A 72,089-nucleotide genomic window follows, 5' to 3' on the forward strand; every position below is an offset into this window, starting at 1 on the left:
AGAACCATAATATCCTCCAAGAGGGGTCAAATAACTCTGTGGCGGAGCCGATATCTGATATGGCTATGGGGTGTACGTCGTTGCAGACGGTGATTGCTGTAAAGGTTCTGGTGCTGTAGCTGACGAAGAACCGCAAGCACCTGCTCTCCGTCCACGAGTTGAGGGATGATGGGGTTGTGATGGTGCACGTCTCTGTTGACGTCGATGAATACTCCGTCCTCGTACATCCTCAGAAAGCATGAACTTTTTTCTGTTACTATTGAACCAATCGTAATAACCATCTAAAACCGTCAAATGGTCAACATAAATGGGTTCTCTATGGGGAATGCGTCGACGTCGATCCTCCCATTTCATGACCCACTCATAATGCTTCAGCAGTCAATCTATATCTGTCTTATAACGTCAATCAGTGTTATACAATTGGTCAAGATTTTTAGGTGCTTTCGGAATTGGTTGTACAAAACCAAATTGCAGGAGCACGCGATCAGTGGGGTGTCACTTGACAATCACATAACAAATCAGAGGGACCACCACTATCCAAAACATCTAATGGGCCCCTTAACTCATGTGGGATGCAAATCCTCATATCATCATTATAATAAGGAGCTCATTCAAACTAAAACAAATATATATATATATATATATATATATATATATATATATATACATATATATAATTCTTATCAAAATAATAAACTAATTATATAACTATAATATAAAATAGATTTTCAAACATTTAGATACATATATCTGTGCCAACCTTCTGATCAATTAGTAGCCTGATTATTTCTAATTTATCAGGTAGATCCCGATGATTTTTCCTGTCAATAGACCACCTATTCAAGGAAATAATTTTTATTATACACTAGATAAAATGATTAATATACGAAATCAGTTTTGTAATTACCTCAATAGTAGCGGGAATACGAACGGGTTCTTCACAACATGACATAAAAATGGTAAGCGATATCATCCCCAAGACTGCAGTAGAAGGAGACATCCGCTGATAGCATTTTTCTTATAGTCAGTAGCTCGACACATCTCCCTATACAGGAATGCCAAAACTATTGAGCCCCAACTCAGTGATCCAGCCAGATAAAAATCGCCAAGTTGCCGCAACCACATACAGTAAACTTGGTTGCGCGATTTGTCCGGAATCAGCAACCCTCCTATCAGCTGTAGTATGCATGCCCTTGCATACTTTTTAACTTGATCCTCTGAGATGTCCTCACTCAAATTCTGGAAATTTGCATTCAACAAATTTAACGGAATCCGTCCACCGTTAAAATTTTGCGGGACATTTCATAGATATTCCTGGCACAAAGAATTCCAGTTACCGTGCACCACCCCTGAAAGCACATCTCCATCCACCGGAAGCCCCAAGTTCATGGAAACATCCTCCAGCGTAATCGTGCACTCTCCGCACGGAAGATGGCATATGTGTGTCTCCGATCTCCACCACTCGACTAATGCGGAAATCAAGTTTGGTTCTATCCTACAGTGACCTTCATATCTAACTATGTAATCGAATCCAACCTCGACTAAATACGGCCAGAGAAAAGTTGGTATTGCTAACTTAAGGTTGCGGATAAAAGGATCTAATATACGATCACTCTCCTAAAAATATTAATAATTACAAAAATTAATTTATAAACTAATAATAAAAAATTAAATAAATAAATTATTACTAATAATTTAAATTAATTTAAAATTTAAAAATGTTACCGTATCAGTAAAATGTCTCGATATATGATTTCCATCCAAACGAAGCAGACCGCCTTCCATTTTATAACTGCTGAGGAAAAAATCTATAAAATGTGATGCACCATAACTGTATGAAATCTTGAAGATGTCATACAAGAGAAGAAGAATCACCAAACTTGAATATCCGGGTGCATGAGAATGTATTAAAATTCATATAGCGAATTTCAATGTCATTATCATAAAAGCCAAACAAGTTCGTCTTCTTGGGGGTGAAAATCAAGGGACATCACAGTTGAAGTATGACCATTGTATGCTCTCACACAATAGCTTAGCTAACGTCTACAATGCTAGAAAACCGACAACAAACAGATAAGGAAAAGAATAACAAAAAAATGTAATTTCAAATATCTACAAAACTCAAACAAAGATCGAAGTTGTAAGAAGAATATGATGAATGCGTTGGCTGCATCCTATAGTCGCACAGTTTTTATCAAACGAAGTTGTTGTCAATTGAGTTGAATTTGGTCTAAAGCGGACGTGTGAGTTCAAAATTTCATTAGAATTTGTATGGAATAACTCTACGGTTTGTTCAAGTATGGTTTTCGTTTTGTAAGGAAGGCGATTCAAATATAGTGGAGGTAGTGAGGTTATTGAAAAAAATGGTAATTAAAAACTTTTGGGTAAATTAAATGTAAAACCATTGTTCGATTACCAATTTGATGTTTTAACGTTAGTTTAGGGGTAAAACTAAATATTGACCTTTTTAACGTTGTTGAATCGTCAATTTGATTGGGATTACGGTAGAGTGACTATTTTGTTACAAGTTGATAACATTAGTGACAACAATGTCGGTGGACGTGATTGGCAAGGGATATGGTAATATTAGGGTTATGGATTTTAGGGATTATTTTAGAGATTTGAGTCTTTTTGTAATTTTAGAGAAATTAGACACTAAATTTTAGAAAAATATAAATGATCGTTATAGGTGAGATACTTAAAATAATAATAAATTTTTGTAACGTCATACACTTATATCGATCGAAAAAGTTAATGAACCTTTATGGAAAAAATATAATTTACGCAATTTTTTATATTAAACCTTAAATATTTTATAAAATATTTTTAAAAAAGTGGGGTCAAATTCTTTTAAAAAATTATCAATTTTATTTTAAAAGTAGTGTCGTTCTTTTATATTACTATATTATATGCATATAATTTATTTAGGGGAAGTTGTTTTTAAATATTTTGGGTGTTAGTCATATTATGTTGATTCTGCGGGGTGTTGATATTTATACTTATTTTTATCATTATCTAAAAATTTAATTTAAAGTAGTCCCAGTGATTAAATGTAGTATTGTTCTATCTTGATATCTTGAGTTCAAATAATACCGTTTGTGTATTATAACTATTAAGAAAAATTTTGAGCATATATTATATTGTAATTACTAAACCATCTTAATTAGCATCATTAAACTAGAATATTTGATAATATAATGAAATGATGGCCAAAAGCACAGCATGAAATTAAGTGGATAAATTGCCAAGTATTTTAATTCATAATTCTATATCCAAACTAGTGTTAGTTAAAACCTAGACCAACTCCCTTCACCAAACTAGTTTTAGAATTTTATTTTTTCTTCAAAAAGTTTATAAATTCTTATTATGTTTTACATTTTTTAATAATTTTAATTAAGTCTTCTTTTAAAATTTTAAAAACATTTTATTAAGTCTCAATTTTTTTTAAATTTTAGTTAATCCTCTAAATTTTTGAAAATTTCAAATTAAAACCTTTGAAAATTTTATTCGAAGGCTTAATTTTTTAAAAGATACTTTAAAGAGATGTTGTCATTTTTTTTTTCAAAATCCTCCAATGCATGATATATCTATGTTTTATTTATTTTTTAATGTGTTTTTCTATTTATTTTAGGATTCATAAATTTATCCTAAATTGGCTTGTGGTTCTTTTGTTTTGCTAACTATAAATAGAAAAATTAACGAACAAATAAAATAAAATATATGTTACATCATCATTTTAAATATATTATATATATTATGCCATCACTCATGTACATATGATATATACTTTTATTCATTTTTGAAATATGTTATATTATCACTTTAGAAATATATCATGTCATCACTCATATAAACATAAGATATGCCATATATCATGTCACATCATTACTAATATATATATATATCATATTATATTTTGGATATATAGTATATGTCACAATCACTCATATATATATATATACACACACGTGACATGTACAATGTTAAAATTTTGGACACATATGTTTTGTTACATCAATAAAGAGTATTAATTGTCAACTAATAATTTTTATATAATTAAAGATTATTTTATTCTAAAATAAAACGTATAAATTAAAATACTCTTAAAAAGAAGGCTTAATACACTTTTAAGTGGTTAAATTATATCTCAAATTCACTTTTGGTGCCTAAAGGATTTTTTTTTGTTAAAAATAGGTGCCTAATATTTTCAACTGTAACTATCATTAAATTTGGTTGTTACCTGACACGTATCACGCATATAAATTTCAAATTCTTTTATTAAAAATACTAAATATTATATTTAAAAAAACCCAAAAATATTTTAAAATCTTAAAAAAACCTAAAACTTTTAAATCCCATCTTTTTTCCCATCGCACAAATTCCATCTCATTTCCAACCACTATCGGTCGTCACTGGTTAAGCCTCCGTTGTCGAACGGTAATTCATATGTCGTCGTCCACCCACTGACCGACAATCGTCCTTATCGTACCTCAAATCCCTAAATCTCTAACCCTAAATTTAAATGTCAGAATAATAATGACTTTTTCAGCAATTTGACACAATATCATGGGGGATTAAAAGCGATTTGACACCGAGAGTTAACGGAAATTCAACGGGGAGGAAGACTTTGAATTCATGGGAGATTCACACAAGAGAGTCTGCGTGATTTCGACGGGGCAGTCGAGTGAATAATGTAGAAAAGTTTTTTCCCCCTAATAAAAAAGATTTAAAAAAATAAATTGGGATTTATTTAAAAATAATAATAAATTTTTTTTTTTAAAAATAAAAATTTCAAGAAAAAATACAAGTGTGACAGGTATTATTTAACAAATTTTTTTAATAATGGACATCTAAAAATATAGCGAAAAAAATATTAAACACTTATTTTTAACTAATAAAAAATTAGACACAAAAAATCAAGTATAATTTAGACACTTAAAAGTATATTTAGCCTAAAAATAAAGTATAAAATAATTATTTAATTAAAATTAATAATATTATTTTATGATGATATCTTTTAACATTTTTGTGAATTCTTTAGAGAGGAAAGAATGGGAAGGGAGAGACGGAAAAGTGCCCCCTCCCAAAGATGAAATAGAGAGACCCCACAATCCAAGTGAGAAGAATAGAAGCATGTGCGTTCATATAGTAGTTGGCCCTTCCATCCCCATACACAATCTTCACTTTTTCTAATCGATACTTGACACGTGTAATTCAATTATAAATTAATTATAACACCGAATATTTTTGGGTAAACTACATCAATGGCCCTTCGATATTACGAACATTTCAAAGATTGAAAGATCTGTCATCAAGCTATTTACTAGAGTGATAAAAATATGCAAACAGACCTAAAATGTCAATGTTTTCTTATCAGTTTCTACATCAAAGATGGACACAATTTTATCTGATGCTGCTGTCAGCAAATATCCAACTCTTGGTTGGAATCTTACTTGGGCCATACCACCATGCATCAGGAATTAACGATAACTGCTGAGGAAAAAAATCTATAAAATGTGATGCACCATAACTGTATGAAATCTTGAAGATGTCATACAAGAGAAGAAGAATCACCAAACTTGAATATCCGGGTGCATGAGAATGTATTAAAATTCATATAGCGAATTTCAATGTCATTATCATAAAAGCCAAACAAGTTCGTCTTCTTGGGGTGAAAATCAAGGGACATCACAGTTGAAGTATGACCATTGTATGCTTTCACACAATAGCTTAGCTAATGTCTACAATGCTAGAAAACCGACAACAAACATATAAGGAAAAGAATAACAAAAAAGATGTAATTTCAAATATCTACAAAACTCAAACAAAGATCGAAGTTGTAAGAAGAATATGATGAATGTGTTGGCTGCATCCTATAATCGCACAGTTTTTATCAAACGAAGTTGTTGTCAATTGAGTTGAATTTGGTCTAAAGCGGACGTGTGAGTTCAAAATTTCATTAGAATTTGTATGGAATAACTCTACGGTTTGTTTAAGTACGGTTTTCGTTTTGTAAGGAAGATGATTCGAATATAGTAGAGGTGGTGAGGTCTTTGAAAAAAATGGTAATTAAAAACTTTTGGGTAAATTAAATATAACACTATTGTTCAAAGACCTATTTGATGTTTTAATGTTAGTTTAGGGGTAAAACTAAATATTGACCTTTTTAAGGTTGTTGCATCATTAATTTGACGGGGATTACGGTAGGGTGACAATTTTGTTAATAACATTAGTGACTATTTGATGAAGGTGTTCTTGTCTCATCAATCTAATATTTTTTATTACAACAAAAAGAGATTCAATTTAACAATCATGTTTATATTCAAATACAATGAGAATTCAACATATGAATAAAATTTCATAGATTATATCACCTGAAATTGTCAACCAAATGCTCCCCTCCATAGGGTAAAGCCAACCATGATGATCATCACAGATACATTTACCCAATCTTCCATTTTCTCCTCATCAGCCATCCCCGTACACACAGACATGAGCCAATTGGAGTTGGCATATCAACTGACTCTGCGGTAAATATAACAGATGGAAAAAAAGACAAGCAAATCACACGGGATGGATGTGTAAACCCACCTAAAGCAAACTTCCCGACCAAAATTTACAACAAGGGAGACCGCGGCCCCCAAAATAAGCTTGATAGTAAACTGATTGAGCCATTGCACAGCTTATTTTGCACAACTTACTGCATCTGGTTCCTCCCTAAACTCTCTCGATCAAGTTCATTTCGAAGATTTGCAGATTGTCTCTATAAATTGTATAAAGAAACACAATTAGTTTATATTTCGCAAAGTATTAATGAATCAAAAGTAAAGTTATAAAAATTGAACCTTGGCTATTGCTTCAGCTAATAACTTGCCATCTCGAATGGAATCGACGAACTCAGAATCACCAACCACCATACAATCCTTCGGCGTCTCAAACATCGATAAGGGATACTGCTTATAAACAAGACCGACATCGAAATGAATAACACCTGAGCTCGGAACATCGACCCAAATCCCTTTAACCTGAAACCAAAGAAATAACTCCTGGGCCGAAACCCCAGACAACTCCTCGATCTTTTTGCAACTCAGAGTCCCAGACACGTTCATGTCGTAATGCAACACGCTTTCAAACTGGGCATTACAGGCTTGGTCCAGATGAACCTCGAACCGGCCAGTACCATCGAAGTCAAACCGGGTTATCCCCTTCGGAAGCAGCCCCATGGGAAGCCCATGGTCCTTTAGTATCTCGTAAATAGTACTGTTCTCGCCGTTGACAACCACGACGATGGCAATAATGTGAAGAAGTAAGGAAGGGATTAAAGGACTCATAATTTCTTCGTTTTGATCTGTCCTTTGTTGGAGGATTTTAATGTTAGAACATGAGGATCGAAATTCCTTTTCAAGGGTATGCACAATAGAAAGAGAAAGGGAGATTAGGGGTTAGGGTTTAAGGAATAATTGGGAGAAGAGTGGAGAAGATAAGCGAAGGGTGAAGGGGAAGGGGACAAAGTTGCCAGCTTGAGTACATACAGGAGTAGGATAAACATCAATTATTGGTGGCGAAGTGGGTCCTTCATATGTATATAGTACGCGTTTTATTATTATTATTTTTAAAAAACCTTATATATATAAATATAATTTAACATCTATTTAAAAATAATTTTTAATTATTTAATATTTAATTTTTAAGTATTTTTATGTTGAAACTTTAGATCTTAAAAAATAATAATAGCTTTTTATTATTGAAATCACTCCATTTATATTTATACATAATAGAGTAAACTATATAAATGGTAACAATTTAGGAGGAAGTGATAATTGATAAATATTATATTGTTGAGAAGCTAGTAGTAGCACAAATATTCTTTAGGCTCACACAAGTCCCTACTGATCAACCTGAGGCAATGTCATCAGCACATACCAACTCTTAGGGGGAAGTGTATTATAAATCTATAATATTAATGATCAATCCATTAATTTTAAAACATTAGTATAAAAAGGAAAGCTTATTCAAATATAAATAACCATTAATATAGTTTACCCGAAAAAAAAAAAGTTGCCTAGCTTTAACACGCTCCATTCCAATATGGGCTATGTTACCGGTTACCCGACCCGACAGAAAATCCATTAACAATACCGAAAGTAAAACCGCTCCAAAACCCCTGCGAATCAAAGCGAATACGGAAAAAGAAAGGTGGTTTTTAGTACGGAAGACGCCCATTTTGCACAAAAATATCTCAAAACAGCCATCGCCAATGGAGCATAAAGCAGGTTACAAAATCCTACTTTAACGACTCACTCCAGGAGTTCAAGTCCCATCTCTCCTCTTCCGACTTCGTCGCCGTTTCCCTCCAGAACACCGGCTCTTTCTCCGCCTCTTGGAATCGAGTCTTCTCCTTTGACACGCCGGAAACCGCTTACCTCAAGACTCGACGCGCCGCCGAACGCTTCCAGCTCCTCCAGTTCACCATCTGCCCCTTTACCATGTCTGGCTCCAAAGTCACTGCCCTCCACCTTTTTATTTATATGATGATTCATTTTGTCTTTGAAAAGAAATGCATTTTAAGTTTCCGGTAAATTGAAGGTAATTTGTATAATTAGAAGTTGAAGTTAGCTATGAGAAATTTCAGAATCACCTTGCGGTGTGAAATTTTAGGTTCGAAGAATTAGCTTTTACTTAACCTTTATTAAGTTTTTGCTTTTGTTCTTCCATTTTAGGTCTTATTTTTTTAATTGTTATTGCAGATATAATTTCCATTTGTTCCCAAGAGATGAAATAAAATTGGGATGCCTTCCTACAGTTTTCATGTCAAACTTCTTATTTGACAGCTATGGCTCGGCAAGGCTTCGATTTTAATGCCTGCATGATGGTAAAATATTATTTTCTTTGCTTTTTGAACACTTCCATTACTGATATGGTATTTGGAACATGGTGAGAATTGACATAACACAGTGAAGAACTTGTGTATTATGTGCAATTGCGCATTACCACATAATTTCAGAGGAATTATATTTAGGATATAAATTCTCTGCGGAATTTTGAGGTAAGACAAGAGTTTCTTCGTTTTTTGTAGGTGTATCATACTTATCCAGAGCGCAAGAGTCGGTAGCAAAAGTTCGAATTGGCAATCCAATTGCTGTAAATCACGAACCTTCTTCTTCCCCGCCAACTGTTGCTGATACAGTATTTGTAGAAAGGGTTAGATCCTGTAACAAGCATTGAAAAAAAGCCTGGAAAGACTCCTCAAACATAAAGATAGATGGTAAATGATGCTGTATTAGATGTTGGGTTATTTAATATCTTTTTCACCATTTACTATTTGCTCAGTTTGTTTACTTTTTTTTTTTTTTTTTTTTTTTATAGAAGATACTCTTATAAAATCACTGAAAAAACTTGTCTCAGGGGGTGAACTATATGGCTCTAGGCCAAGCATGACAATAGATGTTTGCAGTGAACGTCAAGTTCAACTTGTATCAGAGGTAGATTTGCCTGATATCTCATGTCATGCAGTTATGGGAAATGGCAAATTTTGGGCTTTTCTTTTGTGATTAATATCCTGGAATTTCTTAATACTTTATAGATGTTAAGAGAGCTCTCTGATGACCTTGTTGCTTTAAAATTCCCAACAAAGGGTGGAGGTACCCAGGCAATTCGTGTTGTTTTAACAAGTTCAAAAGAAGACAAGAGTCTTTTTGAGGTAGCAAATAACTTTCAATCCTTGATCACAATGAGTGGCTTAATTCTTTCTAAACTCTGTAAATGGGGATCTTGATTAACAGAAAGAGCTTCAGAACGTTGAAGAGGAACAAAACAAGAAAATGAGAGGATTTCGAGAGGTGGTCGAATTGATATCCGCTTTGCAGAAACCTGTTGTCTCTCACTATACCATTAATGGTAAAAGTTCCATTACTTTTAAATCATTTCATGCTTGTTTGTGCTTTAGATTAATGTTGGCCTAAATAATAACTTGGTCCTGCAGATTTTTCGGTTATTCATTCAAAATTCACATCTCCACTTCCTCTCAACATGGATGAGTTTCTTCATTCTTTACGATCAGTTTTCCCCATATATTTGATGTTAACCATATGATGAAGGAAATTGGTCCCCTAGAAAACGTGACCAGCGTACCTGCAGCCATATGTTACCTCAAGAATCGTTTCTTTGCGCCCATTGAAATGGAACTTTCCCATGGAGGTTAGTGTCTCTCTTGTTATTTTATGAAGCTGATTTTCATGAATTTCTACTTTCATTCTTGTCTACTTGGTTATGTATCACTATGATATTGTCCATGCTTCACATTTATGTCTTTTGTACATCATGCTGTGCCGTATTGGTTTTCATGCAACCTAATTTATCTCAAGCTTTCCTGGATGTAATGAGCAGCGAAGGAATCAGTGGATCATTAAGGGAATTGGTCTCAGAAGGCTTAAGCGCAGCAGATTATGAGACATACAAGAGGGCCTGTAGTTTGGGTTTATGGGAGACAGATTTAGCAAGTTCCTTAGACAAAGCCTCCACAATGCCTGAGTGGTCTAGAAACAAAGCCATCAGAGATTTTCTGGTGCAAGGACTTAATTATTAATTTGGACTATTTATGAGGTACGTAATTTTTCAGTGATCAGGGATGATATTTGTATTTGCGGCAGCTGAGTAGTTGGGTTAGATTTGATATTAACCTTGCTACTAATCTGATGCAAGCCTTCAAGGCGTGATTAATGATTGTTATTTGAAGAAGACAAAAAATCTTCTTGTAGACCACTAGCCTGGATTGCAGCAGTATATCCGGAGCCAGATTGTCCAATATTTGGTATTGTTTTCCTTGTATACTATGCTAACCTTTGAGTACATATCATATTTGGAATCAAATGCATGTTTTGCTTTTGAGGCTTAGATAATGAAAGTTACAAATTTGGAGGGAGGAAATCCAGTTTTTCTTCGGCTTTGAAACTGAACACCTATGTTCCCAAGTTCGACGCTGGACGAAAGGAAAGTTCCACATGTATGTGTTCGCGTGCACCCGCTTATACAATGACAGTGTTTCATTCATCAATAATTAGTGGGATACGTTTTGTTCATAGTTTCAAATATATATTTGGTTATGCATTGATTTTAATTTATAAACCATTTCATTTGGATTTTAAAGTGATTATTTTTCCATAAATGATTACATTAAAACAAAAACTCTGGGACCATTGATGAAATTTATCCTGAAACAACCAAGAGAGATGGATCTGCACCAGAAACAAGGGTAATATATAGTTCAGGGTGGGGAATACTGTTATGATCTGCACTATACTTTTATGATCTTTATGTCGTGATAAAGTGAAGGTTCTCTATTATAATTGAAAAGGATTAATACCTCTTTTAGCTTCATACTTTAGTGAATGTAATGTCTAGAAGAGAAGGGGGATTTCACAAGGAAAGAAATCACAAGTTATATTTCTTGAAAATTTGCAAGATAGATTGTTTTTACAATAATAGTTGTTTAGATATCAAATAACAGTACTAATTAGTTATCCTTGACAGTTGTAGCATGATGATCGTAGCTGCTTACTTCAACATTTACAGCTTTTAGTGTTGATCTACTAGCCCAGGTCACCCTGTTATACAACCCGGCGCGGCACTTTTTAATGGAACCCAGTTCTGATAATTAAGTTGTATGTGCGTTCCCGATGATCTCCAATCTCTAGTTTTTCCAATTTCCCTTTCTTTCCCGTCAACCCACGTATTTTAATGAAACCCTGTCCTGATAATTAAGTTGTATGTACATTCCCAACGATCTCCAACCACTACTTTTTCCAATTCCCTTTCTTTCCCGTCAACCGTATTTTAATGGAACCCTATCCTGATAATTAAGTTGTATGTGCGTTCCCAACGATCTCCAATCCCTAGTTTTTCCAATTTCCCTTTCTTCCCCGTCAACCGTATTTTAATGGAACCCTGTCCTGATAATTAAGTTGTATGTGCGTTCCCAATGATCTCCAATCCCTATTTTTTTTCCCAATTTCCCTTTCTTCCCCGTCAACCGTATTTTAATGGAACCTTGTCCTGATAATTAAGTTGTATGTGCGCTCCCAACGATCTCCAATCCCTATTTTTTCCAATTTCCCTTTCTTCCCCGTCAACCGTAATTTCGCTTCCAATCTCATGACAATGAAATTCTTAATTTGATCATTTTATTATTTCTTGATCTATTTGAATTAGGGGTGAGTATTCAATCAAGTCAAGTATTTTTTTTTTTAAATTGATGAGTTATATTTTACAACTAAAAATTTATTTAAAATTTTCTTGAGTTGAATTTATGAAATTCAAATTAAGTTATTTGAGTTTTTGTTTAAATTTAATTGTAAATATTTATAATATTACGATATTATTCGATTCCAATTTAAATAATTTTTTATATTCATATTTATATATGTTTCTTCATATTTTTTTCATATATGATATACTTATATCATGTAAAATTGAGAGGTTCTATTCAAACTAAAAATATAATAATAAAAATTACTCACGAGTCATTAAATAAAAAAAACGTAACCAAAATATAGGTATGTTGATAACATAATTTCTCAATAAACATTAAAAGATGCATAGTTTCATATACTTGATAATTTAAATAGTTCTAATTATACTATTTTAGTCTAATAATTTATTAGAAAATTATAAATACTCGGATCTTTTATCCTATTCGAATATCAATAACAACAACGATAAATACTCTTGTTTTATTGAGATATAATGTCTAAGTAATCAACATCTCTCCTTACTCAATAAACAAGAATTCATACCAATGGTATTATAGCAGAATAGTCGGTTACTAGACACGTAATTTACCCTAATATCTTTTTGGCAAGAAGAAAATGCAAATCGCAGGGTTATGAGGAGGGAGCCCACTCAGGAAAGGGGGCTCCGATTAAGGGAACAAAATTGCTGAAAACAGAACACTGAACCTCTTCTCGAAATCTAGCTACTTCTTCCCCCAGAAATGGCGATTTCGACTCTCCAAAAACTCACCTCCCAAATCCACTGTCTCCCCTCACTCTCCTCCCAAATCCTCACCCGATCCTCTGCCACCTTAACCTGCCCCTCCCCTTCCTGCTCCAAAAGGTTGCCGACCGGATCGTCAAGCTCTTCGCCATCGACCCCGAAGGCCAGAAGCGTGAGGTTGTGGGCCTAGCGGGCCAGACCTTACTTCGTGCCTTGACTAACTGCGGGCTGATCGACCCCGCCTCGAGGAGATCGACGCTTGCTCCGCCGAATGCGAAGTCAACATCGCCCAGGAGTGGCTCGAGAGGCTTCCGCCGCGTACCTATGATGAGGAATATGTGTTGGTGAGGAATTCGAGGGGTCGCATCTTGAACAAGCATTCCAGGCTTGGATGTCAGGTCGTGCTTACGCCTCAGCTCCAAGGTATGGTCGTCGCCGTCCCCGAGCAGAAGCCCTGGGATATCCCATAATAATTTATAGGGAAAAACAAGATGAATGAGGGAATTTTTAGTGCATTTCTTTTGTTTTTGTGGAAGTAATAATAATTTTGTTTCTGATTTGTGCATTGCTACCCAATGTTATTAGTGTGCGTTGGAATCTAAATGCAAGATATTTTATGGTTTTTTTATGCTATTTTGCGATTTCTTCATTGCCGTGCTTTGTTAAATTGCTAGAAAATTTGGAACTGTATAAGCCCTTTCTGAGGTAATTACTGAAAACTGGGATTCAAATGAATGCGAGTTGTTCTTTTTCAAGTATTGAATATTAGGTCTCTGATAGATTTCTAGAGCTGTAGCAAATAAAGAACAGCAGATTGTTTCTTTTGAAGGTGATTGATTTGTTCATTTGAGGTGTCAATGTTGTGTGATGGAGGTACATTTGATCTTTCTTTTTCGTTCTCTACTCTTGTATGTTTAAGTAGTGAATAGTGATATTTAATTCCTTTGCAAACTTTTTCCTATGCATAATTGACATAGTCCGGTGATCTATGGGTGAAGGGAGTGTTTGCGTGTACTACTTAACAAATCAAATGGATTTTATGAATTTCTTTTGCTAGCACGATGAACACATCAAAGTAATTGCATTTTCATTCGGTTGGTCGTGTATCAGATTTCTGAGGAACATAAGAATGATCTACTCCATCAAGCAGTTCACCTTATCTTTGATCTATGCCGTTTGCAATTAATTTAGGCCATATAAGTACAGGGAAGAGATGAATTATATCTAATGGGTTCAGAATACGATAGCTTAGAAACAAAGTTACTACATAAGTTGTAACATCCTCAACACCGGATTTGAGACTAGATTGAAAATTTTCAGAAATTGGTGATTAAAATAGGATAATTGAATAGTTCAATGACTTATTGGAAATATTTTATTAAGGCTATTTAGTAAGTATTGAATGAATTAAAGGGTAAAATGGTCATTTGACAAGTAATATTTTTATTTTCCATTATAAGATAAGATAACCAGGTGGAAGAGGAGATATTTCTCCAGAGTTCTCTTCTTCTCCTTTCTTCTTCTTCTTCACGTGAAGCCATAAGCAAAGGTAAGATTTCTTGTTGGTTGATATTTAGCCGAATTTAAGATTGAGTTTTGATCATTAGATGATAATTAAGCTTAAGGAAAGCTTAATTTGTCTTAAAACCATAAGATAAAGGAGTCAAGAGATATTAAGGATATAAGTTTTTAAAAGAAATCTTGAATGAGAGTTGAGAAGTTAAATTGGAAGTTAAATTTGACTTGTCATCAAGTTAATTAGGAAGTATGAGGTGTTAGAATTAAATTTAGAACATGTTGGAAATTGAGTGTGAATCTTGAATGCCATGTAAAGGATAGAATTTTGAGTTTAAAGATGTGATTATGGAGTAGAAATGTTTTTAAGCATGTGTATATGAGTTATGGATATGTAAAAGGTTGAAACATGAGGTATTTGTGAGAAATGGAGTGAATTTTCGAGCTCAAAACATGGATTCTGGGCTAGGGGAATCAATACTCATTCAATAGGTACCGATACCCTCTCAAACGAGAAAAATTTCAGAATGTCATAGGGGTACCGATGCCCCCTTGAACGAAAAATTACAGAATGTCATGAGGGTACCGATACCCCTAATAGGGTATCGATACCCCCTAAAGGAAAAATGTGAATACTGGTTTATTAAGTTCGTTTAAGCTGTTAATATCGAATTACAAGGTGTAGGTATCTAATAATTGCCTTAAAATGTATAATTGTATAGATACAGAGCCTAAACGAGTTCTGGAACCATTGACAAGTAAGATCGATCGGGGGGAATAGATAAGAGATCAGTATTGACTAGTGAGGCCAGGTGAGTGCATACTTTTGGTATCTTGTGTTAATGGAAATATGACTCGCGATGAGTCTATTTGCTATAGTAGAATGCATGAAGTCATGAACATGAGCATGGTTTGATATGATTATATGTGCTATATGTTGATATGCTTTGTGTGTGACACATGATTTATGAAAATATTATTATATATTAATGGGAAAGCATTAATGATATGCTTATAAAAGAAAAGCCATGTAAGTATATGATATTTATAGAATAATTAAGCCAAAGTTTATTGTGATATATAAAAATGAAATGTAAGCTACACATAAGTGATAAGTCATGAAGATATGTGATTATGAGAAGATTCAAGAGAACCAAATATAAATCAAAAGATAATAAATTATGTGACTCTAGGAGATAATAATAATAATAATAATATATATAAATTAGGGGATATGAACATAATGATGATACAAACCTATAGGATAAGCACTATAGGAAGTGTGATATACTTAAAGGAAATTATGATATAGGAATTATCGAATGAAGAACTATAAAATCCCTATGAGAAATATTATAGGTGTTATATGAAACTGAATTAAATAAATAGAGTAAACTAATATTTAAATATTGTGAGATAAGTGATATAAGTCATATGTTATTGAAAAGGTTAGTGTAATAAATCATGTAAACTGATAAAAGGGAAATGAGATAAGATAAGTAGCAATTACCTATAAGATTCAAATAAGATTCTATGAATATGTAACGTAAACTATATAAGGGAGACTTAGATATTATACGATTTAAGCATGAAATGAACATAATATATAGTCAGGTGAAATTATTATGTGATATGAGTATATGAATATGTTAGATAAGTAATATGGGAAGGTCGATTTGTTAAATGAAACTATGATCTAAAACTGTTAGATTTTTATATGATATAAAGTATAGTACTAAAGTACTTGAAATCATAAGAGGATGTTAGAGGAATTAGAAATATAAATTATATGGAATTAATGTATCAATTATAGTAAAAGGAGTACATGATGTTGTAATAAATTATAGATAGTTGTGTAATGAAATTATATGAATAAGTGAAAGAGTAAAATAAGTTAATCAACATTGACCTAAATTATGTTATGAATTAGTGATATAAGAATATAATATAAAATATGCAATAAGAATCTGTGTGATATGACCTATGAGATCATATGAAATATTATATGACTATGTGATTATATAAAAAAAAGAATACAATTATATGTGATAAGCTCTGTGATATGTGAATCATATGAAAATGTTCTACGTGTAAGTGAACCATGTGTCTATATGTATATATGATTTGTGATTTATATGACAGTGAGTTATGTGAAAGAACTATGAGACTACGTGTATATGTGAATGTGTGATAACATAACTATTAATGCCCATGTTATGTGACATGAGAGCTAGATGTATAGTTGGCATGCCAAGAGTCGAGAGTCTACGCGTCCTTCGGGACATATATGTATTCTCTGGAACATGTGTGAGGTTTTTTGAGACACATACTTGATCCTTGGCATATGATTCTTAAGGAATTTTCTACGTGGTCCTTAGGGACAATATTATATGGCACTTCGGTGCTTTTTTACACGGCACTACGGTGCAATTCTACGTGGCACTTCGGTGCATTTATACGAGTTGTGGTGACAACATTAGTGTACAACCTCAATAGACCCACATATCTATAGTTCTCACAGTGTACATGGGCTAATTAAGAGATAATAATAAATACACTATATGTGATATGTATGTTTGGTAATGTTAAGTGTGTTACAGAAATCTCACGATGATACGTTTGTTAATTGGTATAGTTAAATATGTGCTATATGATGTGTATGCATGGTGAGTAAGAGGTTCATATGAACAAAGAAATCAATGATAATGATAAGAATTATAATAAAAATAAATAATTGATATGCATATGTCTGTAGTTATGTTTGATACATAATGCATTTCATAGTTTATGAAGGTTACATGAAGTATGCATAATAGCAATTAGAAATGGTATAGTATAGTAAATTTAATTATGCCTCACTAAGTCATAGACTTAGCGTGTGGTTGTTTCACACGTAGGTTACAGAAGCGAGAAGAGAATCTAAGAGGAGCAAGACAGGTCACCATCTTCCTTACAATGTTTCAGATCAGAAAAGAAATGTTTGATATGTATTTGATTCTTTTAGATACAGTTGACATGTAATATAAACGATTTGAATAGTATATGCTATGATAAGTTTGTAAACTTTTATGATGAAATAATATGAAGTTTTCTTTAACGGGAAATTTTCATTATTTTGAACAAGTAAAGGTTTTAAAAGTTGATGTGACACCTCGGACTTCGATCCGGGTCGGATACGGGTTGGGGGTGTTATATTTAATGGTATTAGATCTAAGGTTTAGCCGATTCTAGGCTTAAACCGAAGTCAAATGAGTATTAAAAATGTGTACATGCCAACATAGAATGAAAATTTATGATCTGATAGTGTAAGGAGTGTGTTGCCTTGCTAATAGAATTAAATTGTTAAGTTATAATAAAAGTATGATTACGATAATTTCGAAATAAAGTGAAAGGTGATATTCTTGATTGTTATAGCTATTCACCTGCCCTGACCAGGCAGGATGAGGAGCGGACACCTCAGGAAGTGCCTCATAAAATCAAAGGTTGATTTCAGAAGTTGAAATCATATTAGAATAATGATAGAAAGTTTTCACAGTTTTGAATCAGAAAAGTGATGTGAAGTATTCTAATTATTCATTGGATAAGATAGAATATGGTGAACAAGTGTCACCATAAGAAAGTTAAAAGATCTAATGATGTGGTTAGAGTTTGTAGAAGAGTTCAAGAATAAGTGTATCAGTGACAAGAGTATAAGATATATATAAAGTCAAAGCTTATGAGTTTGAAATGAAGAGATAATATTTTGTATAAGCAAAAGTGTGGATATGATAATGATTTGCAGTTAAGATGGAAAGAGTTAGCGTTGGCTAACCAGAGCATGTGATAAAAATGTACCAGAATTATAAGATTATAAGATATTGTCAGGTTAAGATAAATAAATATGAAGTGGATCTGGATACAAACTGAGGATTGATACGAAGAGTTTAAGAATGGGTATATTGATGATCAATTTATAAGACAAATGAAGTTAGAATGTTGAGTTTGAACAATAGAAATTACAGGATGTATGAGAACAGAGGTGAATTTGATAAGTTAAGTAAATTAATTTAGAAATAATTTCGATTGGAAAGGATGTATATGATTGGTTGACTAGGGCTTGTGCCCTAGATTGAACAGATGTTATTGACTAGCCGTCAGAGTAAAGGTGATAGAGCTATAAGATTGGAATAAAAGATAAAGTTGAGTTAATAAATTATGCTGATCAGATAGGTATGTTGTAGATAAGGAGATAAGTATTTTATGGAGCTTTAAGGAAGGAAAATACAATTATAAGAGATTGTAAAGAATGAAGTTTTGTATAAGTAAACGGGGTTATCAAAGTTACGAGGATGCAATGAAGATTGGTACACAGAGATGAGTATAGGTGATAGGACAAGAGTATGTGAACATGAAAGGAAAAATATGATTTGTGTATAAGGAGATTTCAATTTTGAATGAATAAAGAAATAATAGATTAAAGGAATGAAAAGAATTGAGTTTAAAGGATTAGATATGATAAAGGTTATATGGAAGTGTAGATCATAAGTTTGATATAGAAGTAAGAAAAGTGTGTAAGGTGATGTGAAAAGATTGTGTGAGTTCGTAAAGTATATGTTTAATTATATTTGAAGAATGTTTCAAGTTGTGTTCTTGGTCAATTGAAGATGGAATAAAAGTTGGGCATTGTTATGAGGAAATTAGATATTAAGAAGAAAATAGATTGATTAATGATGTAGAATAATGAGAATGGATGTTATTGTCTATATAATGAGTGACATTATATGAATTTTAGAAATGTCAAAGGAAATACAGAATAAAAGGAGAGAAAAAACAAGAATGGATTGAGGTTACTGGTTACTGTGTATATGATAAGTGATAGTAGATGAATATATAAAGGAAAAAGGAGGTTGAAGAACTAAATGAAGGAAATGTTAAGTAAAGGAGGCAACATGAGAACATTAGAAAAATATGTTCTTATTGATATGTGCAATGAAAATTCGAGGGCGAATTTTCTTTAAAGGATGGGAGATTTGTAACATTCTCAACATCGGGTTAGAGACTAGATTGAAAAATTTCAGAAATTGGTGATTAAAGTAGGATAATTGAATAGTTAAATGACTTATTGGAAATATTTTATTAAGGTTGTTTAGTAATTATTGAATGACTTAAAGGGTAAAATGGTCATTTGACAAGTAAGATTTTTATTTTCCATTATAAGATAAGATAACCAGGTGGAAGAGGAGAGATTTCTCCAGAGTTCTCTTCTTCTCCTTTCTTCTTTTTCTTCACGTGAAGCCATTAGCAAAGGTAAGATCTCTTGTTGGTTGATATTTAGCCGAATTTAAGATTGGGTTTTGATCATTAGATGATAATTAAGCTTAAGGAAAGCTTAATTTATCTTAAAACCATAAGATAAAGGAGTCAAGAGAGATTAAAGATTAGAAGTTTTTAAAGGAAATCTTGAATGAGAGTTGATAAGTTAAATTTGACTTGTCGTCAAGTTAATTAGGAAGTATGAGGTGTTAGAATTAAATTTAGAACATGTTGGAAATTGAGTGTGAATCTTGAATGCCATGTAAATGATAGAGTTTTGAGTTTAAAGAAGTGATTATGGAGTAGAAATGGGTTTAAGCATGTGTATATGAGTTATGGATATGTAAAAGGTTGAACATGAGGTATTTGTGAGAAATGGAATGAATTTTCGAGCTCAAAACATGAATTCTGAGCTAGGGGTATTGGTACCCAATCAATAGGTACTGATACCCTCTCAAACGAGAAAAATTTCAGAATGTCATAGGGGTACCGATTCCCCCCCCAGAAGGGTACCGATGCCCCCTTGAACGAAAAATTACAGAATGTCTTGAGGGTATCGATACCCCCTACAGGAAAAATGTGAATATTGGTTTATTAAGTTCGTTTAAGCTGTTAGTATCGAATTACAAGGTGTAGGTATCTAATAACTGCCTTAAAATGTATAATTGTGTAGATACAGAGCCTAAACGAGTTCTGGAACCATTGACAAGTAAGATCGATCAGGGGAATAGATAAGAGATCGGTATTGCCTAGTGAGGCCAGGTGAGTGCATACTTTTGGTATCTTGTGTTAATGGAAATATGACTCGCGATGAGTCTATTTGCTATAGTAGAATGCATGAAGTCATGAACATGAGCATGGTTTGATATGATTATATGTGTTATATGTTGATATGCTTTGTGTGTGATACATGATTTATGAAAATATTATTATATATTAATGGGAAAGCAAAAAATAAGTTATGTAATGATATGCTTATAAAAGAAAAGCCATATATGTATATGCTATTTATAGAATAATTAAGCCAAAGTTTATTATGATATATAAGAATGAAATGTAAGCTACACATAAGTGATAAGTCATGAAGATATGTGATTATGAGAAGATTCAAGAGAACCAAATATAAATCGGAAGATAATAAATTAGGTGACTCTAGGAGATAATAATAATAATAATATATATAAATTAGGGGACATGAACATAATGATGATACGAACCTATAAGATAAACACTATAGGAAGTGTGATATACTTAAAGGAAATTATGATATAGGAATTATCGAATGAAGAACTATAAAATCCCTATGAGAAAGATTATAGGTGTTATATGAAACTGAATTAAATAAATAGAGTAAACTAGTATTTAAATATTGTGCGATAAGTGATATAAGTCATATGTTATTGAAAAGGTTAGTGTAATAAATCATGTAAATTGATAAAAGGGAAATGAGATAAGATAAGTAGCATTTACCTATAAGATTCAAATAAAATTCTATGAATATGTAGCGTAAACTATATAAGAAAGACATAGATATTATATGATTTAAGCATGAAATGAACATAAGATATAGTCAGGTGAAATTATTATGTGATATGAGTATATGAATATGTTAGATAAGTAATATGAGAAGGTCGATTTGTTAAATGAAACTATGATCTGAAACTGTTAGATTTTTATATGATATGAAGTATAGTACTAAAGTACTTGAAATCATAAGAGGATGTTAGAGGAATTAGAAATATAAATTATATGGCATTAATGTATCAATTATAGTAAAAGGAGTACATGATGTTGTAATAAATTATAGATAGTGGTGTAATGAAATTATATGAATAAGTGAAAGAGTAAAATAAGTTAATCAACATTGACCTAAATTATATTATGAATTAGTGGTATAAGAATATAATATAAAATATGCAATAAGAATATATGTGATATGACCTATGAGATCATATGAAATATTATATGACTATGTGATTATATAAAAAAAAGAATACAATTATATGTGATAAGCTCTGTGATATGCGAATCATATGAAAATGTTCTGCGTGTAAGTGAACCATGTGTCTATATGTATATGTGATATGTGATTTATATGATAGTGAGTTATGTGAAAGAACTATGACACTATGTGTATATGTGAATGTGTGATAACATAACTATTAATGCCCATGTTATGTGATATGAGAGCTAAAGGTATGGTTGGCATGCCAAGAGTCAAGGGTCACCGCGGTCTTCAGGACATATATATATTCTCTGGAACATGTGTGAGGTCTTTTGAGACACATACTTGATCCTTGGCATATGTATATGATTCTTAAGGAATTTTCTACGTGGTCCTTAGGGACAATATTATATGGCACTTCGGTGCATTTCTACGCGGCACTACGGTGTAATTCTACGTGGCACTTCGGTGCATTTATACGAGCTGTGGTGATAGCATTAGTGAACAACCTAAATATACTCACATATCTATAGTTCTCACAATGTACATGGGCTAATCAAGAGATAATAACAAATACACTATATGTGATATGTATGTTTGGTAATGTTAAGTGTGTTACAGAAATCTCATGATGATACGTTTGTTAATTGGTATAGTTATATATGTGCTATATGATGTGTATGCATGGTGAGTAAAAGGGTCATATGATCAAAGAAATCAATGATAATGATAAGAATTATAATAAAAATAAAGAATTGATATGCATATGTCTGTAGTTATGTTTGATACATAATGCATTCCATAGTTTATGAAGGTTACATGAAGTATGCATAATAGCAATTAGAAATGGTATATTATAGTAAATTAAATTATGCCTCGCTAAGTCATAGACTTAGCGTGTGATTGTTTCACACGTAGGTTACAGAAGCGAGAAGAGAATCTAAGAGGAGCAAGACAGGTCAACATCTTCCTTACAACGTTTCAGATCAGAAAAGAAATGTTTGATATGTATTTGATTCTTTTAGATATAGTTGACATGTAATATAAATTATTTGAATAGTATATGTTCTGATAAGTTTGTAAACTTTTATGATGTAATAATATGAAGTTTTCTTTAACGGGAATTTTTCATTATTTTGAACAAGTAAAGGTTTTAAAAGTTGATGTGACACCTTGAACTCGGATTCGAGTCGGATACGGGTTGGGGGTGTTACATAAGTTGAATTGCTTGATCGTTCAAAGCTTAGTTTTAAAAGGCACGCCCAAGGTGCGGGGTGCTCCGGGGCCCATGGTAAAGGCGAGGCGAGTAATGGCGGTCGCGCGCCTTTTGCATATTTCTGGGCGGGCGCTTTTGCGCCTAGCGTAGGTGGAGCGGTTAAAGTAAAAATAAATAAATGTTATATTATTTTTTATAATAAACTTACTCAATCCTTTTAGCCCTAAACCGTTCTCAATTTTTACCCAGTCCTCACCAACTGTCTTTTCTTCTACGCCAGGTATGTCTCTCACCCTCTCTAAATCTCTGATCTTTTTTTTTCTTCAAAATCTTTGAATCTTCTCTTCAGCGGCTATCTTCTACTCTTCTCTTCTTCCCAAGTTTATTCATGGGACTGTCTTATACTCTTCTCTTCTTCCCAAGTTTCTTCCAACAACTATTATTTTTCTTTTCCACCTAAACAACGACCTGTTTCTTAGATTTTTTTTTGTTGATCGCAAATTTAATCAAGTTGTTGAATATTTATTTGTTGAATATTGAATTTTTATTTATATTTGTTGAATATTGGGCTTTTTTAAATGAAACTTTTAGTGTAGAAAATATTTGTTGATCATATATTACAGATTATTTATATTGTTTTTATTAAATTTGTTTTTATTAAATTTAAAAAATCGAGATTCGTGACCAAGATGACAACCTTCGATTTGGTCTAATGTCTCATTCGGCAATTAAGTTGACACAAAGCTGATCTATTTGCAGTAAAGTCTCCAAATAGAACTTATAGATCTTGGAACTTATGATATTTTTAAATTTTTATTATATTTGTAATCTTGGAACACAAAACTACAATAAAAAACTATAAGAAAATATGTTTTTATTAAATTTCAGTTTGTTTATATTGTTTATATTTGTTGATCGTAAATTACATAACAATTATTAAATTTTTTATTTATATTTGTTGAACATTGTTTATATTTTTAAGATTTCAGTTTGTTGAAAAATAGACTTGGAGACATCTTCTACTGGTGGATCAACCGGTAATTTAGATCCGACAAGAAAATATGGAAAATCAGATCCTACAAATTAAAACAATTTTACTAGGGGCACAACAAATGAAACAACATTTGGTTGGAGGACTCAGAAATGTAACTGAATGCCTTAAATGTCCTAAACATGTGAAGGAAGAAGTGAAAGATTTTATGATGAAGAAGGTTGAGGCGAATGCCTAAAATTTGATGATGTTCCAAGAATCTCTTTATGATGTTGATGATTATGATAGAGAAGAATAAATTGAGATATTGAACACATGTGGCGGTAGTTCAAGTTAAAAGAGTGGGAAACAATTACCCAAAAAACCAAGGTTTAAGGGTTCAATGGATTTGTTTGTTTCATCTCTTAAAGCTAATCTGAATAAAGAGGGAGGCGTACATGCAGCTTGTGCTAAGCAATTAAGGGAGAAAACTTGTACGTTGATTGCTAGGTTTTTTATGATGTCAGAATTGCATTCAATGCAGTAAATTATCCTAGCTTCAAGGAGATGTGTGAAAGTATTGGACAATTGATCTCGAATTGAAACCACCAAGTATGCACGAGCTTAGAGTTTCCCTCCTTAAAAAAATGGATAACACCTAAAAGATTATAGAGGATCATAAAAAAGAATAGGTGTTAAAAGGGTGTTCAATTACGGATGACGTGATTCGGTGGCCCGAAAAGATATTGTGAACTTTCTTATTAACTCTCCAAAGGGTTCGATGTTTATAGATTGTGAAGGATGTCGACATGGTTTTTAAAATGCTTGATGGAATGGTGGAGGAAGTAGGCGAGAAAAATGTGGTCCAAGTGGTAACGTATAATGCATCTAACTATGTCAAAGCCGGTAAAAATATTAAATTATTTACTTTTTTCCCTTTATTTTTTTGTTTTATTCAAGTTACTTGATTATTGTTTTATTAATTTATAGGAAAATTGTTAATGGTCGCAAGACCAAATCTCTAATGGATCCCATGCATGGCTCATTGCATCGATTTAATGTTGGAGGATATTTGAGATATTCCAAAGGTGAAGAATGTACTGAAGAAGTGTATGTTCATTAATGACTACATATAAAATCTCATTTCTCTTGTGAACATGATGAGGAGATTCACAAATCAGAGAAATTTGCATAGGTCACGGTTACTAGATTTGCGATATCTTTCATCACGCTTGCCCAATTCCATAAGCAAAAAAACAACTTGAGAAAGATGATTAATTCTCAAGAATGGAATGAATCTAAGTGGCCAAAGGAAATGAGAGGAAAAAAGATGGCATCCTACATTCTACAAGACACATTTTGGTGGAATGTACTCTACGCGCTTAAGTTAACATGACCTCTTATGAAGGTTTTGAGAATGGTTGATGGAGAGAAGAAACCACCTACGGGGTATATTTACAAAGCCATTGATAGAGCTAAGGAATCTATTAGTAAAAGCTTTATAATGAAGGAGGAGAATTATAACAAAGCTTTTGAATGTACCGATAAAAGATGGAATTGTCAACTTCACCAACCTTTGCATGCAACCGATCACTGTTTAAACATGAATCTCTTTTATGATAATTCTGATACTTCATCTTGTGAAGAAGTTATGAGGGTTTATATGATTGTATTACAAGGTTGAATCCAGAGATTGAAATTCAAGACAAAATCAATACAGAAATATAGATATATTGAAATGCCCAAGGCCTTTTTGGTTTACAGATGACTATTAGACAAAGGAAGATTAAATCTCCAGGTATTAACTTATAATATTTTATCATTTTTATTTTCTTTAAAATTATTAACTAATAAGTTTATAATATTTTTCTTTTTTTTTTACAGCAAAGTGGTGGTCTATATACGGAGCTTCAACTCCAAACCTCCAAAAATTTGCTATTAGAGTCATTAGTATCACTTGCAGTGCTACTAGTTGTGAGATGAATTGAGGTGTTTTTCAGATTGTAAAAAACTATCTTTTCATATTTCTTTCCTATCATAACATTTTATAAACCTTTTACTTAATAATTTATTTAAATTTTTACTTCTCGCAGCTTCATACAAAGAAGAGAAACAGATTGACATAAGGCCGATTAAATGATTTAGTCTTTGTGAAATATAATCATGCTTTGAGACGCCGATATCAAAAGAAAGACATTGATCTTATTCTCTTGGAAGATATTGAGGAAAGCAATGAGTGGTTTCTTGAGAGAATGGAGAACAACTCTTCTGATGATGAAGATGAATTTGTGTTTGATGAGAATGATGGTCTGACATAGGTCAAGTTAGTAAAGTTGTCGGAGCCCATGATCCTAGTTATTTGACTAGAGCATCAAGGTTCAATGCCAAAACTTCTATACCATCTTCTAGATTTGATAAAAGAAAAGGAAAAGGCGCAACTACTAGTTCTTCTCATAAAGTTTTGGTGTATTGATGATGAAGATGAGATGAAAGAGGATATTGGTGAAGATGAAGATTATGGAGGAGATGGTGGAGATTACGGTTCTGATCAGTATGATTTGGATTAGTGGAGTATTAGAGTGTTTAAGTATTTAATGTTTAAGTTCTATTGTGTTGTGTGTCAAACAAAAAATTAGAAACTTTAAGTCTTCAAGACTTCAACAATCATGTTTGCTTTTTGTTCTTTTATCTTTCTTATACTTGAACTATGCTTTCATATTAATTTATGTTGTTAGTGTATGGTATTGAATATTTTAATATTTAAGTGCCCACAATATGATTATAATGTTGTTTTTTTTACACAATATGTTATATAATTGACTTACATTTTTTTAGTATAAAAGTGTGTTTCGCCTACGAAAGGTGCGCTTCTTCATCCTGCGCCTTGTGCTTAGGCTCCAGGGACCCTTTACGCCTCCGTGTGTCTTGTGCCTTTTAAAACCAAGGTTCCAAGTTAAAAGTGAAATTTTTTAGTTACATTGGGTTAAATTTTTGTAGTTCATATTACAGAGAGTCATTCTTTTTCCCTTTTAAATGTTATACTTTGTCCCTAAATAAACCTTTTATGCTACATTGGGTAGGAGTGTATTCATCATGTTTTAGTACATAAGTTAGCAACAAATTTTCATTTGGTAATTTTTAGCCAAACCACACGACTTAGTTTGAACAAAGAGAAGGAATAAATATTGTTTTTATAAGTAGGTATTATTTTTTACTTGAGTTTTTACTCATCTTTCTAATTTCAAGCTTAGATTTATATTAGTTCTTTATGTCATGGGAAACTATTTTAAAGCTAATAGTAATAATTAAGTTTTCCCCATGTTAGTACCTATTAACCAAACGTAGCATTAAACGTTATACTAGCTTTGTCTCCAAATTAGACTTAGGTTTTCGTATGTACCTTTCTTCTCAAGTGGACCTTAGCATGCATTTCATTACATAATGTTAGTCATAATCTTCAGTATTGTTACAATCTAGTGTGCTAGCTTGGACTACAACATATGGTTCAATCTTATACTAGATAAGAATAATGGAGGAAAAATAAAATGTTTTTTCTTGGACAAAAATGGTTTGGAATTAGAATGTCTCTCACTCATTCAATAACTTGCTTGCTGAATTTTATGAGAAGTAAAAAGTGTGAAATTTGTGCGCATACTTCTGTAGCTCGGCATAATTCAGCCCTAGAAAGCTTTGTTTACAATAACGAAATCACTGACGCGCACTCATTGTACATGATAACCTCGTGTTGTCTCTTATATTCAGTAATTATATTGGTCATTTAGATTGTCGGCTGGGTGATGCCTTCACCACGTGAGTTAACCCAATTGCTGATTTCTGCTGTTCTCATGACATATTTGTTGTCAATTAATTCTGCAGGATATGATTTTACATTAACAGAAGATATACACTTATAACATTGAGTTGTTTTCTCCTTCAAAAATATGGGACAGTGTTACCTTGACCTTGGTTCACCCAACTCTTACACTGTGGTTGGTTGATGTGTACATCACTAGTTGATGCTCTGAATCTTGATATTCTTACTAGTACTTGTGTGCCTGCTGAGCCTTTAGTTATAAGAAGTTTATTCGAGTCACTTTTAGTGTTTGGTAGCTTGAGATAAAACTTAACTATCCTTAATTATTCTTGAATCTTGATTAAGTTTGTGTAGCACCCCATATTTTCCTCAAATTCGAATCCCTACAAATCGGGGATTTTCATTTGAATCCCTAAAATTACGTTTAAGGCGAAATTGAATTTTGACAGAATTTCGGTAAGCATTTTGCAAAGTACGCAATAAGTTGGGCCACTTTAGAAATATTTTGAAACTATAGGGACTAACCATAATATTACCCCATTTTCCTTTATATCACAACTCTCACCCTTGTTTCTTCACGCGACCGCGCTCCTTTTTTCCTTTTTCCTTTTTCCTTTTTCCTTTTTCCTTTCTTCTTTCTTCTCTTCACTGGCGCTCCTCTTTCACTCTTCAAGCAATGATTGTTTTTCATCGGGCATTTCGTCGATAATGTTGTTCAGTCGTTCTTCTCCCTATCTCCTTGCTTAGTCAAGGGTTCGCCGCCGTTTAATATTTTGGTAAGTATCGAGGGCTTCCACTGATGTTGCTCCGGTTGTCCACAGTGGTAGTGGCTGTTTGGTCGATCGTACTCTCTTCGAGGAAGGCCAAAATGGCTGGGTCTTGGTTGATAATCACCTTTGTTGGCCCGTGAACGTTGATGCCCCCCTGTAGCAGCCGTGTTGGCTGTCATTACCCTTGTCTGCAACTGTTGCCACGGTGACCATTGTTGGTAGTTGTTGGTTGTGGCCGAACCAATTGTCCCAACTCGAACCGGCAGCCCTTATTTTTGTTATCGATAATCCCATATTCGAACCGAAACATCGATGTTGATTCTTGATTCGAACCAGAAATTCTCGTAAATGTCGTATAATTGTTTTGTTAATAAGAAATCGTTGAACTAGGATTTGATACGGACGTTCGTAATTTTTGCTGGAGATACCGAACTGGAATCTGATTTATCGCTTCCTCCACTATTACCCACAAATTTTGAACTGACCCTTTTAGTTCATGTTGAGTGTGGTGATAGTAGTTAATTTAGTCGTTTGAATTTGTCAGATTATTTAGATTATTTATTTATTAAATTATTTCGTAGGTTTTGATTCGGGTCGATCCACTACTTGAGTTGATCGTGGTAGAGGTTATTACCGTCGTGCTTGTGGGCCGGTATTAAACCGGTTCATAGCTTATAAAGGCGACCTAAATTTGAGACGGAGCACAGAGAGTGGAGAAGAGATATTGAAATGGCGGGTAGGGTTTTATTTTCAGCTTCAGGAAGATCACGTAGGCTCAATATTCTTCTCGCTAATTCACTCATTTCCGTCCCAGATAAGTCCCTTCTCAAAACCAGGTACCTTTTTCTCTATTTGTTCTTCTATATGTTTTGTTTTGTGATGGAGATGAATCTGTGCCTTAAGAGTTCCTGCCGGCACCGTTTTCCCAATGCGATAGGGTTCTTTTCCATGTTCCAATTTCATTCTGTTTGAATAGCTAATGTGTTAATTCAGTGAAGCAAACGCAGTTTTTATCATAGAAAAGAGCTCGGCTTTTGGCAATTTGGTATGATTTCAACATGAAATGAATAATCTTTGTGACTGGCATTTTAGGAATTCGATGCCCTTGTAATATTTGGGTAAACTACGTATTTGGTCACCTAATGTTATGTTTTGGTTTAATTTATTTAAGGGCGGATGACCAAAATAAAATTAAGATGTAGCGGTGGTGATGATTTAAAAAAACATTGTTAGGTGATCAAAACTGAACCAGACTAAATATGTAGTTTAATTTAATGTTGTATGTTATTGTATCTTTGTTGGAAAAATTTAAGAAATTTAATTGGGATTCACCTTTTGCTTTTGGTCCAACCAAGAACCCTTTGGCTTTGGTTTCATTGGAAAACCATATTAATTATTGCTCCTTTGCTTTCATGGAATGGAAAAAAGGCTTCATGATTATTTTTCAAATGATCTTGTTGGCGTTGATGTATGAAATAAGAATCATGTTATAATTTTGTTGTATTATTTTTCCTCCCTTGTTTTCAAGATCCCATTGTCTGTTTTGTGGGTAACATCCTGGTAAAATCTGTAACCTTTAGGCTTTACCCCATTGAAGAAAGTGTTAAATATAAAATGTGTGTGCATATCTGAAATTTTCACTTGAAAAACAACATATCCTTAAACAATTTGCATGTACTAACTATGAAGTAGCTTGGGTAATGTTATATGCAAGGCTTTTGCTCCACAACAGGCGTTTGCTCCAACCTATGACATAAAGAGGTTTCTGCTCGAGGGGCATGGCTGGATTCATTCAGCTCCATTTCCAAATGCTTCTGAAAAAGCTGGTGGGATGTTCGACCATTCTGAGAGAGGTGCTAGCACCAATGATGCTTGTAGTGGTAACCTTAAGGTGAAGAGGAAGAAACTGAAGGGTAAACGTGCTGTAGTAAGGTGGTTGAAATTCTTCAGGTGGAAGAAGAAGAAAGATTATGAAAGAATGACAGCTGAAGAAAAAATTCTTTACAAACTTGGAAAGGTTATTCCCAGTTTTTTTTTCTACAAAAATTCTTGCTTATTGATTAGGGTCTACTTCAAGCCACTGCTCTCTCTCCCTCGTGAGTGAGTGATTTTGATGTTGTGGCTGTTTAGATGGTCATATATATGTTAGTACCTGTAATTTCTTCTGTTTCCAACTTTTGTTTCATGTGCATTTCCTCCATTTGTTCTTCAGGCTCGAAAGAAAGAAGAAAGACTTGTGACAGCTTTAAATAAGATTGAGCCAGCTGAATCATCGGAAACAACCCATGATCCAGAAATATTGACTCCGGAAGAGCACTTTTTCTTTTTGAAGATGGGAATCAAGTGCAAAAATTATGTGCCAGTTGGAAGACGAGGAATTTACCAGGGTGTAATTTTGAACATGCACCTTCATTGGAAGAAGCATCAGACTTTGAAGGTGGTTGTTAAGACATTCTCACCGGAGGAAGTCAAGGAGATTGCTGCTGAGCTTGCAAGATTAACCGGTGGAATTGTGCTTGACATTCATGAAGATAATACAATAATTATGTACAGAGGGAAGAATTATTCTCAGCCGCCGACAGAGATTATGTCACCTCGGGTCACTCTTTCTAGAAAGAAGGTCTCTCTTGTCTCCTTTTCTTGATTCTATTTTTCACCCAAATATTGAAAATGAATTTCAGTTTGCTCAGCCAGCTTTGAGAATGTTCTCTTATATGTCAAGCATGTTATTATTTAAGCTCCCATTTGGAACGATGTCAGAAAGGGAGCTTGCAATGTCTTCTGTATTCGTACTTAATCGTCTAAATTTGCCTTACATCATTTTCTTTCCATTTCTGATGTACAGGCTCTGGATAAATCCAAATACAGAGATGGTCTTAGAGCCGTCAGGAAGTATATCCCAAAGCTCGAGCAGGACCTTGAGTTGCTACGTGCTCAAGCTGCGAATAACCCCGACCCTATGCAACATGTGCCAAACACTGATAATCACAATGCGAATTCTGGGAAGGTTTCAAGCATTCAACATGAAGGGTCAAATAAATTGAAAGAAATTTTGGATGAGAGCAAGGAACTTTCTGAAAATGAATCCAAAACAGATTTGCTTATGGCTTCAGATTCTGAGGACTTGTCAGATATTTTCGAGACCGAGTCCGACACTGAGACAGAGGAGAGAGAACAGCCGCTTTTCTTGGATGAATTTGACAAATTTCCAAAAGAGAGTGACGGGGAACCTGAAGATTTTGAGGAGCACCTGCGCCAAATACCTATGGGCTCAAAAGTTCCCACAACATCTGAGGAAGATGTTAACTCACCCAATTTTGATGAGGTAGATCGGATATTTCTTCGTGCTGCTTCACTCCTAAAGAAAAAGAGGAGATAGGTGGATTCATGATTAATGTAATCCTCAAAATAGCTTGGTAGATGTTTATTTACTCTTACTTCCTTAGAGAGTCCTTATGCATGGAGTAAGTTGCAGTACTTCCCGAGAATCATTGTAGTGATGCTCAAGTTTCCGGTAACTTCCCTATCAAGTATCCATAAAACTTCCTTGTGCACACATTTTTCTAGAAGACAGAAGGTGTAAAATTATGTCAAATTGCTCAACCTCGAGTTTCTCGTCGGAATTGTATACCTATTGTCCATGCATTAATCTTATCTGGGTTCAGTCAAAGCTACTTATCCAACAATATTGTACCAATGCTACTCTGATATGCTTTTGTTCAAGTGTTTTATGAATTTTCGAGCTTTAGGTACATTTGCGTGCAAATTCTGCCATTCTTGCTTGACTGCAACTATAAGCCGGCTTTTATAGATCTCTTTAACTTGCTGCTTTTCCATCTGCCGACTGCAACTGTATGCTGGCTTTCATAGGCCGAAGCAATTGTATGCCGGCTTTCATAAGCCCTTTGGCTTGCTTATAATTCTTTGGACTGCAATTGTATGCCGGAGATTATAGGCCCCTCATCTTGCTTATGATTCTTTGACTGCAATGGTTTTCAATACTTATGAAAGATGGCAAGTATGACAAAATTAGTCTCAATGTTCTTTCTTTAGCATATTTAGCCTTTAAGCCCTTGACACTCAATAAAAAGAGACCTTAATGGGGCTCTTAGCTTGCCTATAATTCTTCTATCTACCTCAGAAATGGTTCAACGGAAGACTAGTTCCAATGTCCACTCTTTTTTACATTTAACACTACAATTCCCAGAAAGGCCTTGCAATTTCTAACCCAAATATGCAAGAAATGATATAAATTAACTACTTTTTGCATTAGTAAAATAACCATTGTATATATCCAAACAAGGGTTGTAAAGGAATCGTACAGTGTACCATACAAATTTTTGGCCTATCGAGAAGATAGAATAAACAGAACCTCGATCTCCCAGTTACGCTTCAAGTTCTTTTATGTTGTAGACTATATCTTGAACTCTTCTTGACAATTGATCGGTATGCTCCTCAACAAACTTCAATAAGGTGCGTAATTGTTCCTAGTAAGCAGCACATTATCGTTTACATTTTTGTTTCTCATTGTTCAGTTCTTGGGTTAGTTCCTGTATTCTCCGATCCTTCTCATCCTAGAAGAAAAACCATTATTAGGTGAAAAAAGGAAGATGATACAAGATGCATTATATACTTGAGCATTCTTACAGTTCTATTTCTACATGGTTAGAGTGAAACCTGAAAGAATGAGGGCTCACTAATCTTGATCCATACTTCTCATCACCTTATTTATATCGAATATGATATCATGAACTAGTAAGCTAACTCGTATGCACGATGCACCTTGATTTATAATTGAAAAAAAGAACATGGCATACCTTGCTGATCAATGTTTCCGCAGAACCTTGCCCCTGTACTTTTCTGGGTGACATCATGATTACGCTCCTTGACAAATTTGGTAATAACCCATTTTACTCCATCCCTTATAGCCAGCCTCAGCATTGCAGGGCAGCCCTCTCGAGTGCTTGGTGGGGGAGGTAGAACCCTGTCTTTTCTATACATATATTTCTTTTCACGGGAACCTTCTTTTGAGCAAACAAATTCTTGACCGATAACCGTGTTGTTTATCCGTGAACGTCGATTATGCTGGATTCAAACTGTAAAACCAGCTAGTCTGCCGTAAGCAACATAGAATTCCCTTGCAGCATCTCTTGACTGAAACTCCATGGCCAATATACGATCTGCAGCATTGCCTAACAAAGGTAAACTCTCAGTAGACTCATCCATAATCGTATCAACTTCTCTCAAGTGTAAATCAATGTTGCATGAAAGCTCATGATCGATCACCAGTATCGACTTCTCTCAAGTGTCAATCAATGTTGCATGAAAGCTCATGATCGATCACCAGTTCCAGCTTATCAAAGTTTTCAAGTTCCAAACACTTTATGATTTCACCTGAATCTACCCCTCGAGTAAATTTACTCTTTCTTTGACCAAATAGTCCATTTATGCAAAGGCTGCCGGCAAGCAAAACTGAATCAGCTCCATTTTCCGATTTCTTATACAAAAATTTTGCATCTAGCTGAAGCTGAAAAGAGAAGTATGAAGATAATGAGATGTAAGAAGCAAGATATGAACTATCCACAAACAGGAATCATGATTCTTATATCAAATAAAGTAAATTTATTACCCAAAGAATCGTCAATTATTTTCGACGCCATCCTGAAAACACTACAAAAGCAAATATTACACCATGCTACAATTATTATCCAAATGAACGGCGGAGAGAAGTGAAGCTGCTGGTTAATGTGGGGCTGCTAAGCTTCCAGTCTTTTTTAATTTTGGTTTCCCGGTAACCAAACGGGAAACAGAAAATTATTATTATTTTTAAAAAAAATCAAAAAAAATAGAATACGTTCTAAGATGATTAGCTACTTACCGGGTATGAAAAAGAAAAAGGAAAAGAAACCCTAGGATTGTAAAGATTGATATTTGTTACGGTTTTGATGAAGCGTACGATGGAACATGTACATGATGGAGGGAAGCCATCTTATCATCTAAAGAAAATCCTAGGATCGAACCAATATCCTCTACGGTTCTCGTTAAACCTTCGATGAAAAATATGGACGCGAGTCGTATCTCACGTCTCTAACGTTAAACAGCGCCGTTCTCTTTTCTGGTAAAAGAAAATAGTTATAAAACATTTATACAAGTTGAGAACCATGATACAATTTAATATATAAATTAAATTAGTTAAATATTAACTGAGTTTACATATCGTTGTTCTATTATTATTTTCTCGTATTTTTATAGGTCATGAATTTTAAATCCACTAAGAACCTTTCCTTACTTTTCCTAAAGTCATCTTTCAGTCAACATGACATATGAACGAAAACATTCTAGCATTAAATTTAACAAAGATCAAAGGTACGCTGCTACTCTACTATACTACTTGCAATTCATAATGTTGATATGATCAAATTCAACATCTATCTTTGACTATATAAAATCAATCATTTTAATTATAAGATGCTCAAATTTCACATTGTTTAATTATTTATTTTTCAAATGTTTAAATATAAAATTTTAAATATACAATAATTAATGATTGAATACAAGATTTATATATATACATTGTTGTTTAGCCCGATTTGTATTTATGTTCATGTTGGTGGTAAACCTATGTTTCTAACATGCATTATGTGCGTTTTTCTTGATAATTTTTTTAATATTTTTTTATTGTATTCATTATAAATTCTTGCAGCTACATTGTTATGTAGATAAATGTATGATCTATAGGATAAATTTTTAAAAATACATTTGATGTGACATTTTTTAGATAGCATAAAAAGTTAATTAAAAAATTAATATGTATAGACCCCAGTTTTTATCCGGTCCAGCATCCATCACCCAAAAAAACAAATCATAACTCACTACATCACTTCTATTGACATTTTCTCACAAACACTACCCAACAACCTCCAGTACTCCCACCATCGTCATGCCACCATAAATCAAGGGGGGAAATATCGTGGAACTGAGTTAGCGATATTTCTGGGGAGTTGGTGGTGACAGATAGGGGCAGACTGGAATTTAAAAGCAACCCGTTTCTCATTTCTCTGGAACCTCTTCATCTAAGCTCTTGCCACTGGCGGCGGCGCTTAAAATTTGTGTTTGTTCGTCTGGAATGGCAGATTCCTGCACTGTTTAATTTTGTCTCTTTTTACTACTACACATGTTTAGCCGGAAACAGAGCAATCGGTGTTCGCCTTTTCCATTTCCCCTCTCCATTGAAAAATTACGTTAGGAAGAGAAGCTGACACAGAAAGATTCAAGAATAAAAAATCCCGTGTTAAATCCCTCCAAAAGGGAAGTGAATTGGACGGATGGCAGTTGTTTCGAAGCAATCTCATGAAGGTGGCAATGATGTTCCTCCAACGCCACCTCCATTACCAGGCCCAGCTACAAACTGTCGGCGGAAGGGGTTATTTACGATGAACAGTGGATAGCAAAAGGAAACAGCTGTTCGTCGACATCCACGAGAGATATGTGGGATAACCTCTTTGATGGAGGCTTTAGGGTCGATGTTATCATTAGAACTGATAATGGTGGAATCATCTATGCACATGCATCTGTTCTCGGCATGGCTTCTCCTGTCTTGCGAGGCATGCTGAAACAAGCAAAAGGCTCTGGTCGTAAGATATCAATTTCAATCCCTGGCGTTCAGCATGATGCAGTTCGGGTTTTCATCCGGTTCTTTTACTCTTCCTGTTATGAGCAAAGAAAAAGGGACGGGGGCTACCACGAAAAGGGGGATGGACTCTCTTTCTTCCCCCTCTCCTGTTTCAATTTTCACCATGGCTGACGAACTTCAGAAGACAGCTCAAGCAGACGACCAGGTGCCTGTGGTGAATATTACCTACGTGCCACAAGCTGAGAAAACTCCGGTGGTTAGGGCAGTTGCAGCGAAAGAGCCACCTCCGGTACCCGAAAGCAATGAAGAACCGATGATGAAGTTTGAGGGTATATAATTCAAACGAGACAGATGATGTAAAATTGGAAAGATGGTTGAGGTACTGATGATTACCTCAACTAGCGGACCAGGTCTCTTGTTTCCAAAGGGAGGTTGGGAGAATGATGAAACAGTCGAGGAGGCTGCTGTGAGGGAAGCTATTGAAGAAGCTGGGGTCCGAGGGGATTTAATTGTGAATTTTCTCCATCACTTATATTTATGCGTTTGATATTGTTATCTTTCAAGTTTATGAAATGCTATAACATATTTTCTGACTTTAGTTCATCCCTTGATGTATTTGATGATTTCAGGATAGATCTCTAAGTATTATTCTATATTTTGTCATCACATGTTACTTTCATTTTTCTTGAAATATCCCAATTTAACACACACAAACACTAAGATCTAAGAGAACATAGTTAAGTATACCGATGTCGTACATATACAAATATCTGATGATCCCACCCTTGTTCAAGTAGAATGTTTTATAGTGCCACAGATCTGGTATATTTTCTACATTGTCATTACTTTATAATCTTGAACGCATCTCACCGATGTTGCTCTCACCACTTATGTTCCTTCCAATACACGTGTTCGATATATATCCGGGCATGGTGTTGGATATGATCCTCTAAATGTGAAAAAGTTGAACAGATTCATTTCTATGATATACTAATATCTAATGGGTTATAGTTTTGGGCACTCTTATTGTTGGGAAATAAACCAAGTACAAGTAATTTCCCTATAGTCAGATTAGTGAGAATACGAAATAAAAACAGAAAGATAATACCCGAAATTGATAACGGAGTTCAGCCAATTGTGCTTACGTCTCCGGCTACTGCAGATCTTTTACTAAGAGAGAAAATTTACAGGTGTTTACAAAACACTCACTACTCACAAGAAAGCTCTCTAGTATTGGGAGAAAGAAATGATTTTTGGGATTATTTTGAAGCTAAATGAGCTAGGGTATTTATAGTTGAAACTTAAGAACTTAATCTTTTAAATACCCTAAAGCCTAGGGATTAATTGTGATTATCCCATTATCATTTTTCAACAAACATCTACCAAACTTTGAAAAACTATTTTTCAAAGAAACATTTACCAAACTTTGAAAACCATTTTCAAAGAAACATTTACCAAACTTTGAAAACCATTTTTTCAAAGTTGGTTACCAAACTTGAAAACCATTTTAATAATTTCAACAATCTCCCACTTGAAGACTGATTTTAATATGTCTTCACACCTCGATCAATGCAACAACTTTTCTAGTCTTGTTACTCTAGCATGCCAACTGAAGTTGAACACAACTTCAGTTTGTCTGTAGTCACCGTCTTTGTCAACATGTCTGCCGGATTTTGAGCTCCACTGATCTTTTCAAGTTTCAAAATCCCATCTTCCAGAAGAGACCGGATAAAATGATATCGCAATTGTATGTGCTTTATCCTGGAATGAAAAGACGGATTCTTTGCTAGATGTATAGCACTTTGACTATCGCAATACAAGACATTGTTTTCTTGTTTCTTGCCTAACTCTTCCAAGAAACTTTGGAGCCAAACCATCTCCTTACTGGCTTCCGTAACAGCGACATATTCTGCTTCAGTTGTGGAGAGAGCAACTATCTTCTGTAGTTGAGAAACCCAACTCACTGCGGTTCCTCCTAGAGTATAGACATACCCTGTAGTGCTCCTTCTGATGTCAACAATTCCGGCTAAGTCAGCATCTACATAGCATGTCAGTATCGTATCTCCACCTTTAAAACAAAGTGTTTTGTTTGTGGTACCCCGCAGATATCTGAGTATCCATTTGACTGCTTCCCAGTGTACCTTGCCTGGATTATTCATGTGCCTGCTAACAGCTCCCACTGCTTGAGCAATATCTGGTCTGGTACAAACCATGGCATACATCAGACTTCCAATTGTTGAGGCATACGGCACCTTCACCATGTGTGCACGTTCTTCCTCCGTCTTTGGTGACTGTTCTTTGGAGAGTCTGAAATGAACACCTAAAGGTGTACTTACTGGTTTAGCATCTTGCATGTTGAACCTGGAGAGTACTTTGTTGATGTACTCAGCCTGTGATAATATCAAAGTCCCCAACTTTGTGTCTCTCTTGATCCTCATCCCAAGAATCTGCTTTGCAGCGCCCAGATCCTTCATAGCAAACTGCTTTGACAATTTTTGCTTCAAGTTTATAATCTCTTGCATGTCTGAGCCTGCAACGAGCATGTCATCAACGTATAACAATAAAATAATGAAGCTATTATCAAACCTCTTGATGTAGCAACAATGATCTGCTTGGCATCTGGTAAAACCACTGCTACTCATGAAACTATCAAACTTCTTGTACCACTGTCTAGGAGCTTGTTTTAAACCATACAAGCTCTTCTTCAACCTGCATACCAGGTTTTTCTTGCCTACCTCTATGAAGCCTTCTGGCTGTCTCATATAGATTTCTTCCTCCAAATCACCATGAAGGAAAGCTGTCTTTACATCTAACTGCTCAAGATGTAAACTCTCCGCAGCTACAATTTTCAACACCAGTCTGATTGTAGATAGTTTCACGACTGGAGAGAAAATTTCATTGTAATCAATCCTTCTTTTGTTGAAAACCTTTGACAACCAATCTTGCTTTATAGCGTTTGCTCCCATCGTACTCTTCTTTGATCCTGTAAATCCACTTGTTATGGAGCGCTTTCTTGCCTGGTGGTAATTCAGCTAATTTCCATGTCTGATTTGACATAAGCGAGTCCATCTCATCTTTCATGGAAGACTCCCACTTGACTGAATCCTCCACTTGCATTGCTTCATCATAGCACTCTGGTTCACCATTGTCAGTCAGCAACAAGTAGTGCAAAGAAGGAGAATACCGTTGGGTTGGTTTAGGAATTCTCGAGGAGTGTCTCAGTTCTGGTGTGCCTGGTTCTTCCTCTTGAACTGCTTCAGGGCTGATCTGAACATCATTTCCAGAAATCTCCTCGAACTCAGCAAATTTCTTTGTTTCAGCTTCAGTATTACTTGATTCTGCGGTTGACCTGTCTTTGTACATCTGCTTCTAATGATCTTTCGATTTTCGTAGTCCCAAAACCGGTAACCAAACTCATCACCACCATAACCAACAAATACGCATTTGTTGGACTTGGCATCAAGTTTACTTCTTTCAGCAGAGTTTATGTGTACATAAGAAATACAACCAAACACTCTTAAGTGTGAAAGGTTTATTTCTTTCTTGCTCCAAGATTCCTCTGGTATTCCGCCATCCAAAGGAACTGAGGGCCCACGGTTGATCAGGTAAGCTGCAGTGTTGATAGCTTCAGCCCATAGAAATTTGGGCAATCCGGCATGTATCCTCATGCTTCTGGCACGTTCATTCAGAGTTCTGTTCATGCGCTCTGCTATGCCATTCTGCTGCGGTGTTATGGGAACTGTTGTCTCCATCTTGATCCCATTGTTTTCGTAAAAATCTCTGAATCTACTATCTTTGTACTCTCCTTCATTGTCAGACCTCAACCGCTTGACTTTTAAACCAGTCTCATTTTCCACCATGGCCTTCCATTTTCTGAAGGTATCGAAGACTTCTGATTTCTTCTTCAGAAAATAAACCCACACCTTCCTTGTTGAATCATCGATGAATGTGACATAATATAGTGAGCCTGCAAGAGATGGAACTGGGGATGGTCCCCATACATCAGTATGAACCAATTCTAACCTTTCTGCCTTGGGTGTCTTGCCAATCTTTGCAAAACTGACTTTCTTTTGTTTGCCAAAGATGCAATCCTCGCATAGTCCGACATCTACATTCTTTAGATCCGGCAGCTTCCCTTTTGACAGAAGTATCTTCATTCCTTTCTCGCTCATATGGCCAAGCCTTTGGTGCCATAGGTTTGATTTTCCATCAACATCTGCTACTGCAATGATATTATCTAAATTTGAGGTTACATAGAGAGTACCGTCTTCTTACCACGAGCAATGACGAGTGCTCCTTTGGTAATCTTCCATTCACAGCTGAAAAGGTTGTACTGTATCCTTCTCATCAAGCTGTCCTACAAAAATCAAATTTCTTTTGAGACCAGAAATATGTCTCACTCCTGTCAGCTTCCAGGTGGTCTGGTTTGGCAGCTTTAGTCGGATGTCTCCTTTTCCGACGATCTTCAAGGTTTCATCATCAGCAAGATGAACCTTCCCAAAATCACCACTGACATAGTTCTCCATGATTTCTTGGCATGGCGTGGAGTGGAAAGATGCCCCTGAATCAAAAATCCATGATTCAATCGAACTGTTGACGCTTAAAATCATAGCATCACCTGTCTCCTCCGTCATGTTAGCAGATTCCTGTGCGCCGGTATTTTTCTTCGGTGCTCGACAATCTCTTTTGAAGTGGCCCTTCTTGCCGCAATTATAACAGGTAAAATCTTTATTTTCTGTTCTTGATTTTCTCCTTCTGGATTTCGATCTGCCACGATTTGAATTTCTTTCTGAAGTTCTCCCTCGGGACTCTGTGTGCAAGGCTGAGGAGGTTAATGCTTCACCCGATTTTCTCCGTCGAATTTCTTCGCTCAATACCAGATCCCGAACATCGTCAAATTTTAATTTGTTGTTTCCCGACGAACTGCTGACTGCTGTAACAGTAGCATTCCAACTGTCTGGTAAAGATGATAAGAGAATTAAAGCTCAAAACTTCATCATCAAATTCAATTTCCACTGAATCAACTGGGTTGTGATTGTGTTGAGTTTATTTAGGTGTTGTGCCACCGATGCCCCTTCCGTCATCCGCAAATTAAATAATCGCCTCATCAAATGAACTTTGTTTGAGGCCGATGGCTTCTCATACATACTGGAGAGAGACGTCATAAGACCCGCCGTGGTCTTTTCCTTTGATATGTTGAAAGCAATATTGCGGGATAACGTCAGTCGGATAACTCCGAGGCTGTCTGTCGAGAAAGCCAGTCTTCATTCTTCATGCCCTCTGGTTGTTTTCCTGAGAGGGGTTGATATAGATTTTTCTGGTATAGAAAATCTTTAATTTACATCTTCCAAAATCCAAAGTCCGCACCATCGAACTTTTCAATTTTCACATTCCCTTCGTCTGCAGCCATCGCTCCCACTCGAATCTGGCTTCGTTTGGATCGTTTCTGACAATTTCTGCGAACCGCCGTATATTAGAACACCTCCGTCGACAAACTCGTATCGCCGACCAAATTTCACTATTCACGAAATTTTCTATTAACATGAATAGTAACCTGAATAGTAACCTCGCAAAAAATTGGCAGAATTCACAACCAAAAGCTCTGATACCAGTTGTTGGGAAATAAACCAAATACAAGTAATTTCCCTATAGTCATATTAGTGAGAATACGAAATAAAAGCAGAAAAATAATACCCGAAATTAATAACGGAGTTCAGCCAATTGTGCTTACGTCTCTCCGGACTGCTGCAGATATTTTACTAAGAGAGAAAATTTACAGGTGTTTACAAAACACTCACTACTCACAAGAAAGCTCTCTAGTATTGGGAGAAAGAAATGATTTTTGGGATTGTTTTGAAGCTAAATGAGCTAGGGTATTTATAGTTGAAACTTAAGGACTTAATCTTGTAAATACCCTAAAGCCTAGGGATTAATTGTGATTATCCCATTTCATTTTTCAACAAACATCTACCAAACTTTGAAAAACTATTTTTCAAAGAAACATTTACCAAACTTTGAAAACCATTTTCAAAGAAACATTTACCAAACTTTGAAAACCATTTTTTTCAAAGTTGGTTACCAAACTTGAAAACCATTTTAATAATTTCAACACTTATCTCTTTATACAAGAATTTTGTTGTTTATCCCTACCATTTCCATTAATTTCAAAATCTCTTAACATGGTCATCATAAGATTTTGATTATACCTCGGGTTGCCTTTACACCATGAGATTTGCACAAATTATTTCATCGTGTGTAAGATTGATTGCTTTTACTTTTAGCCATTTTGGTTGTTATGGATGAATCTTGATGTCTACATGAAAGCTATGTTGATGCAAGCCTTGGACTTGAAAGTATTCATTTTGTGTAATTAGAAATTTAACTGATGATTTTGTGTAGTATTCATTTTGTCCCCTTTTATTTTTTAATATTTAAAATGGAGTAATTCGAATCGGGTTTTTAAACTTTAATTTTTATTTTAATTTTCGCAATTAAGACAACCGAAAAATTAAAATGGTAACGAAAGGGCGGTTCAGGGGTGTTAATCATTCTTTGACCATAATCGACTCTCTAGCCTGACATATTTCTGGTAAAACGCAGATCAGGTAAGATGATATCCGATTAACCTAAATATTTTTTAAATGATCGGTGGTGACTCTAGCCCATATTTCATTCAAGTCGAAGCCCAATTTCGGGCCCACCCGAAAGACGACGACAATATGATAATTGGACAAAAATGTCGAGATAATGATATGTGGAAAAAAGTTCTTTAGATGATGCCCATTAATTTATTTGTTGAAGTAGGACTATTATTACAATATGGTTTAGAATACGTCGAAAATACGATGTATCTTATATGCATAAACCACAATGCGTTTTTAATTCTCCTGCGAAAGACACATGGACGAGACAAAGAAAAAAATAGTTTCCCAAAAAAGTTGAAAAAAACAATTTGATCGATATATTTTCTAAAAGATATATTGTATGTATGCTCGATATCTTTTAGGTGATAATAATCGTCCTACATCAACAAATAATTCATGGATATTATGTGTAGAATTTTTTTACTACAACTTTTTCTATGAGAATTGTGTTTAGGGTGATATTTAGAGGCAATTTGAGTTCAATACTATAGGTGGGATAATTATTTAGCTCAATACAACATAAAGTAATTTATTTAGGGATTTACGACATTTATTACAATGACTTGAAACTCGTCACCTCGAAGTGATTAAAATTTATAAAAATATATTTTTTATTCAAATTTTTTATTTCGATGTGATAAAAATTAAATAAAAAATATATTTTATTAGAATTTATCACCTCGACGTGACGAGTTTAAATAAAAAATATTATTTGGTCAAACTCATCAACTCAACGTAACGAGTTCCTTAAACACGTGATAAATATCGTAGATCCCAAAATAAACTTTTATCTATCATATTGAGCTAATTAATAAAATTGTTTGTCCTAGTGGGGAAAAACCGATATTTAGCTAAATAGGCCAATATATTGTATTGGGGCTGGCTTCCCAAATACTACAAGTTGGGCTGTCAACCCAAGCTCATGCCCAAAATCTCACTGGCCTTTTAGACTTCCTGGTCTTTTCGCACGTCGTTCAGGAAACGACAGGCCGTTTTAAGCTTTTGGGTACGGTGAACTGCTAACTGCGTACCAAGAACAGGTTCATCTGATTGCCGGAGGCTTATAATTGAGAAAGCCACTCAACGAAGCCATAAATGGCACTGCATATCGTGAAGCTTCCCTTTATCACCCGTTGCTGCGACAGCAGTAACACCACTTTGTTCTTCTTATACAAATCTTACTCTCCTCTTCATGGTACCTTCCATATCTAAATGTAGATTCATGCACGCCGATATTTAGTTTCTTTTGCTTTAAACTCATAGTTGACGTCTACATGCTTGCTTTCTTTATGAGGGTTCTTCTCTTAATTCTCTTTCAGTAATTTTTACAAACACTTTTGATTGTAGATAAGGTTAGAGTAAGAAAGGGTTTTCCTTTAATTTATTATTTGTGGGTTTTTCTTTTTTATTTGAATGGTTCCTTTTTGGGTGCTAAAGAAATGGAATTTATTCTTGGTTTAGGCCATACGGGTTGTTGTGCTCTAATAGTTTTGGGATTTTGTTTTCAGGGAGATTGTTCAAATCTCATATCAATAGTCCCTGTAGAACCTTTGCTGTTTCCAAGGCTGAAAAACTTCAAATACCAAAAAAGTAAGCCTATATGATTTACGTTACATATTCAAAGATAGTTTTGTTTCATGCTCATACATAGTTTAACTGTGATTCCGGGAATGCCCATTGACACTGGAAGAATATGCCAGTTTCTAAGTGACTTTATCTTAGTTCAAGCTTTATATTGGCCCTAGGAATCCGTCCATGTCTCATCCATTCTATATGTTATTGTTTTTCATGTCATTTCAGGAAAAAAAGGCTGGATGAGTTGTGTCTTGAAAGGTTTCAGCAGTACAGTCGAACATTCATACAGTCGTGGATTTTACAAGGTATCATCTTCAATTGCATGTGTCCCCGTACATTGATGCATTTGGAGCAATTGTAAATTTTCTTCTCTCCGCATTTTATTGCAGGAAAAGTTTATGTTAATGGAAAGGTGGTAAACAAAGCTGGAACACCTGTCTCCGACAAAGCTGTTGTAGAGATCATTGCCGAAATTCCAAAATACGTATGTAGGTGATTATTTTCCACAACATCTATCCTGCGTTATTTGGGGATTGTATTGTCGAGATGTTCAGGTTGATTTTAATGTTACCTTTGGTAATCCAGAGCAGGATATAAGTTAGAAGCTGCAATTGAACAGCTTTTTGTTGATGTTGCTGGCAAAATAGCCCTTGATTCTGGGTTGTCCACGGGAGGATTCACCGATTGCCTGCTTCAGTATGGTGCTTCTTATGTTTATGGAGTTGATGTTGGTTACGGACAGGTACAAATTGGAAAATTCATAATACCATGTGCAGATGAAGTACCTTTATAAGTTTTAAAGAGCTTACATGAGAAAATATGGCCCTTGATTTTCTCACTTGATAAGATGATCATATTAATTAAGATGTGACTGGGTTTTTAGGACAAGTATATTCTTTAATCTTGGTGAGTTTCTTTCAAAGACTTGCAAGTTATTAATAGTATTTTATATTTCGACCTTTGTTTTTGAATAATGAAGCTTACTTTATACAGAAACAGTAAATCTACTAGATGATGTGTTCCCTGTGTGTAACTGGATATGCACTTTTTGAATTCTAATGGTTGTTGACTGCATATGGATTTCAACTTTGAACAGGTAGCAGATAAGATTCGTCGAGATGAACGTGTCTGTGTGATAGAACGAACAAATTTAAGATACCTTTCGGGTCTCCCGCAAAAAGTTGATCTGGTGACTCTGGACCTCTCATTTATTTCTATTCTTCTGGTAAGCTTTCAGACATTTCCAAACCGCCTTTCTTAACATGCTTGCATTACTTTTTTATTTGTTTCAATCTGTTTCTTCATTGAATTCCACTCTGTTTTGTCTCTTAACTTCCTACATTTATCAGAAAGATTCTTTGGCTTAAAGTTCTCCAATTTTATACATGTATGGATTTACTGTCCTCTTGAACGGATTAGCTCTGTTAATAGTAATTACATGCTAACGACCTTAAGGTTAACTTTGTCATAACCTTTTGTTATTTGTTTGCATTCTTACACAGGTCATGCCTGCTCTGGTGAATGCGATGAAGGAAGAGGCAACTTTAATTACCCTGGTTAAGCCTCAGTTCGAAGCTCGTAGATCACAAGTAAGGAATATATGTATACATGTGGACTGTGAACATATATGTACACGTGTACGTAAGAATTGACGAGGTGTCTACAAAATTGGGATAGTTACAACGTAAAGGGGGTAATCTTTTTTAAATGCCTTTGCAGGTAGGAAGTGGTGGGATAGTAAGAGATCCCAAAGTTCATGAGGAGGTACCAGTTCTTGTTTTTTCTTTCTTTTTGGTCCAAGGCACTGTAATCTATATGAAAAATGAATAAAGTCATTATGATTTAAGATTTGTTAAATTTCTGTGTAGGTTCTTGAAAAGATCATAAAAGGTGTAGAGAACTTTGGATTTCAAAGCAAAGGTTGGATTGAATCTCCTCTAAAGGGTGCTGAAGGTAATACTGAATTTCTCGTTTGCTTCAGTCGAATTTCCGATAAAACTTCGGAATAGTTTTATCATATGGAAGGATACATCGATATGTGAGTTTGATGTATCCATGTGACATTGTATTTATAAAGAAGAAACAAACCGAGAAAAATTGAGACAGTTTCACTTTTAAAATGTGTCGTTCAGCAATTTTGAAATTCAAATTCCAATATTGTACTCCCGTTTTATTCCTGACTAATGTGTCTTTTGTTTCAATGCTTACTTGTCAGTTTTCTTGAACAATAAAAGATTTCATCATTTATGAAGTTTGGATTTGAGCCATTTTAATGCCTAGTAGAGTAAAATTTTATGTTCTTTTCCCTGCAGCATCACATATAAAACTGATATCAATATATCTATATCTCCAGACACACCACACACGTACAGTGTGAGATGTTAACTCATATCTGTAATGTGGACATTACTCGAGAAACATTCTTTAAATGTATGGATTTATACCGTGTTACCGTTCTATTTGAGGCTGTATTCCACGTGCAATCTGCGTATGAAATTCCTTTTCGAATTCAGCAACATAATCCTCTAAGTATGCCTTATAAGTTTCCATCCCCAGCATCCATCCACATCTTCGCCACATCGATCTGTCCTGTTCTCACAGGTATGGCTGCTTGATTCCATGCAGTCATTGCAAGCCATCTGCCCTCTTCAGTTGGATATTCCCCGTCCTTCAACCCGACCATGATTCAGTATGCTCTCTCTCTCTTCCTAGCATCTTAACAGCATGCTTCACTTCATCATATGGCAATGGAGTCATTTTTTTTCTCTGAAGCGATCATAGAAGAGACAGACAGTATCAATGATCTGCAGACTGCGAATCGTCACATTGTTTTCTTCCCTTGGTCCATCACCCCCATAAGCTCCTGGAAGAGAAATGGGGAGACTTAAAGAGAAAACGCATGGAAATTAGGCAAGACCAAAAATGTTATTAAAAAACATAGGGTAAAGTACATAAATGGTCTTTTAACTATAAGGTATTACTTTATTAAGTTTATGAACTATTAAAAGTTATAAAATGATATTTTAACTATAGAATGTTGTTTTGTTGAGTCTATTGATAATTAAAAGTCATTTTTCGTTAAAAGTTGGTGGTAATCTGATCTGGATGTTAATATGATGATTGAGATATAATAGTCGTTTGAGATTCTGAGATTAGATTTTATCATATCACAGTCATCATGTTTACATTTAGCTCAGTTTGTTATCAATTTTTTAACCCCATCGTACATGGGAATAGGGTTTTGTTGTTGTTGTTGTTATCAATTTTTTTAATAAAAAGAACGAGTTTAGAACATATGAATAGTCGGGTGATCATTTTATAACTTTTAATAGTTGGTGGACTTAAAAAAGTAATATATTATAGTCAATGGATTATTTTGTAATTTTTAATAGTTGAGATATTAAATAAAGCATCACCTTATAGTTGGGGTCTATTTGTGTATTTTACCTAAAAACATAATATTTTATGTTACAATGGAAAATATTATGAAAAATATAATATTTTAAGTTGCATCCAATTAAAATATTTATGAATAATGCAATATTTTAAGTTGCGTCTAACTAAAATGTTATGTTTTTGATAATATTTTTGGTTGGATTTAATTTATGTTGTTTTCTAATTTTGACTTTTAAGTTGTACCGTTGAATGACAAAAAAAAAAAGAACCGGATAATAATTGGTTAATTTTACTGAATCCCATAAAACATTTTAAGGATTATCTTTCTAATATGAAATATTGAGATTTTAATTTTAAAAAATTTGGTGAATAGAGAAAATAATTAGGTAATATTAGTATACATAGGTTCATATCATGATTTATCAATTTTTATTGGACACATCACATCTTTTTCGGAGATAACAGAATGACAAATAATATACATTATTTACTGTTGAGTAGTGACATGTACATATATGTTGTGATGAGTTGAAAATCTTTTTGGATATATGTGAAAGTAGTTTGTAAAATTAGTTTTATGAATTTTTAACTTCAAAATTATAGTTGGAACTAATGCTCATAAAATTTGGTTTATTATGAAAGTGGAAAATATTTTTGCGTCGTCTTTTTTTAACCGACGATATCAATTTTAATATTGGTTCTCGACTATCCAGGATTATTAGTTATCTTATTTTTTTTAATTTGAACTAGAATATGTCCTTTTGACATTTTGTTTTGCTCTTGTGACCCAATCCTTATGCTTTTTGGTACTTTTTCGCATACTTTTGTGGTCGTTTTAGTGCTCGCACAAAAACCATCATAATATTTATTATCTAATTAGTATGTCGGTGGTCACGTAGAGTCAGATCCTGTTAGCTCCATCAAACAACCGAAATAGTCAAGAGGGGTGAATTGGCTTTTAAAATTCTTTACGGCGGAAGCAACTGAAAAAAATAAAATTTTGCACAAGGAATTTAGTGTGGTTCGACTTTCTAAACCAAAATTTACATCCACTACCTTAGCATCTACACTAATGATTTCTCAAATCTACTAGATTTACTAACCTTTGAGGACAGGTGTAACCTTACAAAGACACACAATGTTTATATCCAAAACCTTGCTTAAACTCTCTCTAAAAGAGGGATTACAAATTTAGCAAATAAAAGAAAACTTCACAATCCAAAAGAGGGATTACAAATCTAGCAAATAAAAGAAAACTTCACAATCCAAAAGAGGGATTATAAATCTAGAAAATAAAAGAAAACTTCACAAAGGCAAATGTGTTTGCAACTAATTAAGCACTCACCCAAATTACACTTGAGCAAAAATAAACAAGAAGCTCACAAGTGTAATACAAATAAATATAACAATTTCGCTCTAAAACTCTTTTGATGTTGGCTTGATCTTGCAATCCACTTTCTTCTTGTTCTACATTTGAATATTGGTTTATTTTATGTCTTTTAACATCAATCTATACCAACACCATGGTATCTCGATACCAAAATGTCCACTGAAATACTGGTATCCATAAAGTACATGAAAACAAACATAATGCAATAGTCCTAAAAGCAACATAGGAAAATCTAATCTTCTAGACGAGTGGTGAAGGAGATGGAGGCATCAAGTGATGGCGATTCAAGCGTATGTTATTCTCGAACGAGTCCAAGCGACGATCTATAGTAGTCATATGAGCATTCAAGTTCCCTAAGTTTTGAACCATGTAGTTATACATGGTCTTCATTGAGATCTCTTTTTAAGGTTGCGACACCAGAGGCTATTCCATTTCATTTCCTTCTTCCTCAACGTCGTCCAAGAGTTATCTTCGATAAGGACCCTATTCATCGGTATTTTCATCGAAATCCTGATTGACCTTGTGAGCTGATTTGATATTGATGACATTAACAAGACAAATTTGAGGGTTATAAGCGATTGACACTTTAAGTTTCTCGCTAAATATGTAGCTAAGGATACAACCGTAGGGGAAGAGTCTTGGTGTAATTTGTCTCTTTTGATACAAGGTCGACAACCTCTAAGAAGATGATCATGGCAAAATTTGGACGAATGTTCTTGATATGATAAAACCACCAATAATCACAAGCACTCATGTTGGTAGCTTTACTGCTAAAAGGGTAGAAAAACCACGTAATGAGGAGCAGTAAAAGACGATCGAGGAACTCTAAGGAGGTAGGGCTATCATTGTGAAATCTTTCCATATGAACATAATTACTATCCTTAAAAGGACCAACATCATTGTTTATGTTCAAAAGGAGGCAATGGAAACGGGACCAAGAGTAAATATCTTTCCCATAAGATACGACTTTATTCCTATGACATTGTTAACATTATCTTCCTCATGAACTAGGATAACGTTTGAAAAGAAAGCACGAATAAGGTTTGGATTAACCTTGGGAAGAATGCTAAACAAGTCTAACTAACCCCAAGAGACAAAAGTTTCAAAAATAGTGAATTAGTAAACCTAATACATAAGAAAGTAGGATCAATGGTACATTCGATTCGGAGGGGTTTAGTTTTGAAAAACTGATTATAAAGAAAAAATGCATTAGGTTCTCTATAGTAAGTGTTTTCAAAACTTGCGGAGTTTGAGGATTTTCCTTGAAGAGTAGTGTCACTAGTCCTAAGACGTTTTAGATTTGTTTTAGTAGACATTTATGGAAAAACAGTGGCTAAGATAAGACAAAAAATCGTTTAGGAATTTTATCGAACACTTGGTAGACAAACCTAAAACAAGGGTTCTAAAGAAAAAATAATAATGAATGGGTTAACCTCCTGCAATAAAAACACATATAATACAAATACAATAAACCAATCAATTTCATCAATTATGTTAACAAATTACATGGATATAAAGAAAAAGTTCGAAATACAATAAACTCATTTAAAAAAATTAAGAGAATTACTATATATATAATCAAAGTAAAAGTGTTTAAAAAGGTATGTAAACTAATTTAGAAGCAAAGCACATCTTAAACTCATGATTCAAAATATTTAAGAACAAAAAAAAAAATGAGAGTGGGTTATTTTGAAAATTACCTTGAAATTGATGAATTGATGAATAGTTTTGATGCAAAACCACTTGATATGATGTAAGGATGATGAATTTGCCACAAAATTTCATCGATTTTGGAATGAAGATGAGATAATTTTGAGAGAAATTTTAGAGGGTGTAACATCCTCAATACCAGGTTAGTGACTAAATTGTAAAGTTATGGAATTTGGTGATTAAAGTAGAATAATTGAATAGTTCAATGATTTATTTGGAAATAAGTTATGAAGGATTGTTAGTAATTATGAAATAAATTAAAGGGTAGAAGGGTAATTTGACAAGAAAGATTTTTAATATCCCTTATAAGATAAGGGAACCAAGTGAGAAAGAGGAAAAGAGAGATTTCTCCAGAATTTTCCTTCTTCCTCCTTTCTTTTTCTTCCTTAATGCGTGGGAGATAAAACCAAAGGTGAGTTTCTGATTAATTGATTTCTTGTTAAATTTAAAGTTGGGTTATGATCATTAGATGATAACTAATCTCAAGGAAAGCTTAAGTTATCTTAAAATCAAAAGATGATGGAGTTAGGAGAGATTAAAGATTAAGAGTTCTTGAATGAAATCTTGAAATCGAGTTCATGAGTAGAACTGGAAGTTGGATTTGACTTGTTATCAATCTAGTTAAGACATAACAAGTGCTATAATTGAATTTATAACATGTTGAAATTTGAGTATGATTCTTGAATTTCATAAAGAGGAGAGGATATTGAGGTTAAAGATGGGATAAATGAATATTAGTGAGGCTAAGCATGTGTATGTAAGTTATGATTATTAAAGGGGATGAAATATGAAGTATTGAGCTGAAATGAAGTAATTTTCGTGCTGAAAATGTGAATTCTGAGCTAGAGGTATCGGTACCCATTCAACAAGTATCGATACCTCCAAAGTAAAATTTTATAGAATACAATTAGGGTATCGATGCCCAGGGGGTATCGATAACTCAGTTGAGGGATGTATCGATACCCTATAGAGGGTACCGATACTTATTTTAAATAAGCAATGAAATTACATTTCCTTAGTTTAAGAAATGAAATATTAGGATATGTTATTAGCATACTGATATGTATTCATGTATTATTACGTAGATATAGAATGTAATTCTGTTCCGGAACAATCAAAGGATTAGGATCGAGTCAAAGTAAGTAAGGCTAAGGTGAGTACATTTCCTAGATAGAGTTGTATAGAGATAAGACTTGCGACAAGTCTATCTATGATAGTTGAATTCATGATTTCATACTCATGTACATGCATATATATATTATTGTTATATGGATTCATGCATAATTCATTTATGCTTTATTATGGTATTATGTGAACAAACACCATTACAAGAGAATCAACCCAGGTATGTACAATAATGAAAGTGAACCTATATGTTATATGAAAAATGATAAAAGAGATATAAAAATGAGAAATGTTGTAACACCCCAACCCGTACTCGACCCGGATACGAGTTCGTGATGTCACATTGACTTTTTGAAATAATATTCTTACATAATAACAAAACATTTGAACTCATATTAAGAAAATACAATAATATACCATTAAATTATGCTTCATTATAAAAATTTAAGTCAAAGACGTATTTATGAACAATACTATATTGTATGAACATTACCGTGAACAGTAATGAACAATACTATGAACAGTGCTACAGTGTACCGATGCATTGCTATAGTGCACCAATGCACAAAATTTTGAATATAAATTGTGTATCGATGCACTGCTACAATAACTTTCATAAACCGTACATAAAACTCATAAAAATTTAACCGTTCATTACTATGCATTTACATTTACATAAATACGTTTAAAACATTACAAAACTCGATCAGAACATAAATACTTAATTTACCGACTTTGTTTACATGTCAAACTATTTATCACATAATAATACATACTATTTAAGGTTCTTCTGATCTGATAGTTGTAGAAGTAATGTTGTCCCAGTTGTCTAACCTTGCTTGTATATATTTTCTGATACTACGTGTGAAACACTTACACGCTAAGTCATCAACTTAGTGAGGCATAATAATAATGACAATAAAATATAATGAAAATGTCATAATGAAATGCAATATAATGAAATCATATATTCAATCCAAGCAAGGCACATAACCATGTATTTTACCTATAATCTGATCAAATTAACCATCATGAATTCATATAATAAGTTCAATAGATTCAATAGCCCATGATAATATACTGAGAACCCAAGGTATGTGAGTACTGTGAGGTTGTGCACTATGTTGTCACCACAACTCGTATAAATTTTCACCGAAGTGCCACGTAGAATTTGTCATAAAGGACCGCGTAGAAATTTGCACCGTAGTGCCATATAGGATTGTCCATAAGGACCACATAGAAATTCCTTAAAAATCATATACATATACCAAGGATCAAGTAGGTGTCTTAAAAGACCTCATACATGTTCCAAAGAATACATATATGTCTCGAAGGACCACGTAGAATTTTATCTCGAAGGACCGCGTAGACCCTCTACTCTTGGCATGCCAACTATACCTATAGTTCTCATTTACTTAACATGGGCTTTCACAATTCACATAGTTTATATCGCGTAGACATATCATTTACATACCTTTATCACATAGACATATCATTTTCCATACCTTTATCACATAGCTCATATAACTTTTCCTGCATATTCATGTCATATAATGCATATAATATGAATTCATGTCATGTATCATAATATGGAATGTGATCATGTATCAAAATATTGAATCTAGACTTATCACAAGTCTAGAACTGAATATACTACTATATTCATGCTATGCATATGCACTCACCTATAACTCTTTGCTTTTTCCTCGATCGATCTTACTTCTCACTTGTTCCGGAACTCGTTTAGGCTCAATATCTACATAAATATAATTTTCAAGATGATTATTAGAAGCGTAAACCTTATACTTCAATGATATTAACTTAAAAGAATTTAATAAAATCATATTCCTAATTTCTTTTAGAAATGTACCGATGCACTATGGGTGCATCAGTACCCAAATTAAGTTCAAAATTCCCATGTATCAATACACCCCTTAATGCATCGATGCACCTTCAAATTTTGTCTTAGTGTATCAGTGCCAATTCATAGTGTATCGATGCACCTATCCAGAATAGGCTATTTTCACCCGAAATTCATCAATACTTCACCAAAATTTTCATGTATAAAATCCTTATTATGCTACTACACTCATCTATAACAACTTTAACTAAGTTGTATCATTCCAACACCTTATTATCTCCCATATCTCATTCAAATTCTTAAAACTAAGAATCATACCAAAATTTCCATGTAATCCAAACTTATTTGTTACTCTTATAACTTATTACTCACACCTATGACAAGTCAAATTCAACCTCTAAATTCATTTAAACACTCTTATTCAAAATTTCACTTATCCACTTCTTATCTTTAATCCTTTATAACTTACAAATCTTTGAGTTTTTATAACATTTTTCATCTCCATTATCTTTCTTAAAGCTTCATGAATCAAAATCATGCTTGAATTTGAAGGATTAATAGCTTGGGTGCTTCACGTTTGGGAGAAGAAGAAGATGAAGAAGATAAGTCTCTGGAAACTTATCTCCTCAATTATGATTCACATGGGTATTATAATACCCACTAACTATTATTTTATTTTTTTTATTTACTCAATGACCCTTTTACCCTTTTACTTCTCCTTCACTTATTAATTCATCCTACACCAACATCTTTTAATTAATTCCTTCAATTTTTAATTTATTTAATTTGGTCACTGAAATTTTAAAATCTTACACTTTAATCACTAACTCGATATTGAGGATGTTACAAATCTACTCCCTTAAAAAAATCATCCTCAAACTTTCATTGCACAAACAAATGGGGGTACTGATGCCGCATATCCTCTTCACGTTCCCACGTTGCTTCCTCTACCTTTTGATTTCTCCATAGAACTTTGACCAAAGAAATAGTCTTATTCCTTAGTTGTTTCACTTCGTGAGCTAATATTTGAACAGGTTCTTCCTCATAAGTTAAGTCATGTTGAACCTCGATCTCTTTTGGTGTCATGATATGAGAGGGGTCAGATCTATATCTTCGAAGCATTGAAACGTGAAAGGCATCATGTATCTTTTCCATTTCAGGTGGCAAAGCTAGTTAATACGCCACAAGTCCTACTTTCTTTACAATCTCATAAGGTCCAATAAATCTAGGACTCAACTTTCCTTTCCGACCAAATCGTAATACTTTCTTCCAGGGAGATACTTTCAAGAAAACTTTATCTCCAACTTCAAATTTAATTTCTTTTCTTTTAAGATCATAATATGAATTTTGTCGATCAAATGCCACTTTGAGATTATGTTGAATTTCCCAAACTTTCTCTTCCACATCTTGAATCAAATATGGACCAAGAACACTTTGATCTTTGAGTTTATACCAGTTTAATAGCGTACAACATTTTCTTCCATATAAAGCCTCATAGGGTGCCATCTTGATATTGGACAGGTAACTATTGTTATAAGCAATTTCCGCCAATGATAAATATTTCTCTCATGACCCTTTGAACTCAATTACGTATGCTCTCAACATATCCTCCAAGATTTGAATAGTCATTTCTGATTGCCCGTCAGTTTGAGGATGAAAAGCTGTACTAAAGTTTAGGCAAGTTCCCAATACTCCATGTAGGGATTTCAAGAATCTCGAGGTGAATCGAGGGTCTCGATCAGATAGAAACATGCACTCCATGTAATCTAATAATTTCTCTAATGTACAGCTCTGCGTACTTTTCCATAGAGAAATTTGTTCTAACCGGAAGAAAATGCGCTGGCTTAGTCAATCGATCAATAATCACCCATTTTAAATCTCTTTTGTTCGGAGTCAAGGGTAACCCTGAAACAAAATCTATCGTCACATTTTCCCACTTCCATTGTGGAATAGAAAGCGGTTGTAACAATCCCGATGGAACTTGATGCTTAACTTTAACTTGTTGACATACCAAACACTTAGATACAAATTTAGTGATACTTCTTTTCATTCCTGACCACCAATACCGATCCTTCAAATCCATATACATCTTGGTTCCACCAAGATGTATCGTTAATGGACTGCAATGAGCCTCTGTCAATAGATCTTTCTTCAATTCCTCATCATCTGGTATCACGATTCTTCCTTTATAATACACAAATTCCCATCCAACTTAAACTCAAAATCTTTAATCTCTTTATTCTTTACTTGCTCTATTATTTTTAAACACATTTCATCTTTACTTTGTAATTCTCCAATTCGATCCAACCACGTTGGTTTAAGCTTTAACTCTGCACATAGACCACCGTCTCCAGTTAAAGATAATCTTGCGTCCATAGCTCGTAAAGCTGCAAACGTTTTCATGCTCAAAGCATCTGCTACCACATTAGCCTTTCCGGGATAGTAGTCAATTATTACATCATAATATTTTAAGAACTCAACCCATCTTCTTTGCCTCAAATTAAGTTCTTTTTGAGTCATCAATTACTTTAAGCTCTTATGGTCCGTATACAAGTAACAACATTCTTCGTAGAGGTAGCAACGCTAGATCTTCAGAGTAAACACTACAACAACCATTTCTAAGTCATGAGTTGGATAATTCTTTTCATGGGGTTTCAATTGTCTGGATATATACGCCACCACTTTCCCTTCTTGCATTAAATACACATCCCAACCCATTATGGGATGCGTCATTGTATACTACAAAATTCTTTCCAGATTCAGGTTTAACCAATACAGGAGCATATGTGAAAATTTTCTTTAAAACTTTAAAACTTTCTTGGCACTCTGAATTCCAAATAAATGGTACGTTCTTTCTCATCAACTTTGTTAAAGGTAGCACTATCATCGAAAAATTCTTAACGAATCTTCGATAATAACCGGCAAGTCCAAGAAAACTCCGAACTTCATACACATTCTTTGGAATTTCCCAATCCATTATAGCTTTTATCTTTTGAGGGTCCACCCTAATCCCATCTACAGAAATCACATGCCCCAAGAAAATTACTTCATTTAGCCAAAATTCACATTTGGATAGTTTAGTGTAAAGCTTCTTATCCCTGATAATTTGCAAAACTATTCTCAGATGTGGGCTATGCTCTTCATGGGATTTCGAGTACACCAGTATGTCATCAATAAAGACAACAACAAACTAGTCCAAATAGAGCTGAAAAATCCTATTCATGAGGTCCATGAAAGCAGCAGGTGCATTTGTCACTCCAAATGGCATCACGATAAACTCATAGTGACCATATCTCATTCTAAAAGCTATCTTCGGAATGTCTTTCTCTTTGATCTTCAATTGATGGTAACCAAAACGTAAATCAATCTTCAAAAATATCAAAACTCCTTTTAACTGATCGAACAAATCATAAATTCAGGTAAAGGGATACTTGTTCTTGATTGTCTCCTTTTTGAGTTGTCGATAGTCAATGCAAAGACACATTGAACCATCATTCTTCTTAACAAATAACACTGGAGCTTCCCAAGGAAAAACACTTGGTCGAATAAATCCCTTCTCTAGTAACTCTTGTAATTGTTTCTTTAATTCCTGCAATTCTTTCAGATTCATACGATAAGGTGCCATTGCAATAGGAGTTGTTCCCGGCATGACTTCAATTTGAAATTCTACCTCTCTATCTGGAGGTAATCCTGGTAACTCAGTAAGGAACACATCATGAAATTCTCTGACTATCAGAATCTCATCTAACCCTTTCTCTTTAACTCTTGTATCTACTACATTTGTAAGAAAACCCTAACATCCTTGTAGCATTAACTTCTTTGCGAACATCGTTGATATTACATTTGCTAAAAGATTCGTTCTTTCACTGATTACATTTACTTCAATCTCTTATGAACTCTTTAGGGTTACATTTTTCAATCTACAATCAAAATTCCCATAATAACGAAACAACCAATCCGTTCTCAAAATTACTTCAAATTCATCAAAAGGTAATTCCATCAGATTAGCAGGAAATTCAATTCCCTGAATCTTTATGGGATATCCCTTACAAACTTTATTTACCCGAGCACTATGCCCTAAAGGGTTAGCTACTATCACCTCATTACTCGTAGCTTCTAATGACATTCTCAATTCTTTTACTAATTTACTACTAATATAAGAATAATTGGAACCCATATCAATTAGCACCAATACTAATTTATCATACAGCTGGAAAGTACCTGCTATAATATCGGGATCATCACGGTCGTCACTTGTCTTTAAATTGTATACCCTTACAGTAGAACGAATTTCAGGTTATGTAGAGGATTCAGATTGATTCCTCCCTCTACCTCTTCCTCGTTCTTGTTGTGAGGTAGAAACATTTCTTTCAGATGGTGTAGACTCACCCACCATTAATGGGCAATCCCGAATAAAATGTTCGGCTTCTCCGCATCGAAAACATACTCCAGAAGCCATTCGACAAGTAATAAAAATGATTCTTCCCACAATGCTGACATTATCTCGCTTGACTTTGAGTGGCTCTCCCAGTACTAGATCCCACTGATTGCGTCTGTCGAGCTCTCATATGACTTACTCCTCTAGCAGATGATGCAATTGATTCTGATCTAGCTTGAGGTCAGAATCTTGAATCTCTTCCTCTTTTTGGTGGTGCTATGCTTGAAGAAGCACCAGTCCTCTTAGATGTCTGAACTCTTGAGTCCCTAAATCTCTCATTTTAAGCTCTTTCAATAGATTTATCATGATTAATCACCTTTTGAAATGAGGACAAGTTCAGTACTATCAGTATCTCTTTCAATCTAGAGCGCAAGCCCTCCGCAAACCGACTCAACTTATTAAATTCACATTCATAGTCGTATACGGAGAGATTTATCTGCTTCAAATTCATAAACTCATGCTTCATTTGCCTGATGAATTGATCTCCAATATACTTGTGCTTAAACTCTTCCAAGAACAGAGACCAAGTTACTTGATCACTTGACATCCTCATGGTGACATTCGTCCACCATATTCTAGCTTGTCCTCTAAGTAAAAGACACAGCTTCATCTAGCTTCTCTACTTCAGAACAGTGGAGACCATCTAACATGATTTTCAAATCATTTAACCAAAGATCCGCTGCAACCAGACCTTCCTCGTTTTCTCCCTTAAATTTAGGAGCTCCTAATCCTCTCAACTCCTTTGCTACATTTACTCTGGGAGCTGATGGAGCAGGAGGTTGGAAATGTGTCAATACCACTTCAAACTTTCTAAAGAACACATCTTGATCAGCTGCAGGCACTCCAGAAGGTGTCTGTTCTTCACTTTACCTGGCCAAGGCATGTGAATTACTACTTTCAGCGAGCTGATCATCTCCCACTTCACTTATAGAACTATCATGTCTGAACATCTAATAAGAATAAACATACCGTTCTATTAGCAAAACAACATACTCATTACTATACCAGATCAGAAGTTTTTACTATTTTGTTGGTATGTATACATTATAAGAAACTCTAGACTTTAGTTTATTCCGAGAATCGACTAAACAGTAGCCCTGATACCATTTAATGTAACACCCAACCCGTACCCGACCTGGATACGAGTCCGAGATGTCACATTGACTTTTTGAAACAATATTCTTACATAATAACAAAACATTTGAACTCATATTAAGAAAATATAATAATATATCATTAAACTATGCTTTATTATAAAAATTTAAGTCAAAGACATATTTATGAACATTATTATACGGCGTGAACAATAATGAACAGTGCTACAGTGTACCGATGCATTGCTACAGTGCATCGATGCTCAAAATTTTGAATATAAATTGTGTATCGATGTACTGCTACAGTAACTTTCATAAAACGTACATAAAACTCGTAAAACTTTAACCGTTCATTACTATGCATTTACATTGACATAAATACGTTTAAAACATTACAAAACTCGATCAGAGCATAAATACTTAATTTACCGACTTTGTTTACATGCCAAACTATCTATCACATAATAATACATACTATTTAAGGTTCTTCTGATCTGATAGTTGTAGAAGTAATGTTGTCCCAGTTATCTAACCTTGCTTGTCTATCTTATCTAATCCTACATGTGAAACACTCACACGCTAAGTCATCGACTTAGTGATGCATAATCATAATGATTATAAAATATAATGAAAATGTCATAATGAAATGCAATATCATGAAATCATATATTCAATCTATGCAAGTCACATAACCATGTATCTTACCCATAATCTGATTAAATTAACCATCATGAATTCATATAATAAGTTCAATAGATTCAATAGCACATGATACAATACTGAGAACCCAAGGTATGTGAGTACTGTGAGGTTGTGCACTATACTGTCACCACAACTCGTATAAATTTGCACCGAAGTGCCACGTAGAATTTGTCCCGAATGACCGTATAGAAATTTGCACCGTAGTGCCATATAAAATTTTCCATAAGGACCATATAAAAATTCCTTAAGAATCATATACATATATCAAGGATTAAGTAAGTGTCTCAAAAGACCTCATACATGTTCCAAAGAATATATATATGTCCCGAATGACCACGTAGAATTTTGTCCTGAAAGACCGCGTAGACCCTCTACTCTTGGCATGCCAACTATACCTATAGTTCTTATCTACATAACATGGGCTTTCACAATTCACATAGTTTATATCGCGTAGACATATCATTTCTATACCTTTATCACATAGACATATAATTTTTCATACCTTTATCACATAGCTCATATAACTTTTCCTGCATATTAATGTCAAATAATACATATAATATGAATTCATATCATGTATCATAATATGGAATATGATCATGTATCAAAATATTGAATATAGACTTATCACTAGTCTAGAACTGAATATACTACTATATTTATGCTATGCATATGTACTCACCTATATCTCTTTGATTTTTCCTCCATCGATCTTCTTCTCACTTGTTCCAGAACTCGTTTAGGCTCAATATCTATATAAATATAATTTTCAAGATGATTATCAGAAGCCTAAACCTTATACTTCGATGCTATTAACTTAAACGAATTTAATAAACTCATATTCCTAATTTCTTTTAGGAGTGTACTGATGCACTATGGGTGCATCGGTACCCAAATTAAGTTTGAAATTCCCATGCATCGATGCACCCCTTAATGCATCGATGCACCTTCAAATTTGGTCTTAGTGCATCGGTGCCCATTCATAGTGTATCGATGCACCTATCCAGAACAGGCTATTTTCACCTAAAATTCATCAATACTTCACCCAAATATTCATGTATAAAATCCTTATTATGCTACTACACTCATCTATAACAACTTTAACTAACTTTTATCATTCCAACACCTTATTATCTCCCGTATCTCATTCAAATTCTTAAAACTAAGAATCATACCAAAATTTCCATGTAATCAAAACTTATTTCTAAGTCTTATAACTTATTATTCAAACCTATGACAAGTCAAATTCAACCTCCAAATTCATTTAAACACTCTTATTCAAAATTTCACTTATCTACTTCTTATCTTTAATCCTTCATAACTTACAAATCTTTGAGTTTTTATAACCTTTTTCATCTCCATTATCTTTCTTAAAGCTTCATAAATAAAAACCATGCTTGAATTTGAAGGATTAACCTAAAGAAATCAAACTTACCTTGGCTTGGGTGCTTCACGTTTGGGAGAAGAAGAAGATGAAGAAGATAAGTCTCTAGAAACTTATCTCCTCAATTATGATTCACATGGGTATTATAATACCCACTAACTATTATTTTATTCTTTTATTTGCTCAATGACCCTTTTACTTCTCTTTCACTTATTAATTCATCCTACACCAACATCTTTTAATTAATTCCTTCACTTTTTAATTTATTTAATTTGGTCACTTAAATTTTAAAATCTTACACTTTAATCACTGACCCGGTATTGAGGATGTTACAAATGTATTCATATTTAAGCCCATGTTATTAATATGAGAGCTGTAGGTATAATTCGCATGCCAAGAGTCGAGGGTTCTACGTGGTCCTTCGGGACATATATGTAATTCTTTGGAAAATATATATGTGGTACTTCGGTACAGTTATTTGGTCCATTATATTATGTATATGGTTCTTAATGAGTGGTCCTACGGGATATAGTGGTCCTACGAGACATAGTGGTCCTTCGGGACAAAGTGGTCATTCGAGATAAATATTCAATGCCCCTAGTGGGAATTTATACGAGCTGTGGTGACAACATATGTGTACAACCTCAGTGTACTCGCGTACCTTATGTACATGGGCAATACAAAGATCAAGTGAAGTGAAATTTGCATAACAGGATAAATTTCATATGTGCACGACATGATCATATGCATTGTAGTGTAATGGATACATGCATGTTATAATGTCACGATCGAATAGTAAGAGTGCATGTTTCATGAATTCATTGTTACATGTTTTATTATACCTCACTAAGTCTATGACTTAGCGTGTAAGTGATAAACACATAGATACCAAGAGTCGAGAAGAACAAAAATAGGAGTGGTAAAGACATCATCGCTACTAGAAGATCAGATCAGAAGTAACTGATACTATATGTATTTGGTTATATAAAGTGTGTTAGCATGTAAGAAATGTGTTAGTACGAACGCTCTGATCGACTTTTCTAATGTTTTAAACGTATATATGTAAATGATAAATTTATAGATATAAAAGTTTAAATTTTTATAAGTTTTATATAATTTGAATGAAATTACTGTAGCGTGATATCGATACACTGTAGCAAGGTTGTAACATCCCAAACTATGGGTTAGTGACTTAATTGTAAAGTTTCAGAATTTGATGACTAAAGTAGAAGAATGAAATAGTTCAATGATTATTGGATATATATGATGAAGGTTATTTAGTAATTATTAAAGGAAATAAAGGGTAAAATGGTCATTTGATCATTTAAGGAATTAAATAAATGTGATAGTGGGGATATATATTTTACACGTGGGAAATGAGGGAAACAATGTTTCCAGAATTCTCTTCTCCTCCTTTCTTCTTTGTGCGTGAAGCTTCAGCTCAAAGGTGAGTTTCTTAATTAGTTGGTTATTTGTTGAATTAAAAGTTGGGTTATGATTCTTAGGTGATACTTAAGCTTAAGGAAAGCTTAAGTTATCTTAAAATCAAAAGATAAATGAGTTAGGGAAGATTTAAGATTTGGAGTTCTTGAGTGAATTTCCAGAATGGAGTTGATAAGTTGAATTTGAAGCTAAATTTGACTTGTCATCAGCTTAATTAAGAAGTATTAAGTGTTAGAATTGGATTTGAAACATGTGGAAAATAGGGTATGATTCTTGAAATTTCTAAAGAGGAGAGGATATTAAGGTTAAAGATGAGATAAATGAATATTAATGAGCTTAAGTATGTATATGAAAGTTAGGAATATGAAAGGGGTTGAAATATGAAGGATTTAATCCAAAAAGAATGAATATTCGGGTTCAAAAAGAGGTTCTGGGCAGAGTGCATCGATGCACATTCATAGTGCACCGATGCATCAATGTTAAAACCCAGAAATTGTTTGAAGTTGTATCGATGCATTGGTAGTGCATCGATGCACTCTTTTAAAATAAATACATCGAATGCAATTAGTGCATCGATGCATAAGGAATGCATCGATGCATCCCAGTAATAAACAAACATCGAATGTATTTTATGCACCGATGCATCAGTAGTGCATCGATGCATACCCTTATTGAAAGAAGAAATTTGACATTTATCTTAATCTAAAGAGTGAACCATTAGAGTATATTAGTTATAATACTAATATAGATCTATGTATGATTATGTAGATATAGAACGTGATCCCGTTTTGAATCAATTGAAGGATTAGAATCAAATCAAAGCAAAGCTAAGGTGAGTGCACATTATTTAGTATATGATATTAAATGGAAAATAAGACTTATGATAAGTCTATTTCCAATAGTAAAATGCATGAATTCATAGAGGTATGTGTTTGTTATGATTTATATGTGTGCATGAGTATATGTGTTATTGATATGATTCTATGATCATAGGATATAAACTATGTGATAAGTGAAAAGTGACATATATGTGATAAATGAATGATATGAAAAAGTGAGATAAACAAAGTATGGTTGATATAGGGTAATATAAGAATAGCTCATAGGTTATATGATAAAGATGGAACCATATAGGAACATTAGTTGAGTACTTGATAATAAGTCATAAGGTTATATGCATAGGTAATATAAGTTATAAGATGAGAATATATATGAATATCAAATAAGTTATGAGATAAGTTATATGAAATTGATATAGGCTAAATGAAAGTATACATAAATAAATATATAAGTTTATATGTTATTTTATATGCTATGGGATATAACCATGAACATATGTGATGTGATATATGTTATGAGAAATGACCCATGTGACTAAGTGTGAATTGATATAAGTATGTTATATGAAGTTATGGGTATATGTGTCATATGTTATTATAGGTGATATGATATATATGAGTTTATGCGATATAAAAGTGTATATGTGAAATAACATAATAGGTGATAAAACCGTGAGCCTATATGATTATGTGTTATATGTTACATGATATGACATGCAAGTTACATGAACAAATGAGAAATGATATAAGTCATATGAAACGATACGTGAATACATGCACTTGTGATACATGTGATATGATATGAGATATATGGTTACACATACATGTGGTATGTGACAGAAGAGAAATAACAAGTGATATGAAATATTATAAAAGATAATGCCCATGTTATGTGATATGAGAGCTAGGGGTATAGTTGGCATGCCAAGAGTCGAGGGTATACCTATGTTCTACGGAACATATTGACAGAATTACCTATGTCTTTCGAGACATATGGACAGTATACCTATGTTCTAAGGAACATATGGACAGTTTACCTAGGTTCTTCGGAACCTATGGACAGTTGCCAAGGATCTTTATGACCTCTGGATAGTTACCGAGGATCTTTATGACCTCTGGATAGGTCCTTCGGGACATATATGTATTCTGTGGAACATGTGTGAAGTCTGGTGAGACACATACTTGATCCTTGGCATATGTATATGATTCTTAAGGAATGATATGTGGTCCTTCGGTACATTTATATGAGCTGTGGTGACAGCATATGTGTGCAAAACCTCAATGTACTCACATACCTTAAGTTCTCACTAGTGTACATGGGATAATAAAGAGATTAAACAAACATATTGAATGTGATATGTATACGATGGGTTTATAAATGGTTATCAAAAGTAAGTGGTTTGAAATGTGTTACATGAACCATATGATGTTATATGTGTTTCTTAATGATAATGATAGAGATTATGATAATGATTGTATATGTTTATGTATGCTTTATGTTATATGAAATATTAGATGTTTTATATGCCTCACTAAGTCATCGACTTAGCGTGTGATTGTTTCACACGTAGGTTTGGAAAGCGAAAAGAGAAGTAAAGAGGAACAAGACATGTCAGTTCTCCTTACCGAATGTCAGATCAGAAGAGAGGTGAATAATATGTATATTTTTTATATAAAGTTCTAGTTGACATGTAATCAAAAGAATATATTGAATAAGCTCTGAATAGTTTTGTAAATGTTTTGAATAAGTTAAATGTTATAAAAGTTTTTAAAATTACTCACTATTTTATACGAATAAAGGTTTGAAAAGTCAATGCGACACTTCGGACTCATATCCGGGTTGGATACGGGTTGGGGGTGTTATATTTAATGGTATCAGAGCTACGGTTTAGCCGATTCTAGGCTAAAAACGAAATTAAAAGTGTTTTAAAAAGTGTACATGCTAACACAAAGTGAAAAAAAAATCTGATCTGATAGGGTAAGGAGTGTGCTGTCTTGTTAATAGAGTTAAATTGTTATGTTATATAAGATAAGTGAATACTGTGAATGATTTATGAGATATATATATGTTTATATGATATGATAGGTGATATGTGAACATATGCAAATGACATGTTATATGATATGAATTGGATGATCATATGCACACGTGATGTGTGATAGAAGAAATGATATGAGAGTTTCTAAAGTGAAATACAAGACGATAGACCTGAAGGTAATAGCATTCACCTACCCTGGCCAGGCAGGGAGAAGAGCGAAAACCTCAGGGAATAGGTAATTATATTCCGATGTGTTTTCAATTGTATACTTCGTTAACTCATAGAATGAATGTATCGAAATAGTTAAAAGAGTTATGAGCACCCGAGCTCAATGGTGAATTTGAGGAAGGCTCTGTTGTTATAGACCTTTGGATAAATGATATGAAGATAATGCTAGAAGATGTTCATTTCTCCATAGTGGAGAAATTAAATTGAGAAGTTTGTTATTATGTGGATAAGATGGAATATGGTGAACGAGTGTCACCATAAGGACGTTAAAAGATTAAATGAATTAGTGAGATTTGTAAAAGAGTTCAAGGATAAGTGCATCAGTGATAACTGTATAAGGTATATGAAGGCAGAGCTTATGAGTTTGAAACGAAGGGATAATATTGGGTATAAGCAAGAGTGTGGATATGATTAAGAGAATTTGTGCTTCATAGAGTTCAGTACCATCAAAGAGAGTCAGACAGACTCAATTAATATGGTATGGTACTGAAAGATTAAACAATGATTTAATTGATAATAAACCAAGGTTAAAGACAACCTTTGTGAATTAGATTAAAAGTTCTGTTAGAGTTATGAAAATTGAAGCGGGAAAAGTATTATAAAGGGGTGAGATGAGTATTGAGATTTGGTAATTGTTGAAATAATTTCAATTGCAAAGAATGTATATGAATGGTTAGATGAAGGTTTTTACTTTAGATTAGAAGAATCGATGTTGATTAACAGAGTTATGAAGTTGGAGTATATTAAGTTAAAGGATTAGAAGTTGATGAAGGAAAATACAATTATAAGAGATAGTAAAGAATGAGGTTATGTATAAGTGAAGTTGGTTATTAACGTTATAAAGAGGTGATAAAGATATGATATGTATATAAGAAGATTTTGATAATAAAAGGATAAATGGATAAATAAATGAAAAGATTGTGTTTAAATGATTAAATATGAAAAAAGGTTATAAGGAAGTGCAGATTGTAAGTTTGATTAGAAGTAAAAAAAGTATGTAAGGTTATATGAAGAGATTATGTGTATCGTAATACAGACAATGATGAAAGAATGAGTAAAAGTTTGGATTGTGGTGAATTAATTAGAAAATGAGGAAAGAAATCAATTGATTGATTTTTGATTTTGAGTGATAAGAATGGATGTTACTGTCTACAGGATAAGTAACATTATATGAATTTTAGAAAGGTCAAAGGAAAAATGCATAATCGAATGAGAGAAAAGACAACAATGGATTGATATTACTGGTTATTGTTTATATGATAAGCAACAAAAGATGAATGTATAACGAAAAAGATAGTTGGAAAACTAAAGGATTGAAAAGTAAGTGTCCGATGATGACAAGAAATAATAAGTCAGGGAAGCAACATAAGAACATTAGAAGATATGTTCTTATCAAGATGTGCAGTGAAAATTCGAGGACGAATTTTCTTATAAGGAGGGGAGAGTTGTAACATCCCAAACTATGGGTTAGTGACTTAATTGTAAAGTTTCAGAATTTGATGACTAAAGTAGAAGAATGAAATAGTTCAATGATTATTGGATATATATGATGAAGGTTATTTAGTAATTATTAAAGGAAATAAAGGGTAAAATGGTCATTTGATCATTTAAGGAATTAAATAAATGTGATAGTGGGGATATATATTTTACACGTGGGAAATGAGGGAAACAATGTTTCCAGAATTCTCTTCTCCTACTTTCTTCTTTGTGCGTGAAGCTCCAGCTCAAAGATGAGTTTCTTAATTAGTTGGTTATTTGTTGAATTAAAAGTTGGGTTATGATTCTTAGGTGATACTTAAGCTTAAGGAAAGCTTAAGTTATCTTAAAATCAAAAGATAAATGAGTTAGGGAAGATTTAAGATTTGGAGTTCTTGAGTGAATTTCCAGAATGGAGTTGATAAGTTGAATTTGAAGCTAAATTTGACTTGTCATCAGCTTAATTAAGAAGTATTAAGTGTTAGAATTGGATTTGAAACATGTGGAAAATAGGGTATGATTCTTGAAATTCCTAAAGAGGAGAGGATATTAAGGTTAAAGATGAGATAAATGAATATTAATGAGCTTAAGTATGTATATTAAAGTTAGGAATATGAAATGGGTTGAAATATGAAGGATTTAATCCAAAAAGAATGAATTTTTGGGTTCAAAAAGAGGTTCTAGGCAGAGTGCATCGATGCACATTCATAGTGCACCGATGCATCAATGTTAAAACCCAGAAATTGTTTGAAGGTATATCGATGCATTGGTAGTGCATCGATGCACTCTTTTAAAATAAATATATCGAATGCAATTAGTGCATCGATGCATAAGGAATGCATCGATGCATCCCAGTAATAAACAAACATCGAATGTATTTTATGCACCGATGTATCAGTATTGCATCGATGCATACCCTTATTGAAAGAAGAAATTGACATTTATCTTAATCTAAAGAGTGAACCATTAGAGTATATTAGTTATAATACTAATATAGATCTATGTATGATTATGTAGATATAGAACGTGATCCCGTTCTGAATCAATTGAAGGATTAGAATCGAATCAAAGCAAAGCTAAGGTGAGTGCACATTATTTAGTATATGATGTTAAATGGAAAATAAGACTTATGATAAGTCTATTTCCAATAGTAAAATGCATGAATTCATAGAGGTATGTGTTTGTTATGATTTATATATGTGCATGAGTATATGTGTTATTGATATGATTCTATGATCATAGGATGTAAACTATGTGATAAGTGAAAAGTGACATATATGTGATAAATGAATGATATGAAAAGTGAGATAAACAAAGTATGGTTGATATAGGGTAATATAAGAATAGCTCATAAGTTATATGATAAAGATGGAACCATATAGGAACATTAGTTGAGTACTTGATAATAAGTCATAAGGTTATATGCATAGGTAATATAAGTTATAAGATGAGAATATATATGAATATCAAATAAGTTATGAGATAAGTTATATGAAATTGATATATAGGCCAAATGAAAGTATACACATGAATAAATATATAAGTTTATATGTTATTTTATATGCTATGAGATATAACCATGAACATATGTGATGTGATATATGTTATGAGAAATGACCCATGTGACTAAGTGTGAATTGATATAAGTATGTGATATAAAGTTATGGGTATATATGTCATATGTTATTATAGGTGATATGATATATATGAGTTTATGCGATATAAAAGTGTATATGTGAAATAACATGATAGGTGATAAAACCGTGAGCCTATATGATTATGTGTTATATGTTACATGATATGACATGCAAGTTACATGAACAAATGAGAAATGATATAAGTCATATGAAACGATATACGTGAATACATGCACTTGTTATACATGTGATATGATATGAGATATATGGTTACACATACATGTGGTATGTGACAGAAGAGAAATAACAAGTGATATGAAATGTTATAAATGATAATGCCCATGTTATGTGATATGAGAGCTACGGGTATAGTTGGCATGCCAAGAGTCGAGGGTATACCTATGTTCTACGGAACATATGGACAGAATTACCTATGTCTTTCGAGACATATGGACAGTATACCTATGTTCTAAGGAACATATGGACAGTTTACCTAGGTTCTTCGGAACAAATGGACAGTTGCCAAGGATCTTTATGACCTCTGGATAGTTACCGAGGATCTTTATGACCTCTGGATAAGTCTTTCGGGACATATATGTATTCTGTGGAACATGTGTGAAGTCTGGTGAGACACATACTTGATCCTTGGCATATGTATATGATTCTTAAGGAATGATATGTTGTCCTTCGGGACATTTATATGAGCTGTGGTGACAGCATATGTGTGCACAACCTCAATGTACTCACATACCTTAAGTTCTCACTAGTCTACATGGGCTAATAAAGAGATTAAACAAACATATTGAATGTGATATGTATACGATGGGTTTATAAATGGTTATCAAAAGTAAGTGGTTTGAAATGTGTTACATGAACCATATGATGTTATATATGTTTCTTAATGATAATGATAAAGATTATGATAATGATGGTATATGTTTATGTATGCTTTATGTTATATGAAATATTATATGTTTTATATGCCTCACTAAGTCATCTACTTAGCGTGTGATTGTTTCACACGTAGGTTTGGAAAGCGAAAAGAGAAGTAAAGAGGAACAAGGCAGGTCAGTTCTCCTTATCGAATGTCAGATCAGAAGAGAGGTGAATAATATGTATATTTTTTTATATAAAGTTCTAGTTGGCATGTAATCAAAAGAATATATTGAATAAGCTCTGAATAGTTTTGTAAATGTTTTTGAATAAGTTAAATGTTATAAAAGTTTTTAAAATTACTCACTATTTTATACGAATAAAGGTTTGAAAAGTCAATGCGACACTTCGGACTCGTATCCGGGTTGGATACGGGTTGGGGGTGTTACAAAGGTATCGATACCCCTGTAGCATTCTGGAGTTTTTAGCATTGGAACACTGTTCATAAACATAATTCAACAGTATAGTACTATTCATAAAAACGTTTTTCTTCAAATGTTTTATAATGAAACATAATTCAACAGTATATTATTGTATTTCCTTAATATAAGTCTAAATATTTTGTTATTTTGTAAGAATATTGTTTTAAAAAGTCAATGTGACCTCTTGGACTCATATCAGGGTCGGGTACGGGTTGGGGTGTTACAGAGGGAGTCGGTTAAGGTTTATGTGGGTTTGATAAAATGAAGATTTTAGGGGGGGAAGAAGGGATTTAACGCGTACAAAGGCCCCAGTCTTGATATTGAGACAAGCGGTCTCGAGACTCCCTACCTAGTATCGATACTCTAAGGCGGTATCGATACCAATTTGGCTACTAGAATTTTGGTATCGATATCAAAATACTGATCATGATACCAAAAACTTGGAAATGTCAAATATGATATTTTTACTCTCAAAAGCTTCCAAATAAGAACCTAATGATTTTAAGACTATATAAAGCACTAGAAACTTATTTAGGCACTAAAAGTTATGATTTGATACTAAATTAGAATGTTTTGCTAGGTCCTTTACTAAACTATATATTATGGACTTTTTAAAAGAAATGTCTAGCTAGATCAAACAAGGTCCAAAACATACGAAAAATAATTTAAGGTCGAAAGATATCAAATTAAGCATATAAAGTAAAAAAAATATACAATTCATGCAATATTAACTCCCTCTAACTAATTGTAATATGACGTTAGGTCAAGCACAAAAACATATGTGATCAAATAAAAACATAAAATTGCATGAAATTAAAACATTTTACCACTTAAAATAAGGTTGATTTGTTAAGTCTCCCTTTCTTTAAGTGTTAATCCTTTGTGTGTTTTAGATCTAAAAAATAACTTGACATTGCTCACAATAGCTCTAACACACCTACAATAGACAATTATACAATTTTTGGTACTCAAATCTTTTTGGGTCCATTGATGTTAGTTTTAAACAATTTAGTTTTAATGGATATCTATGGAGATAGGATATTCATATTTTTGGTAGCAATGAGTCATTTAGGTACATATATACTCTTAATCATTTTCCCTTTATAAAATTTAATGGAATAAACATGTCTAAACTATTTTTGATAAAATTTGATTTAGAGAACTCTCCTTTTTCAAATTTATTTTTAATAATTTTGTCAAAACTAGTTTTTTCTTTCTTAAGAGCATCATTTTTTCTTTGATGATACTCATGAACTTTGGAAAATAATTTTGCAAGTCTAAATTCTTTTTTTCAAAAACATTTAATTTGTCTTTCAAATCATTGATTTTTCTTTCAAGTTCACTATTAGTTTTAAAAATTGAGTCATTTTCAATTTTGAATGAATGTTTTTGTGTTTTGAAATCATTACTTAACATTCTAATACTAATTCATCATAGGCATCTTGCAACCCATCAAATGTATACGAATTTGAATTATATGAGTTAGATGATACCTTTAAATATTCTTAGATGATCATGAGGCAAAGGTTGGCCACTTCATTACTTTCATCATCGGCGACATCTTCATCACTCCTTGTAGCCACAAAAGTCTTTTTCTTTGGCTTACTT

General features: G+C 33.7%; 3 protein-coding genes and 4 pseudogenes across 5 annotated transcripts; 5 read left to right on the top strand and 2 right to left on the bottom strand.

Annotated features, from left to right (window-relative positions):
- Nucleotides 1-6,274: 6,274 nt before the first annotated feature.
- LOC120133172 lies at nt 6,275-22,865 on the bottom strand. Its single transcript, XM_039149819.1, has 3 exons — nt 22,862-22,865; nt 6,846-7,348; nt 6,275-6,763 (listed from the first exon to the last, which is right to left on the bottom strand). Exons 2-3 carry the CDS (start codon nt 7,329-7,331, stop codon nt 6,698-6,700), a joined length of 552 nt encoding a protein of 183 aa, XP_039005750.1. The 5' UTR covers nt 7,332-7,348; nt 22,862-22,865; the 3' UTR covers nt 6,275-6,697.
- Nucleotides 8,783-11,036, top strand: LOC120133173 (annotated as a pseudogene).
- On the top strand, nt 12,904-13,623 carry LOC120133174 (annotated as a pseudogene).
- A 2,220-nt stretch (nt 22,866-25,085) lies between the features above and the next one.
- Nucleotides 25,086-26,495, top strand: LOC120133212 (annotated as a pseudogene).
- Nucleotides 26,496-28,356: 1,861 nt separating this feature from the next.
- LOC120133176 (uncharacterized CRM domain-containing protein At3g25440, chloroplastic-like) lies at nt 28,357-32,156 on the top strand. 3 transcript variants are annotated; one of them, XM_039149821.1, is made up of 5 exons: nt 28,357-28,518; nt 29,094-29,348; nt 30,205-30,529; nt 30,725-31,132; nt 31,358-32,156. In XM_039149821.1, exons 2-5 carry the CDS (start codon nt 29,242-29,244, stop codon nt 31,889-31,891), a joined length of 1,374 nt encoding a protein of 457 aa, XP_039005752.1. In that variant the 5' UTR covers nt 28,357-28,518; nt 29,094-29,241; the 3' UTR covers nt 31,892-32,156. The 3 variants fall into 3 exon arrangements, with proteins under 3 accessions (XP_039005752.1, XP_039005753.1, XP_039005754.1); XM_039149822.1 differs by lacking the exon at nt 28,357-28,518 and having other exon boundaries at nt 29,244-29,348; nt 30,245-30,529; nt 31,358-32,154; XM_039149823.1 differs by lacking the exon at nt 28,357-28,518 and having other exon boundaries at nt 29,274-29,348; nt 30,227-30,529; nt 31,358-32,154.
- Nucleotides 32,157-32,693: 537 nt separating this feature from the next.
- Nucleotides 32,694-33,785, bottom strand: LOC120133177 (annotated as a pseudogene).
- A 10,060-nt stretch (nt 33,786-43,845) lies between these two features.
- LOC120133097 (putative rRNA methyltransferase YqxC) lies at nt 43,846-46,463 on the top strand. The gene is made up of 9 exons (XM_039149747.1): nt 43,846-43,984; nt 44,298-44,379; nt 44,590-44,669; nt 44,754-44,856; nt 44,950-45,106; nt 45,461-45,589; nt 45,867-45,953; nt 46,084-46,128; nt 46,233-46,463. The coding sequence occupies exons 1-9, from the start codon at nt 43,885-43,887 to the stop codon at nt 46,371-46,373; spliced, it is 924 nt and encodes a 307-aa protein (XP_039005678.1). The 5' UTR covers nt 43,846-43,884; the 3' UTR covers nt 46,374-46,463.
- The last annotated feature ends 25,626 nt before the right edge of the window (nt 46,464-72,089 follow it).

This window comes from Hibiscus syriacus, unplaced genomic scaffold (assembly GCF_006381635.1).
Source record: "Hibiscus syriacus cultivar Baekdansim isolate YM2019G1 unplaced genomic scaffold, ASM638163v2 tig00110577_pilon, whole genome shotgun sequence".
Taxonomy (NCBI): domain Eukaryota; kingdom Viridiplantae; phylum Streptophyta; class Magnoliopsida; order Malvales; family Malvaceae; genus Hibiscus; species Hibiscus syriacus.

Bases quoted from the DNA above. Each gene is read 5' to 3' on its own strand.
- LOC120133172 (XM_039149819.1), bottom strand. From the start codon at position 7,331: ATGAGTCCTTTAATCCCTTCCTTACTTCTTCACATTATTGCCATCGTC. The intron at 6,764-6,845 runs GTTCAATTTTTA...TACAATTTATAG, and splicing joins TAGCTGAAGCAATAGCCAAG to AGACAATCTGCAAATCTTCG.
- LOC120133176 (XM_039149821.1), top strand. From the start codon at position 29,242: ATGGCGGGTAGGGTTTTATTTTCAGCTTCAGGAAGATCACGTAGGCTC. The intron at 30,530-30,724 runs GTTATTCCCAGT...TTTGTTCTTCAG, and splicing joins TTCTTTACAAACTTGGAAAG to GCTCGAAAGAAAGAAGAAAG. The intron at 31,133-31,357 runs GTCTCTCTTGTC...TCTGATGTACAG, and splicing joins TCACTCTTTCTAGAAAGAAG to GCTCTGGATAAATCCAAATA.
- LOC120133097 (XM_039149747.1), top strand. From the start codon at position 43,885: ATGGCACTGCATATCGTGAAGCTTCCCTTTATCACCCGTTGCTGCGAC. The intron at 44,670-44,753 runs GTATCATCTTCA...ATTTTATTGCAG, and splicing joins ACAGTCGTGGATTTTACAAG to GAAAAGTTTATGTTAATGGA. The intron at 45,590-45,866 runs GTAAGCTTTCAG...ATTCTTACACAG, and splicing joins CATTTATTTCTATTCTTCTG to GTCATGCCTGCTCTGGTGAA.